The 72,089-nt window shown below is 35.8% G+C and overlaps 2 pseudogenes; both read left to right on the top strand.

The window, feature by feature from the left end:
- Nucleotides 1–23,065: 23,065 nt before the first annotated feature.
- On the top strand, nt 23,066–45,446 carry LOC149190406 (uncharacterized; annotated as a pseudogene).
- Nucleotides 45,447–53,648: 8,202 nt separating this feature from the next.
- On the top strand, nt 53,649–57,272 carry LOC149190407 (potassium channel AKT1-like; annotated as a pseudogene).
- Nucleotides 57,273–72,089: the final 14,817 nt, after the last annotated feature.

Here is a 72,089-nt window from a genome sequence, read left to right on the forward strand (position 1 = left end):
AAAAGATAAGCAGATTTGGTGCCCAACATCTCCTCCCAAATAGCCTTCTGCATTCCCTCATGCAGCTCGCCACTTCGGCAGGTATAAGTTAGAATGACTGTGATCCTCATGGAGCTGGGCGAGATCATATTCTTCTGCGATATCTGTTCCTGGGACCTTATATCCTTCTGAGAGGAGAACTTACTTCCACCAATCATTTGGTACATTATATGTTGGGGTATAATTCTCTACTGGAAACCAATGATGAGGAACCTAAACTGGAGTCCCATCCACTGAACCCCACATGTTTGGATGCATGTGACATATCTTAGCACCCGACTTAGTGCCTGTGAAAATTTTGGTGCTCCAAAAGGTTCCATGTTCTAGATAGATGTAGGTGACATCATCCACCTTTTATGACAACTATAAAGGGCCTCATCTTGAAACGTAACTATTTGTTTGACACAAATATCAATGCACCATTTTTGTGTACCCAACATCCATTCTCTATTTCCCTCAATCTCTAAAATGGTGGTGTGCTTATTGTACATAGTTACGGACCGTTCGTGCTCTCCTCTCATCATAAGAGGCTTCATATTTTGGTTTGACTCAAACATATTAGAAGCCTTATGCCAGTTTATCTGGTTGAGAGTATAGGAGGTGAGAGCCCTTAAATGAATATCCCCCACATATGGGGCCGGGTTAAATTCTTTGTCATCGCGCAGGAAGTATCAATGCAAATAGAGATCAAACATTAAATGTTGGGTTATTAAGTCATGGATTATCAATATACGGAGGAACTGTACAGAGTCCTTGATCTCATGACTGACCTCCTTCTTAATGCTTTCGAAACAGAAGAAAAGAATTTACATGCAAGTACAAGGCATAGCGAGAAGTAGGAGGGCAACATGCCATTACCTATTGTGCTAGGCTGAACATCTATTCTTTATCAGCCTTCAATTCCAACACTTTCCCTTCCAACCGTTCTACTTTGAGCTCCTGCTTCACATACCTCAATCGTAATATGTCGACTCGCTCAATATATTCGAAGATAGCCTTGGATGACTACTCTTGGACTCTTTTCACCTCATTCTAATATCAGGCCGTGGTAGATTTCCAAGTTTGAATCTCGGCTATTAAGGAGAATTCATGGCTGTCGAACAAGTGCTCGATAAGATCCGTTTGAGTAGCAGTGGAGGTCATTGGCACATCATCTATCTATGTTTCTGCCTCGACCACCATAGCCTTGGGCTTCTTGGCCCACCATTTATACCTACTTGCTTGTTTCTTAAGTCGATGCACCTATCTTTGTAGCCTTCGAACCTATGTTTTCAACTGCATCATATCTTTGAGCTCTAGCTCGTACTTCTTCTTAGGGGGTGGCCTCCTTTGCTCGCATAGTTCTATCCACTCCTGCTCAACAACCACTTTGTATGGACCTACAACTTGTTCAGTGGGTGGTGGATTACTCAGAAGAGTATCCACGGGTTCATGTGTCGAGACCTCCTTTCTTGGTTCCCCTTCCTCGGGAGAAAGTGCTTCACTTTTAACAATTAACTCGATCAGCTCGGGAGCTGGTTTAGAAAGTGGTGGATCAATCAGAGGAGTATCCAATGGCATTTTGACTGGGATTCCTATTACAGGGAAAAGTGTCTATTTAGAACTTCTCTATCCCACTAAGGTGTGACAGTTACCTTAGAAACAAACAGAGAAAAGCTACTTTTGTATTTCCTTTATGAATTATAGATAGAGAGGAATAGAAAGAACCAACCTATGTCTTGCGCTAATCCTTTGATTCAATCCCTCTCTTCTTTGATAGTCTCTAGCTACCTGCTCCCTTACACGCCCAGCTTCACAAAGTACCTGTAAGATCACAGAAGCACAGCACTATACAAAGACATGGATCTATATTCATAAACAACTTAGGATCAGATTTAAATTGACCATACAAATGTAACAAGCATCAATGATACAAAAGCATGGAGGAAAACTCAAATATCTTTTATTGATAAACAAGAAAAGATCCAGGAGGAGTTACAACCAGTGGTTCCGACCCAGCATCAACCTCCCAGCAAAGAAGCCCCTCTTCACCTCAAACAAAGCTTAGATCACCCAACAATCTGATGTTTGTCTCTAGAAACCAACAGCAATTCCTTACAATATGCAAAATTCCAGCCTCCGGATCTCTGGGATGAGGGATCCATATATAGATATCTGTAAAGGGGATGAGTCAGCTTGTGATTTGATTAGTGTCTTCTCTATGTCATTTCTTGCTTCCACTTGGAGACTGAAGGCCTCTTACTCATCCTTGGTCGAATTCAGTGAGGCAAGTGTCACAAGAGAAGATTCTGGAAGCTTCCATTGCCTCTCCACCTCGCGGAATGACACTGCCATTTGTCATTTCTTTCCCATCACACCCCACAGAAGGGATTTTTGAAATGCAACGCACCCTCACAGTGCATTTGGGTGAGATGCAACGCACCTAGCCAGTGGAGCAGCTGCAATGATCCTGTTTTGACCAATTTTGAGTAGTTTTTCATGGAGAACTTCTGGAGAAGCTGTAATCTGTTGACCTTGTTCCTTTAGGGGTTAGAACAACACTTTTAGGGACTTAGGAGCCCTTAGTTTATGGACATTTCATGCTTGGAGTTGTAGGGCACAAAAATGTCTATAACAATTCCCCTACCTGGTTGCCCTGTTTCAGAAGCATTCGCTGCTTCCTCTCTCTATTCTTCGGAATGGCCTTGCTGAGAGTCAACAACCAACAGACTAACAGCAGCTGGACCTTTAACTGACCCATCAAAATTTAGAATGGGAGGGGAAACAACCTCCTTTTCTGTGCATCAAGGAGAATGAGACACTCTCGCTCCTCTCGGAATGGAGGCACAAAAAGGAGACTGAAAAAAGTTTTCTTCTTGGTTCTTGTGTAACAACCTCGACTGTTTCTTCCACTTCAAGCTCTTTGTCTGGCTCTGATTCTCCTTCTTCCATTTCCATCTCTTCAGGCTCTTCTTGGTCTACATGTTCATCCTCTGCTGGTTCCTCCTCCCTTGCTTCTGGTTCCTCTTCTCTAGCTGCTATAACAGATGCCATCTCTTCTTCTGTCAATTCCTGGAATGTTTCCCACAGGATTTGAAACCGGGCTAGTGCATGCATAACCAATAGTTGAATCAGCCCGTGGTTAGTAATGACTGTTGCAACTTGTCACGAACATCGAGCAAACTATGCCATCAATTGGAGGCTCTTCAGCAAAAATAAAGGCATGTTCAGCGAGAAGACCTCTGACTGTGGAAATCAAAGGTGAGCTAACAACATGAAATGAAACTTAAATACAGTGGTGTACCACCCTTCGCAAGCTATGTATTTCATTACAAAACATGCTACCTCGCCCCATGGATGCGGTAATGAGTTCCGGTCATACCCCCGGCCTTTTTGGACGACGCTCTCGCTAGCCTGCAAAAATACTTTAGGGAACTCCGGGAGGGAAGTTCTCCGTGAAAACCAGCTCTGTCCCTATTGGGGCAATCCACTAACCTCTGCAATAACTTCCTCTGTGACAGGGATTTCTATCCCTCTGACCCGAGAGCTCTCTTCACCCAAATTGAGTGCGAATTCTATTGCAATCCCTTTGTCGAATCCCTACAACCTGTTAAAATAAACATCCCAACTTGCATTGACGAAAATCTGCCACACTTCTCTATTGTTGTGAACCAAGGTGGTGTCCTCCATCTCGTGACACACAACCAACCCACCCATTGCTGTGGAAACAATAACAACACTTGGATGCAGTCGGCTACTGGGGAGAGAGTAGCAGCAACCACATTAACAGCAATGGTGACAGCATGGTGGAGCGCAGGCTAAAAAGTAGTGAAAGTGGCTGAATTTTTTTTGAAAAACACGAATAATAATGGAAAATCATGGTAATGGTGAAATGATTATAGTGATTGATTTGGGTGTATTGGAAAAGACCTGGTTAGTTATTGGGTGTACATAATTCAAATTCAAATGCGTTGAGGCAATTATTATGAAATCACGAAATTTTTGGGTTACTGTTCACACCAGATTTAGTAATGATGTGTCATTATTATGGTTTTAAATACGTCGTCATTTGTTTATGACAGGATCCCCCCAAACTTAAAAGTTCCCGTCCACAGCACGTATGTGTCCCATCAATGGAATATTTTAATTCAATCGGCAAGAGTCAATGGAGATGTACCTAGAAACCTACCTAGCAGTGGAGTAACAACAGAGTGACCAATGGAGTAACAACAGCAGTGGAGTAGCAGCAGCGGTGGAGTAACAACAACAGCAGAGTAACAACAATAGCAGAGTAACAACATCGACAGAGTAACAACATCTGACACTTAGAAAAATTTCAGGAGTAACAATAGTGGTGGAGTAACAGCAATGGCGAAGTAACATCATTGACAAAGTAACAGCATCGGCTGAGTAACAACACTGACGAAGTAACAACAACAACAAAGTAATAACATCAACTATTACTTGGAAAATTTTTGTTAGTTCTTCCTTGTCAAATTTTGATTGTTATTCCTGCAAACGAAAAACAAGTAAGTAGTAACAACATATTATATTTATTTATCATTTTTTTAAGAAGAACAGTAGCCAAAGGGAGCATTCTCTGCACCAACAACCATCAAACCAAATTTTTCAAAGAGATGTTTGATGAAGACATCCTTAGAAGTTGGACGGTGGTATAATTTCAGACAATGTCCATTCAATAAGAAAGAAGTACGAGTATCATGTATTGTAACCAATCTGACTGTTCCATTGTCAAACACAATGTCCACTTCATAGGGTCCCATCCAACAAGTATGAAGCTTTCCTTTAAACTCTTTGAAACGGCATTCATAACGCAGTGCCCAATCTCCTGTATGAAACACCTTGATCTTGATAAATTTATCATGACATTTCATTCTTTTTTGTTGAGTAGCAGTATTTTTCTGGACAACCATTGAATGGATTTCATCTAGTTCGTTGAGTTTTTCCAACGGGTGTCTCTGGGCCTCTAATAAGTCTAAACCTACTTCCAAAGCTGTTCTGAGCATGCTGATCTCAAATTCTACCGGAAACAAGGGGATTTCCCATAGACTAACTCAAATGGTGAAAACCCGGTTGTATTCCACCATGTTGTCTTGTATGCCCGGAGAGTTTTTGGAAGTTTCTGATACCAATCCCGATGATGACTTGCTACAGTTTTTGTCAAGATATTTTCCAATACATTGTTTGTACTTTCTACCTGCCCATTCGCCTAGGGGTGGTAAGGATTTGTCACCCTGTGTTTGACCCCATATTTGTGTAGAAGGGTCCATCTAAAGTATGAAACATGGGTTCTCATTGGATAAGTAATTAAACTCCACATCCAACAAGTGCTCACACTCAAAATTTGAGTAAAATTGTAGGGAGATAAATTGAAAATACGAGTTGAAAAGTAATTTTTTCCTTTTTCCCTCTAAAATTTGATGATGTAATCTAATATTATTTTATTGTTTCCACTATTATTTTGTAATATTCCTTAGGAGGCCCATTTTAGACCTCAAAAATTTCTCTAATGTCAATTCCACATCACCTCGAGAGTTGTGCCCTAGACATTCTACAATGTGTGTTGCTCACAAGCTTCGGGGTCTGGGGATCCAAGGTAACGTCATCTAACATCACACCTTCCATGTGGATAGGGTCCTACTATACTTCCAACATCACGCAACTTGCATCAAATCATGTTGTAAAGGGAGTTTGGGTTTCCATTCGCCACTTCGTGCTAGGGCGTAAAACTGGTCCCCATAGTGCTAAGTCACACTAGGAATAAAATATCAGGAGTTTCTCCTTGATGCTCCCCTCAAAATATCCAGGGATAAAGTGTAGGCACATGTGTATGTCTATGACCATTCAACTGTCAACAATTTATACCTCTTCTATTCCTCTTGTGGTCATCGCACATAGTTTCTTGGCTTACCAGGTTTGGACCTCCCCAATCCTCCAAGCCCTAATCTTAAATCCCCCAACATATATGATATATAAGAATACTTTGGCCCTTCTTCCCTCATAGCTCGGTCATAGTGATTCTATTAAACGAGGGCCTATTATGGATTAGTACTCGATCCCTTATGTCGTTGATTCTTAGCCCCCACTTGATGCATGTGCACATAGATATACTCAGGGCTTGAACCCAGTGGTTTTTACAAAAGACCTACTCCCGTTCTTGGCCATGGTGGTTCTGATAAGAATCTAGGCTTGAGACCAACAATGGTCCTGTCATACCTATGATTTTAAGCCCCCTCGGTCCACATTCTGCAATATATATATATATATATATATATATATATATATATATATACTAATGTTATTCCTCTTGAGATTATAAATAAACATTAGCCAGATATACATGTCAAGTGCGCATATCATTAAAAACACAAAGAGATCATTCTAATGATAATGATTTGCTCCTCCTTCATGCTCAAACAATATAGTTAAAATTCAAGTTTCAAAGTGAACATAAGAATTGAAACATTCCTTCAACGATGCAATAAAATGATAAATAATGTAGAGATCTACCCATCTTTCAAAACACAGGCCACTTGGACCAATTTGTGGAAAAATAATTACAAAAAATTACCTTTCATAAGAAACTATTCAAGGATCACTTGGTACAGGAAATCACATTACTTATTGTGAACATGAGCAATTTATCAACTTAATTTATTGATATTTCCCCATTCATGCAGGAAAACCACTCTCCTTAGCATTAAGATAACATTATTCAACACAGTAAAGAGAGTCATCAGAGGCACAAACTTAGAACATGGTTATATACTTATATTATAAGATATCTGACAACTGAGAATGAGACTCTAACTCTCCACCCAACCATAGATAAGCTACAAACACTGTTACTTGTAGATGTCACCCTTGAGCTAGATTCTAGTGATTGAGGTGGAGTGCTTGGAGAGGAGTTTTAACCAACACCACAACTGAAATACGATTCACATGGTCACACTGCCTTCATCCACTAGCTACACAGGTCTTCACCTAGCATTACTTGGCTTTACAAACATGATTTACCTTTATGCCCAGATATGGCAATACAAATATTATAGCTCTCTGTTAAAAGAAAAGAGTTCACTTCAAGGGGAGGTTCCTCCTCTTTCAAGCAAGCCACTATACCAAAGTTTCTCAATTGATTAACTCTACAGATATTTCACCTATTCTCTGCCCTCTTACCCGTGCTTCTCTGGAGGAGATTTCTTTCCTCCATCCTGCTCGAGCACATGTGTCTACCCACAGACCCAATATCTCCATGCATGAGAGAACATTTATTCACCTTTTCCTATGTGTATGTACCTACTTGTGTGGGAATTATTTCCCCCAAATAAAATAACCATATGTCCTCATCCCAACCCTACTCCAGTCAACCATCTAAGACAACACAACCCATGCTTCCTTTAATATTTTTTCCTTCTCCTTGCTTATGGTTGGAGCTAAAGAACACCTAGACTTGTCCTCATTTCTTCAGTTAAATTTATTTCATAATCAACCCATTAAACTTCTCAGCAGACATGATTGTTATTTAAAACAACAATTTCCTTAAGAAATATCCTTCCTTAAGCAATGTCCCTCCCAAGCAATGGAAATCGTGTCCCTCTTTCAGCCATTTTAGTTAATTATAATTTATTTGAAATGAAGGAATATTAACTAGGGGATGTCACAAGAACAATGTATTATCTATAATTCTACATTCTTTTTTAAGGAGATTCCATCATTCAAACATTGAATAATTGTCATAATGAAAACATATGCATTATATTTTGCATGAAAAATAACATTCTATTTGTAAAAAAAAAATCACATAGTCACACACAATTTATATAAATATTATGTGTTCAAAAAGCTAATAAAATTTCTTGTATCAAATTCATTGTCAAAATTCCTTGAACCATCCCCAAATTAAAAACTATTATTTTTTCATATTTATATTGCCATCATTATACTATGAAAGGTTATCAATAACTTATAATCTTCCATATTCAAAAAATAATAATAAATAAATAAATACTTTAATATTAATAAAAAATAAGGAAACCCTAAATATGAAAGAGGGTAATGTTCCTCAATATCCTCATGGTGATCAAAAGCACAACCATTTCTCCATGTGGTCTTCTCTCTTTCTCCACGGCTAGGTAAACTCTATCAACTGGATCAATTGAAATTGTTGCTTAAACATGGTCAATTTCCTTCACAATTGTGGTTTCTATTTATTAATCATCGAAAGAAGCTAATGGTGATGCCTTTACTTTCTTTAGTGTTACTCGCAAACTTTTCTTTGGTGCCTATGCTCTAGCTACCCATTTTAAATAAACTACCTCTTTAATGGTGAGAATAAACCACCATTAATCAATTGGCCTACCACCATGGATTGTCTAACTTTTTTTCCCTCTTCAATAATAAATATTCCACCAAAGAAAGCTTAAAAAAAAAATTATAAAACATTAAAAAAAACGAACACTTCCTAATCCTCCATGGGCCAAAAAGTCACTATGGCAAACACGAATGTAAGACTATCCACTCTACTCCTTAAATCAAGCACCCTTTAACTAAAATACAGCTATAACCATTTTCATTTATGCATAAGGAGACACATGCACTTTTGACACATCTACGTTTCTAAAATAAATACGCACATTCTTTCAAATTATGAGTGGGCACACTAGTTAGTAATATGCATTTTTGGACACCTCTCTATCATTCTCCTTTTTTTAATACAATAAATTGTTTATTTTAAATATGGATGTCCTTATTAGTCCCTGCCTCCGGCATAGCAGGGACTATAGCGTTCGATCGAGCGTTGACCAGGTATTAGTTGTCGTTGACCGCGCTGTTCACCGAAATTTAACCTAAGGTTTGGGCATTTCAATTTGGCGCAATGGCATTTTAACCAAACTTTTCACTTGCACCTCTTATTGGAAACCTCACTTGTTTCGAGGCACATTACGAATGTACACGGTTATTTTATCCAAAGTCCGGTTGCAGAAATGTTGGGACACTGCTTTTATCCAAAGTTCATTTTCTGTGACCAAATATTGGGACAAATGATTTTATCCCAAGTTTTTTTCCACCTACAACAACTATGCATGTAGATTGCCACGGTTATCGACCAAGAAGCCGGAAGCCCGCCACTTGCAGTGCATGTACATTGCCGCCACCTGTAGTGCATGTGCATTGCCACCGTTATTTGGTGCCTTAGGGAAGCACATCGATATTGTGAAGATGTGCAAGCAGACATCTCACATTCTTTCTTTCTGTCAACTGAAATCTCATCTTTCTATTGGTTTTTTTTTTAAGTCCAATGTTGTTTTTCACGTCCCCAGTTTGAATCTCCTCAGCTCAAGTGTTTGGTGATTGGCATATCGAAGGAAATAGAGCTCGGTGATGCATTGATCGCTGGATTGCATGTGTGTATCTTGTGGGCGCCGAGGCGGTGAGTAAACCCGATTTGCGAAAATGGGTGACAAGGCTGCGACTCTGGAAGCCATTAACAAAGAAGCTGTGGATTTGGTAAGGAGGACTTGAATGCCTTTTGAGGTTTTTACCAGGTGTTTTTGTGGAGCTTTGAGATTGATTTTGTGAGGTTTTTTAATGCAGGAAAATATTCCCATCGAGGAGGTTTTTGAGAATCTAAGATGCAGCAGGGAGGGTTTGAGCAACCTAAATAGATTATTATTTTCTTCCAATAGATTATTTTTGTCTTCCAAATATTATTGTCTTCCAAATAGATTAGCAGAGCAGGGTTGGAAGTTTTGTACTTACCTCTTGGTTGAGCGCTCTAACTCGGCTTAGTTGCAAACTTGCAGGCTTTTGTTTCAAAGAAATATCCAGCTCAACTTTCACTTACCACCTTAATCTGCTTTCTGAGAACCTTGCAGTCCACTGCTTACTCTTTCTCGACAGCCCCAGCGCAACGGCCTGAGAATCGGCAAGAAATTGAAACTCCATGATGCAGATGCAGAACAAGATGCTAGAAATTGTGAACCACACACTGGCAAACACACGCACAGTCAAGGCAGGTATGTTGTTAGAAAATTAAACACAAATATGACAATAATTAATTAGTTACATGCTATTAGTTAGTTACATTTTCTTCTGAATATCTTATGATATGATTCCCTGTTTGTTTATAGGTTCTTCCTGATGATACCCCTTCAGAATTAACACGAGAAGATCTACACACCTAGAGTGTGGTGACTGCAACAGAATTAAGACGAGAAGATCTACATACCTGGAGTGTGGTGACTGCAGCAGCGATAGGTACCTTGGGACAACCTGGGGCTAATAATTAACTACAATGTGAAGAAGTTTCTCATGCACTTATGTATGTTGCGTTGCACCTCAACATCATCCCTGTGAGAAACACAGAACCACAGTTGGAACATAACCACATTTGGAATGCATGCATCCTCTTATGTGTTGCTGCTTCGGAGGGGAAAAGGTGAGAGGTTTGTTGCCCTGGAATCTCCTGTATCAAATTATGTTCTTCCTAGCGAGCATGGCCCTAGTTTAAAGAATACTAAATTACCAAGCCCATTCCCTGGGCGGGATATTATTATTCAACCTTGGGTTGAAATAATCTTTAGCAACTCTTCACGCTAGATAGAGTTTCTGGCAAGACAAAGCTCTCTGTGAAATTGAGTTCTTTTAAAAATTTCTGCAAATAGCACATGCACCCTGTGAAAAAACATCACTGCTAAAAAACAACACCACAGTAAAATTATTAACCATGAAAATATTTCTAGATTCATTAATTTTATTGCTACATCAAACACAATCCTCCTAAGCAATTTTGAGTAAGAGATTCCTGAAAGTTTTCAACTTAATGGAAATCAGGGTCCTGCAACTGCAATTGGTGGAAATAGCAATTGGTAGAAATAGAGTGTAGCACAAGCGGGTTTCACTGGATTTCTACAGATTCTCCTTGCCTTGCATGCCCGCTCCGCTTACAGTTACCATGGTGAAATAGGTGAAGTGATAGTAAACCCTCGTTCTCGCTGAAACAAAATTCATCTGAGCGATAAGACTTTTGTCAAACATTAAACACTAGAATTGAGATTTAGATACTCACATGTGGCGTAATGCATATTTTGATGATTGCCACCTTCAGCCTAATGCATGTTTTGATTATTGCCTGTTTTTGGGCGTATTGCATGTGGCGTATTGCCTGTTTTAGATACTCACATGTGGCGTATTGCATGTTTTCGGGCGTTCTGTGTAGCGAAGTGCGCCATTCAAGTTCTTTATTATAACAATACTTCACATCAGGATGTAACCATCACCACCACGCTCAATAGAATCCCTTCCAAATGCAAATTCAATTGATCAAGTTGCAGAAAAAAAAACATGGGTGGGATAGATCTGTGTGGTCGTGCTACGTTCTCTCTCTTCTGGAATCCGCATGAAGACCAGGTATGGGTAGGACCTCCTTACCTCACCAACGCTGCGGACTCATTCCATTTAATGCAGGTTCTTCCTCACCCTCAAGCCCATCAGTCTCCATCCATTGATCCCATGATCCTTTCCTTCCATCCCATCTAATCAAGGTTGTGCATGGTCAGGCGATGTATAATGATGAACCCATCCCATTTAATCGAGGCTGGCATGGTTAGTCGATGTATAATGATAGACAAGTGTTTAAAATGTTAGAACATGTCAAGGATATAAATACCGTCGAGAACCACGTCAACGCGCTAGCCTCATATAATGTAATTAATTTGCTATAAATAAATTTGTGGGCCCATATCTTGGCCACTCTTCCACACCATTGATATCGTGTCCTTCCCCGTGTCATCGTGGTTGTCCTTCACCATAGATTCTAAGTGTTCTAGCATAAAGTCATAAAGTCGTGCTTACGTGCTACCAGATCTCGGCGCAATCAAATCTGGAGTTGATCGTCCCGTCCTCAGTTCTCCGACCCTAACAGCTCATGTATTAGGCACCCTTGCCCATCCCACCTCAACCGGACAGAAGCACCAAACCTTGCTTTACCCCGCTACAGAAGAGAATTGCTCTAGCGCGGATGCTTTTAACCAGTGACCTTTTGGCGAAGGTTATGATCCACAAGTGAGTGAGTGCCCGGGCTATACGCAGACCTTTCTTTTTACCCACAGCTTAGAGCGAATCTATTAAGGAAAATATGCAGCAAGACAAACCTACTTTTGAATTGTTGAGTCTACGCTGGAAAGCTACTATTATATAAGTAATAGTTTCGAACTCCAATGCGCGATCCTTGCATCAGCAGAGATCTGAAAAACGGGAGGGAAAACATCTATTATATAAGTCATAGTTGTGGATTTAAGCAAAACTATAGTTTAACTGATCATAAGTATACTTGATGGCAGTTACTTCAATGGAAATGATAAGGTGTTGTTTTGTTACTTCAAGTTCCTACTAAATAAAATGCTATACTAAATGGAATGCTATGTTAGAATGGTATACTAAATTGAATGCTATGTTAACACCGAGGGACATCTCCTAATGGTATATTAAATGGAATGCTATGTTAGAATGGTATACTAAATTGAATACTATGTTAGCACCCAGGGACATCCCCTATGTAGCAAGTGAGGATTAACATCCATGTAATAATGGTCTTGTTTTACCAGAGAACATGCGCGTAAATGTATTTTTCTTGCACGTCATATTTATCCTATTCATCATTCAGTTCTTAAAGTTGTTTGTCTGAGTTAGTTTGAAACGTTAATGTAATATAAAGACTTGTCTGAGTTATTTTAAATCTTGATATAATATAAACAAGTGATATTGTTTTTTCATAAATAGTAATTATCATGATTGATTTATTGTGTTTTTTTAGAGAGATAACTAAATATCAAGTTTTTATTTTTAAGTAAATCAATGATTGACTGACTACAAATTTATTATAGTTTCGTTTAATTTTGTTTATTAATTTCAAATGCTCTCCTAAAATAATATAGCATAAAAGTTGTTTAGCTATTTTCGCTGTTTAGCTATTTTCGATCTTTGTGTTGATATATTTTGATTCATGACAATATTTCCAACAAAAGAAATGAAGTTTTAATTATATCATGGAGAGTAAATTCAAATTGTCTCGTGCCTTAAAGAACTGATTGGAATGCAGAGGAATTTTCCATCGGCCAATGATACCAATAGTTGGTATATCATGACAGAAATTTAGTTGGGGTTTCCATGTTCAGATCTGCTTTTGCATCAACAGTGTAACTGGTTCGAACAGTAAAATCTAGTTGGATGGGCGAACAATAATTCCAATAGATTATTGCATCGGTGAAATAGTTTATTGTGCAATCAGTGATTCAATAATTGCTCACTGTTGATAACTTAGAACGTTCTTGCAGCCCTTACTTTGTAAGGATTTAACGGCTAAAACAATGTCACGACAAACACTGAAGAGATCATATAGGATCACGGAATGCCTGAAATGTCTCTTATCTTTAGATTTATATTCATATTATATTTTTCTGATTTGAAAACTTCCCAGTACGTACTCTTGAGTCAATTTTCAAAACATATGGCATGGCATCGGCCTTAAAACTATGTTGGGGCTTGCGAATAAATCACGTAGTGCCTCAGATTGTGGCACTTTTGCTTTGGAACAAGCTCTCAATACTATGATACAAGAAAGATTATTCCCCTGGAACTTTCTCTGTAGTCCTCCAAGGTATGCTTAAACTAAATTTCTGAATACTTAATGGTGTTTGCAATATTATGAATGATTGTATTACTGAGTACAATACCGCAGTACACTCAGAAGATGGAAAGAAAAATGAAAGGATTTCGGCACCTGTAATGCAGGGAAACATCACTGCACTCCTATCAAAAGAGGGATACTAGCGCACGTCTCTTTTCATCAATTCCAAAGCTGTAATTAGTTTATTATCTGATTTCAGGCCCGGCAGGGACTACCGCCGCTTGCGGATCTTGTTTAATAAGGATTTCAAATATATCAAATAAGAATTTAAAAATAATATTTATAATGGTAACTATTAATAATTAAATATACATTTTTTTTTTAAATTAAAAAAAATGATTAATTAATGTAATATAAAATAATTAAAATTTTTTTAAAATTTTTATATTTTTATAAATTTATAATTATTGTTTGTGAATAATTTATTCTTATCTATTAAAAAATATATAAAAAAATTTACTATTCAATATTATTTTAAAATAATAATTTATTTATTCAATATTATCTTATAATAAAATAATAATTTATTTATTCAATATTATCTTATCATAATTTATTTATTATTTATATTTTTGTATGTGACATTTTTACTTAATATTTATTATTACAGTACTTTATACGAAAAGAATAATGTTTCTTATTATATTTTGATAATAGCATTACTTTATAATAATAATAATAAAAAAAAAAAAAAAAATTATTTAGTTATATTTTAATTTATTAAATATATATTTTATTTGGGTGATCATTCATTAAACTAGTAATATGCACATGTCATCTTTCCAACAAATAGAGAAACATATAACCATACCATATATATATATATATATATATATGGAGGTTGACATAAGTGATTTGAGTGTTATCATTATATGAATTATAATTCGTTTTCATTCTCCATCCGCTCCTCACCATGGTCAGGTTTGCAATCAACATTTGATTTGATTTCATAATGTCTCATTCAACATTATAGTTATGGGAAAACTATTTCAGTAAAGGAGACATTATTTCATTCCTCCATTCAAAGAGATTTGACCAAGTAAGAGGTACAATTTTAAGTGGGTTAAATAGATCAATGCTTTGATTTTTCTTAGTTTCAAAATTCCACATTCTATTATGAATTTTCAGTTTTGATGCTTTCCCTTTAGGCCTTCTCTTCTTCTAGCCTCTATCACTTGATTTTCTTTGGGTTCCCAGAGGATATCTGCCTTCATCCCTTCCCGAAGCATGGATTGATAGGGCTTGCTTCTTTTGGTTGCCTATTTCCTTTTGGTTTCCCCTCGTTAACCTCCTCCCACCCTAGTCTCACTCTCAGGCCTTGAATTATGTGTTTCCTCTAGCTACCTTATTTTTCCATCCTTTTGGACCCATCCCCTTCTTGTTTGACGCTTACTCTTGTGCGGTCAAGTGATGTAGCATGTCCCCCTCTCTCTTACTAATTTTGTTGCAATGTGTTGGAAGGGGATTTGCACTCCTACGCCCAAAAACTAGTAGATTTGACCCTTATCCATGTTTGTATGGTTAAGTTAACGTTGAGGCAAGGACCTGCAGGTACAAAGAACTCACTCCTTGTTCAGTATAGGAGGAATTGTAAGGGTTGAACATGAGGCTTGGGTTGAAAGAAGGTTTTTGTCTAATATTCAAGATGAAGAAGATGCGGGGAAGTGGATTCCAAATATGGAAAACATCCATACTAAGAAAAACTAGAACATGAAATCAATGGATACATTCATTATTAAAATTGATAATGGAAAAAAAGTTGATAAAAATAAATAAAGTCCACTAGAATATTTTTGTTTGCATCAATGCATTACAACTAGAAGAAAAGAAAAAGAAAAAAAAGAGTACAAAATTTCAATATTTGCAACAAAAAAAATGACAAACCTAAAATTTTATAGCAAGAAAAAAGATGATTAGCCACTACCTATCCAAGTGATCTCCCCCAATAAATAAATAAGTTTATGGTTTTCTTAGTTTTGTTTCTAATTTATGAGTGGAGATTCAATAGAAATCCATGTTGTCAAATTCTTAAAATTTTGGAAGTTTTAATTAATCTTAATATCAACTATTTAATTAAAAACTATATTATTTCTAAACTGGTAAACTAAAAACTTAAACTATATACTCTTTTTGATTTATTAATACAATTTAATCTAATTTTAATAAATTAATAAATATATAGAATACTTTTTAAAATTATATTTTATTAATTATCTACAATATATTATTATTTAATTTAATTTAATTATATAATAAAAATTTCTATTAGATTTTCTATATAACATATAACATGTTAGATTGTAATCGGTGAATATAGTGAGTGTTTTTTTATTGAATGTATTATATCGTGGTAGGATTAAAAATTATAATATGTTTGTATTTAACTTATTTTTATATAATATATTATATTTGAATTGATCTTAGTTAAAAGATAATTTAATTATTTTTTAATAGATTTATAATAATTTATTTTATATTTTTAATTAAGGATTTAGATTGATTCTCAAAGGAATATGCTTAGTATATGTTTAGTCTTAATGCAATGACTATAATGTAGTAAAGAGATTGTTAGGATGCATTGAATTTTATTTCTTAGGGAGCCGAGGCAGGTGCCGAGACGACAAACAATAGCAACTGGGACGTGGCCAGAACTGGGACAACTAGTATAAGCATTGATATAGGTTTTTAACAAGCTAAATTTTGGGTTATTCTGTTCCTAGAAGTGGAGTTTTTCCGATATGTGTCAGGGCACAGATTCTTACTGTTCCGGATCCACACCTGAGCCTGTTTCTTGTCTGTTTTTGTTTCCCCACCGAGCCGTTCCCGAGTCTTCTAGATGATAGGAGTTGATCTTCTATTCTTGTTTTTCCTCTGTAACCAGTGAGGAGTCTCGTATTAAACTTCTCTTTCTCAGGGTCATTTCCTGCTTATACCATTCTTAGGTCCCTGCAAATCTGCCCCGGTATAGTTCCATGGTTTCCTTCTGTTATTTATAGTTCAAAATGTTATGTTACCACATGGGAAACGGAAGGTACTTGGTTTATCGGCTCGGGTGGCTTAAATGACGGTTTCGGTGGGCTCGTTTTGGTGGCTTCATGTCTTCTGTAATAAGGTATGCAGACTATTTCTTCATCTACTCTTAATGGCTTTAGGTTAAGAAAAGGGAAATAACAAAGATATCATTGCTTTCTTCTTGGGTAACCCTGTTTTTCTATAGATTTCAAGAAGTCGTATGTCTCTATGCTCTGAGAATAAGGTTCTTGCTTGCCTGAAAGCCATTATTTATGAGATAAAATTGTTTAATAATTTTTGTTTTCCTTTACCAAGTGTATGTATAGTTTCCCGTCCTTGTTTGGATTTCAGCTGTCGAATTGGGAAATGGTGGATTAAATGTCATGGTTGTTTTTGTTGTTGCTTAGATTTTGATTAGGATTTCCTCTCTCTCAGACCAGAGCTCTGTTAGCTCTTGTTCTGTTTATGGCCTGAAGCACTTTCTGGAGCTTTCAGGGCTCCTGGCTACTTTTTCCCCAAACCAGTCTGGTTATTTTTTAGGGTTCATGTGTCTTGTTTGTGTTGTTTTCACCGTTATCGGTGATTTCGGCCTCCTCCTCGGGTTTCTGTCAACGGGTTTCACTTGGTCAATTTTCCTTGTTTTCCATGGGGGTGGAGGGAAGATTAGCTTGTAGTAAAATCAACCAATGGATGATAGCATGTGAAGATTTGGCCCACACCGCCATTTTCCTCATCCATAATGGCCTGTATGTTTCTTTCTGATTCCCCATACCTATTCCCATAAGGATCCTGTCAGAAATTGTACCAGCCCGGATGTTTTTTTCCCTTTTCGCTGATCTCGCACGATGTTTTCCTAGATTCTGTCAGTCTCTCTAAATAGCTAGATTTTTCACTTCACTTGAAATTTCCCATCCTTATCTGGAAGTGACTGTCTGGCCTTCCGTTCCTGTAACCGACATCTTTCGGTACTTGTTCCCGCACATTCGAGCCTTTATTTCATCTGTTAGGGTAGCTGATGCTCTGACTTTCCTTTTTCGGTATGATGGAGATAACATCTGACGTGTCTGCCTCATCTGCGATGGTGCGGGCTACCATTGAAGCAGAGAAGCTCCACGGTGGACAATGTCACAAGGATGACTGGCAGTCCACACTGGCGGATTTAATTATTTCTCCATCAACTCACTCGGCACATGAGTATCATGGTGGTGAATATGAATTACCTCGACGTAAATTGAAACAACGTCCTATTAAGACCATTCCACCACCCTCAGCCATCAACCTGGATAGTTTTTTCATGTTTGATAGAATTGCAAGCTTACAGAAACGTGCACTTGTTGGACGTTGGTATTTTCCTGACATGGATGATTCACAGATGAGGAATTGGTTGGGCTCTAAATGGAAATCCTTGCTCGGATACATTCCAATGATTGTCCGTCTTATGAAGAACTGGTACAACTTTCATTTCCTGAGTGTCGAGGATCTAGAGATAATTCGTAACATTCCTTGGGTTCACAGCAAGAGTTTCTTGGCTCTTCATCACTGGTATATTGGATATAATCCATTGTACAATACCCCATCTAACAAGCTTATTTGGGTTAAGCTACCTGGTCTTCCGATTGAATTATGGACGAAGGAGACCCTCACGGATATAGGGAATGCAATAGGAAAGTTTGTATATGTGGACCCGAAATGCCTGGGGGCAAAGGATAAAAGAGTCACCTGGATTCTTATTGAAAAGGAGTATCAAGGAGGTTTTCTAGACCATATTGATCTTCATTGGGGTGATATTTATGTTTAGCAGAGATTAGATTTTTGGGGGTACCATTCCAATGCTCGTTTTGTCACAGAACTGGTCACATTAAGGAGTGATGTCCCTTTCACCCAGAGGGCTGGCATCATGGAAGAAAATTCCAGGAAAACACATATAATTCTTTTACTGGCATCTATCAAAAGGAGGAGGAAGCTCAAAGGAGGAGGCCTGCCAGAAAGTCCAATTCACCAGGTATTTTAAAAACTTCATCCCCTTAGCTATCTCCTTCTAATTCCATAAGGATTTTATCTCCGAAGGCTGACTCTCCTTCACCCGTTCCCCCCTGTAAACCTGTAGCATCAATTGGGAAAGTCGTTACTTTTCTAGCTGCATCTCCCCATTCGAAACCTATTCCCTGTAAGGAAATCCCTGTCCCTTCTCCTATACTTCCACCCCATTTCTCTATTCCATCCTCCTCCCATATCACCTACATTCCATCCTCATCATCTTCCCCTGTCAGAGTTTCCCATTCATCAAAGGGAAAGGAACCCTGCATATCAGTCACTCCTCTGAACTCTCCCACCTCATCTCCAAATAACTCTGTGGGAAGTGACCTTGACTTTCTCCTTAAAAAATCATCTCTTGAACTTCATCCACTCACCGTCCATAAACCATTATTGATTTCTTCTCCTCACATAAGTCCTACCTCGGTAGGAAACATAACTGTTAGAAGGAAGCATAATAGAGCATCCAGGCACTTTCGGGGGAGGAAGAATTCTGATTCGAATTTAAGTATGGATTGCTCTCTTATTGATATTTCCATAATTGATCTTTCTTCAAAAGGGCCCCTTAGAGCAAGTCAGCCTAATGACCAAGCATCATGACTCATATAATGTCCATGAATATTAGGGGTCTAGGGGTGGACCCCAAATTTTTAGCCCTAAAGGATTTGTTCATATCTTCTCATTCCAATCTTCTTCTTATTCAAGAGACTATGCATGGATGTTCTGATACCATATCATACTTCAGAAGAATGTTCCCTTCTTGGCATATTGCAGCTACAGAGTCAAATGGTCTCTCGGGAGGACTGGTTGTCTTATGGGATCCGGTATGGATATCGGCAAAAGCTTTCACTTGTTTTGCTGGTATCCTGCTAAGTGCAAAGTTTCATGGTATTCCAGGATCCATTCACATCCTTAATGTTTATGCCCCCTACAAGGACCGTCTTTCTTTCTAGAACCGTTTCCTTTCATCATAAATCATGCAGATGGACTCATTGTTAATTGCTAGTGATTTGAATTGTACCCTCAACATTGATGAAGTTTGGGGCAGAGGCAGGAGGATCGATCCTTTGGCTGGACTTATCAAAGACGCTATTCTCTATCATAATTTCATTGATGTCTACCCTTCAAAAATTGATCCCACTTGGGATAATGGAAGATCTGACTCTGCTTATTTAGCTAAAAGACTTAATTGATTCCTGCTTCATGATAAGCTGCTAGATCGCCTGGGGCTGCCAGTTTCAAAGACTGTTAATAGTTTTATCTCTGATCACAGGCCAATTTCTCTTCAGTGGAAAAGGAATGGTATCAGAAAGGGTCTTCCCTTCAAATTCAATAGAGTCTAGCTGGAGGATTCATACTTTAATGACCTTGTTCTAAAATCCTAGCCGAGCCATTCCCCTTTGGACTCCTCTTCCCCCTTTCTGATTTTACTAGAGAAACTAGCTTCCCTTAAGTCCATAGTCAAAGCCTGGCAAAGCAACAAGATGAAATCCAATAGGAGAGAGTTGAATGACATCCAAAAGGAATTGGATGAAATAGCTTGCAAATTGTCTGAGAATGGTCTATCCCTTAATTTTCGCCATCGTATAAAGGAGTTGGAATCAAAGAAAAACAGATTATTGGCTATTGAAGAAGCCTCATGGAGATTAAAAATCAGAGCAATATGGTTAAAGGAAGGAGATAGGAATACCAAATTCTTCCACAAATATGCAAACAAAAGGCAAGAAATTAATTCAATTTGGGAGATAAAAGACGAGGAGGGAAATATAGTTCATTCTCAAGAAGGAATCTCAAATGCGGCTGTAAGTTATTTTAAAAATTCATACTCAAGGAATGAACCCAGCAGGGCGGAAGATATATTCTGGGGAATTGACCCTTTCCCTACCATGTTCGATGATGAACAAAATGATTTTCTTTATAAGCCTGTCACTGAGGAGGAACTTCTTTTGGTAATGAAATCTTTTAAAAAGGACAAAAGTCCTGGTCCAGATGGATGGACGATAGAGTTCTTTATTCACTTCTTTGAGCTTACCAAGAAGGACCTACTAGGAATGGTGGAAGAATCAAGAATATCGGGCAGGTTTCACCAGCACATTACATCAACATATATTGCCCTCATTCCAAAAAAGGAAAAATCCTCCTCCTTCCTGGATTACAGACCAATTTCTCTGTGTAATGTTATTTATAAGATCGTCTCCAAGATCATTGCTGGTAGAATCCGAGGCATCCTATCCAAATTCATCTCTTGGGAACAACATGGGTTCCTCCAAGACAGGAATATACATGATGCGGTGGCAAACACATAGGAAGCTCTGCACTCCTTACATACAAAAAAGCTGGAAGCTGCAATTCTACAAATTGATCTCAAGAAGGCCTATGATTGTCTTGACTGGGGGTTTCTTAGATGTCTACTCTCCAAAATAGGCCTGAATCATCAAGCATCAAACTGGATAATGGCATGTGTTGAAAATGTGAATTTTGCAATTCTAATCAATGGATACCCTACTGCTTTTTTCTCAGCAGAGAGGGGGTTAAGATAGGGGTGCTCCCTATCCCCTCTCCTTTTCATTCTTGCAATGGATTCCCTAAGCCTGCATTTGAAAAGAGCTATTAGGGAAGAGCATTGCCGCCCCATGATGATTAGCAGAAGAAACTCCATATCTCATAGTTTATTTGTGGATGACATACTGATTTTTGCAATGCTATGTCGTGTCACCTGGTGCTGTATTTACAACATACTGCAGAACTTTCAAAAAGCTATAGGCCTACAAGTAAATGAAAGCAAGTCCATCTTTTATTATGGAGAACCCGATATGGGGATTATTGAATATTTGACTGATCTGTTTAAAATTGATGCAAAAAGCATAAAGGAAGGCATGAAATACCTTGGATATCACTTAAAGCCTTCCTGCTATAAGAAATTGGATTGGCAATGGATATCTGAACGCTACTATAAAAGGATAGTAGGATGGGAAAATAAGTGCCTATCGATGGGGGGCAGGGCAATACTAGCGCAATTAACTGTATATTGGGCCCATCTGTTTTACATCCTGGCTAGCATCATCTCTTTACTGAACAGTATGACGACAAACTTCATATGGGGTGGAAGCATAGAAAAATGGAAATATCATCTGTCGAAAATTTCAAGTATTACACTCCCAAAAGAACTTGGTGGATGGGGGATTATGGACCTTTGGAAATTTGGGATGGCTCTGTTATGCAAATCTCTTTGGAGGAGTATTTTTGGAGATAGCTTATGGAGCAGAACTATAAGGAATAAATACATGGGCAATAAAGACTTATCTTACTGGTACAGGGAAGGTACCATAGGATCCTCTTATGGTTCTGCAATTTGGAATAGTTTCCACAAAATTGAACTATTTTTCCTCCAAAATCTATCTTGGAGCTTGCAAAAAGGGAACAAGGTGTATATAGGGTATGATCCTATATTGGGAGCAAAGGATGACTCTTTTATTACACCACAGATAAAAACTGCCCTCCAAAGATCTGGGGTCTTTGTATGGAGTCAAGTCATTGCTGGTTGGCAGGGCCCTTCTCCCATTTGGAAAGAAGCCCATGAGCTGGGCCTTAATGGTTCACTGGCTCATCAATGGCATAGGATACTAATGACCATGAGGAGTATTGGTTTCTGCCACACAAATTTTTGTGATTTTCTCACCTGGAAAGGGAAAAGGGGGAAGAATAACATAAGTGTAAAAGATATCTATTCTTCCTTGACTAGAAGGCATCCACCTCCACCAGATAACATTTTCCCTTATCGGCTATGGAAATCAAGTGCCCCAAGAAAAATTATCATTTTTTCCTGGCTGGTCTACCACAACAAAAATCTCACATGGGAAAATTTGCAGAAGAGGAAATGGATGGGCCCAAGTATATGCCTAATTTGTAAAAGGGGGGGGGGGAAATAATTATCATATGTTTCTAAATTGCAATCTCACTCATCAGCTATGGAAGAACCTATCCTCTTATTTTGGTTTTACCTATATTTCTCATCCTTCTATCAAAGAGGCACTTGAATGGTGGGGTACACAGAAAAGATCATGGAGATCCATACCACAATTGGTCTTTTGGACAATATGGAAATGGAGAAACAAACTCTTGTTCCAAAATAGGCAGAAAGATTTCCAGTCAGTTTTTGAACAGATCATATCTTTGTACAATTCTCTACCACAAAAGACCATACATCATAAAAAAGGAGATGAAATTGTGAAAGACAATCTCAAACAGATGATTTTCCCTAGAGCTTTTTTTGATGGAGCAGCGCAAAACGGAATGTGTGCCTGCAGTGTTTTCATTGCTGTAAATGAGGAACAAAATATTTCTATTCACTGGAATGGTGGGCGAGGAACAAACAACAAAGCAGAAGCCATGGCACTTTCGGGCCTCCTTCACATCAGCACTTTCCTAAGCATTCCGATTCTTCAGATATATGGGGACTCAAAAATCATCATTGATCATGTCATTGGAAAATATCCCATTAAAAACACCCAGCTGGCTGGATGGATGAACAGAATCGACTATTACTGGGAAAGGAAAAAGGACTGGTCTATTCAACATGTTGAGAGGTCACAGAATACTCAAGCAGACAGTCTATCAAAGAAAGGACTTCTAATTCAATCTGGTAAGTGGAAAATGGATATTTCTCTGAGGGATAATACTTACCAGATTGTGGATTTCCTCCTCCCTGGTACGTAACTTGCTTCTTCTGGTTCTCTCTGGCTTGTTGCACTTTGCAAACGAGAGTTTAGGTCTCTCTCCTATCTATTGGGTACTATCTTACTATCGCCATGATTTTGCTATATCTTTGGATATCTTTTGAATTCTGACATACTCCTTTTGCTTTGTCATCTTTTCCCTGGTTCCTTTTTAGCATACTACTGATGTAATAGTTTTTGAGGCTGACTGTTACAGTGCTTATATTTTTGTTACAAGGTTTAGATGTTGGCTTCTGCCAATTATATGTAAAATATGTATTCGATGCCTGTCTTGTTTTTAATATAATATCTGGCTTTTTTTCGTACTGAGAATAATAATAATAATAATAATAATAATAATAATAAAATAAAATAAATAAATAATAAAAAATAAAAATAATAAAAAAACAAAATTTCTAGATATTATTTATAACATTCATTTATATAACTTTATTTGGTAAAATGGTCCATTACTTTTAATAAATTTAAAAAATTATGTTCATGCCACGTGGCTTCCTACCCACCAATTTCTTAGAGATTTGAGATTATTCCAATTCTAATAATTTCCTCCATGATAAATTTTTTATTATTATTTATAATTCCTTTTTTTTCTTAAGTTAAATTTGACCCATAGTTTTTTATACATAATTAATCAGATAAATATGTGCATTAGTAAGACATTTTTCGTTTTGTAATAAAAAAAAAATTGGTTATATCAACCACATTAATATTTTTAAATATTAATATTATTTTTAAATATTAATATGGTTTTACTCGTTTAATAGAATAGTTTAATAAAATTGTAATAAATAGAATAAATTTATATTATTTAAATTGATATGGTTTAGAGTTGATGTAAATTTATACGATACCACTTGATATGACAATTAATTTTTCGTATTGCAAATTTAATATAAAAATGTTAAATTATATAAAATACAATCTTCTTATACTAGATTTTAAACTAATATTATTTTTTTTTATGATGATGATGGTGGTGGTTAACATTCAGTGAGACCAAATTGGTCTATCAGACCTATAATTTCTTAGGTCTTAATTGTTTGGCTTCTCGTCATTCTTGGCGAGATTGGTGTTGTAGCTTTCTTTTTTTTCTCTACGGTCTTCCAACTTCCTTTATCTTGCATCTCCTTCATCTCTTCTGGTTCTTGGGACAATGGTGTCTTAGCTTCGCGATCTGTTGTATACGTCCTTTTGAAGATAGTCGGAGAAGAAGCCTGGTCCGGGAGATCTGCTTTGCTGTTAAATGAATATTTATTTTGTGCAGTATACGAATCCTCATAACTGTTGATGCTTGAGGGGTTGTCGAGTTCACTTTTTTGCTGTTGGGTGGGGCTTTCCCCATGCTTGTCTTGGGAGTTGTTTCTTTCTTGCCCAATTCTTGTGATTCAGAGTTTTCTGGAGAGTGTTCTTCCCTGATGACAATGTAATGTTCTTTTTGTGCTCCTTCCCGCCATGTAGATTTGTGGTGATTCTTTCTAGCATAATTTTTCTGGGAGGCTTTTGGGTAATTTTTCGCTAGATGGACTATCTCAAAGCACGATTGACATCTGAAGAGGACACTTTCATAATCGAGTTTCTGGTTCCACACATAGTCTTTACTTGTTAGGTTTATTTCAGCTGGGAATCCGGCACTAAAGTCCATTTCCACACAGATGCGTGCATAGGTGGTTCTGGCATATCTCTCTATTTCTGGGCACCTGCAGTAAAATTTCCCAATTTCATTTCCAATGGCTTTTAGCGAGGAGAAACTCCAGAGATGCAAGGGTAGGTTTGGCAATCTCACCCAAACTAGTGTTGAGGTTATGATTGTTGTTGAGGGACCGAATGATGGGTTCCATGGCTTCATGAATAGGCCTGAATTTTCCCAAAACCAAGGGCAGAAATCTAGAATACATTGTCTTATTTTATAAATCTATCATGCTTTTGACTAACGTCGATCCAAATTTATATAAATCTATCATGTTTTTTATTCATACGTCAACCCGACAGTCAATTTAGGTGATTAAGATTTCACTGTTCAATTCAAGGTATTTGAATGCCGTTGTGGATCTTATTATTATTTATTTTTCAAAAGCACATAAAATTTAGAGGCCTTACTGAAAAAATATAAAATTTAGAAGCACATGAACCTGATGCTTTAGTTTATTAGAATTTCATTATAAAATTCGAAGGATTTGACTGGAGTTGTGAACCTTGCCATTATTTATTCGTGAAAAGAATATAATATTAAGATAAAAGGACATGGAAAATGTTCCACACCGACTTTTATTTATTAGCGTAGCCAGTGATGTTGGACCGAAGAAAAAGGAAGGAAGACAGTGAGAAAATGTTGTATTGTTCTCCGTTAGTTGCCACCCCAGAAAAATGAGGAAATAATGTGCAAAATGTTCTACGGATGTAGGTACAAACTTCGATCCTTTGCCATCGGATTCTCGGCTCTGTTATTTCCCGACGTGGGTGATGCTGAAGGCGCTGGAGGAGAAGTATTTGGATTTGGTTGATACGAAGCTCGGTGATAAGGACGTGAACACAGAGGATGTTATGAGGATAAGTAAGATTGCCTTATGGTGTGAAATGAATGAATCCATTTTACGATGTAATGGGAGAACCATATTTGGAAAAGGTGAAATGAAGGATGGATCATGGTTAGGTTTTGAATTACGCCTATGTTTCCATGGTCCTACCAACACATATATGTTAGAAATATTTGAAAATTTTTAATTTTTGTGGAGAGGCGGAGGGGCAAAGAGTTATGATTTACGTAAATTTCGCGCAGCTACTTTTGCGCACTTATTTTTGCGCACTGCAAAGCTATTTCACAGACTTGGATTTCACGAATCTGGATTTCTCGAAGCTATTACATAGACTAAAAGATAAACAACATAAGGTTGGAGCAACACAATAATACTTAGTATTGAATTCTAAGACATGAAAATACATTCACATGAGGTTGTCGCTCATTTACCAAGTAAAAACTAAGGTTTATACTGACATTCACAGGGAGTAACATAGTAAAACACAATAACCGTTGTTTTCATGTGCCCACCAAAATTTACTCCACCATTTTCTCCTAGAGACCTCTTTTTTCTCTCTTACCTCTTACTTTCTAACCTCTTACAAAATGACTTTTACATTCATATATAACTCAACATATAATTTTACATTTAATTCATGACAGAGTGAAATTAATATGATGTTGTTGTTGAGTGTGATCAGAATGGCGTAGGTGTTTATGGAGTGTGGGCAATAGTTGCTAAATAAATGCTTTCCCATATCTATTTTCCAAAGTACATTGACTCCTTTAAATTCCTTGCTTCGTTTCAGAATGGTTCACGCCTGGCTTCAGTTCTTCCATCTTCAAACAAAGACGCAACCTACAAAAATATGGCTAACAAGTATGGTTGTTGTCAGGCTGTTTATTGCGGTGGTTGGGATTATTATTTCCAACACTCCCCCTTAATCACAATTGCTGCCATTGAAAATTCCCAAACAGTTTCTGAGATAAACAAAACTTTCACATGCCAATGGCTTTGTGAAGATGTCAGCAAATTGTTCCTGTGACCTGCAGTGCTGCAACACAATTTCATCATTGTTAATCAAATCTCTAATAAAATGACATTTAGCATCAATATGCTTGGTCCTATTATGGAAGACAGAATTCTTTGACAATGCAATTTCTGAGATGTTGTCGCAGAAAATAGTTGTCACGCCCTCTTGGTCATGACGAAGATCCCGCAACATCCTTCTCATCCAAAATTCCTGACACGTTGCTTATGTTGCTGTGACATATTCAGCTTCTGCTGTTGACAGTGACACTATTGGATGCTTCTTCGAGGCCCATGAAATGGCTCCAAAACCCAAATGAAAAACATATCCACACGTTCTCTTTCTGTCATCGACATTACCTGCCCAATCACTGTCAGTGTAACCAACTAGCCTGAAATCACTTGTCGTTGTGTACAAAACGCCATATTGTTTTGTCCCATTGACATACCTCAGAATCCTTTTCGTTGCTTGCCAATGTGTCTCCCTGGGTGTCTCCATGAACCTTGACACCAAACTTACTGCATACATTATATCCGGCCTAGTGGCAGTTAAATACATCACGCTACCTATCATGCTTTTGTATAATGTCGGATTGAAATTGTTGTTGCAATCATCCTTGCTCAAATTCAACCCTATGACAGTTGGAGTTGGTGCGGACTTACTGTTCTGCATTTTAAACCTCTACAAAATTTCTACCACATACTTTGCTTAAGAGATAAAAATGCCATTTTTTGTTTGCCTCAGTTCTATCCCCAAAAAATATCTTAACAATCTCAAGTCAGTCATTTCAAATTCACTTTTCATGACTTGTTTGAAATCAATGATGAGGAAATCATCACTGCCTGTAAAAATAAAATCATCTATATATAAGACAATAATGAGAATCTTACCTTCGCTTTCTTTGATGTAGAGAGTAGGCTCACCGTCACATTTGTTGAAACCATTATCCAACAAGTAGGCATCTATCCTGCTATACCATGCACGCAGTGCTTGCTTCAATCCATAAAGAGCTTTCCTCAACCGATACACTTTGTCTTCTTGGCCTTCAACCTCATAACCAGGCGGTTGCGTGACATACACTTCCTCTTTCAGCACTCCATTCAAGAATGTTGATTTTACGTCCATTTGATACACTCTCCATTTGTGCTGCGCGGAAATCACCACAACTGCGTGCATTGTCTCCATCCATGCGACTGGCGCGAACGTCTCCATGTAATCTCTTCCATGCTGCTGCTTGTATCCTTTGACAACTAGCCTTGCTTTGTGCCTTTCAATCTTTCCCTCAATGTTGCTTTTGGTCTTATAGACCCACTTCACTCCAATGACATGTTTTCCTTTCGGAAGGCTCACTAACTCCCATGTGTCATTCCTTTTTATTGCTTCTATTTCTTCTTCCATTACCGCAACCCATTTTTCTTCTTTGACTGCATCTTCAAAGTGGATTGGGTCATCTACGTGACAAAATAATGCAAATAAGGAATTGAGACTTGCGCCACTATCAACTTCATCTTGCTCACAAATTTCATTTAAATTTATGAACTTTTGTCTTCTTGTGCTTGTTGAAGATGGGCTTGACATGTCACTTGGTGTCACGCTTCACGGTGTGATTGGAGAAGCACTTGCTTGGTTTCATGAAACTGTCCTATTATTTGTTGATGGTGTTACTTGCTTCCTGCTTTGCTGTGCTTGAATAGGAGTAGAGGGAGTCACTATTGAGGAATTAATTGTTGTTGTTAATTCCTCTTTATCTTCATGTGGCATGCATGCTTTGACATTGAGTGTCTTTTCTAAATTTCATCCCATGCTTCCTCTTCTATGAACTGCACATCTCTGCTAATTATGACCTTCTTGGTTGATGGATTGTAGAGCTTGCATGCCTTGGATTCATCACTATATCCAACAAATATACATTTCTCCCCCTTGCTGTCCAACTTCTTCCTTAACTCATTAGGGACATGTGCATACGCCACACATCCAAAAACTCTCATGTGAGTGACATTTTGTTTTCTTCCACTCCATGCCTCTTCGGGAACAATGTTCTAGACGCTTTTGGTTGTACATTTATTCAAGATATATGTTGCACAAGCGACAGCTTCAGCCCAATAGTCATTTGGAAAATTATTTTCCTTCAACATACTCCTTGCCATCTCCATAATGGTCTTATTCTTCCTTTCTATCACACCATTTTGCTGCGATGTATATCTTGTTGTAAATTTCTTTTGAATTCCATGCTCCCTGCAAAATAGAAGGAAATCATTTGAGATATATTCGCCACCTCTGTCAGTCCTAAGGACTTTGATGTAGTATCCACTTTACTTTTCAACAAGAGCCTTGTATTGGCGAAAGCACTCAAACACTTCACTTTTCTGTTATAGGAGAAAGACCCATGTCTTCCTTGTGTAGTTATCTATGAAGGTCAATACATATTTGGAACAATGTTCTGGATGCTTTTGATTGGACATCTATTCAAGATATATGTTGCACAAGCAACAACTTCAACCCAATAGTCATTTGGCAAATGCTTTGCCTTCAACATACTCCTTTCCATCTCCATAATGGTCCTATTCTTCCTTTCTGTCACACCATTTTGCTGCGGTGTATATCTTGTTGTAAATTGCTTGTGAATTCCATGCTCCCTGCAAAATAGAAGGAAATCATTTGAGATATATTCGCCACCTCTGTCAGTCCTAGGGACTTTGATGTAATATCCACTTTGCTTTTCAACAAGAGCCTTGTATTGGTGAAAGCACTCAAACACTTCACTTTTCTGTTTTAGGAGAAAGACCCATGTCTTCCTTGTTTAGTTAACTATGAAGGTCAATACATAGTGACTACCACGAATTGATGGTGTCTGCATTGGTCCACATAAATCTAAGTGGAAAATCTCCAAAGGTGCCTTTGCCCTCACAGAATTTCCTACTAGAAATGTCTCTCTATGTTGCTTTCCCAAGATACATCCTTCACATATGTTGTCTGGTTTTTCTATTAGTGGCAATCCTTTCACCATGTCTTTCCTATGCAGCAAATTTAAACCTCCAAAGTTGAGATGTCCAAATCTCAAGTGCCATAACTAGTTTTCATCTTTTACCTCTACTTGAAAGTTTACTTGTGTGAGAGCTGCCTCTTTTCTTCCATCTTCTTGTGAGTTCATAGATAGTTGTGCTTGTGCATCTTCTTTCTGCAAATCTGATATTATTTTTATGGGAAACATTCTATTTTTTGTCATCTGAACCTTTACAATCAACTGTCTGCTTGGAGGCCTATCCAAAATTGTGCACACATCATTTTTGAAGAAGAAATTGTAGCCTTTCTTCATGAGCTATCCAACGCTCATGGGATTATGTTTCAGACCGGGGACAAAGTAAACATCTGAGATGTATTTCTTCTCCCCCTTCCTTGTTAGGATATTAACTCTTCCTTTTCCCATGACAGAGACTTTGCTATCAGTCCCTAATGTCACTTCAAATTTCACACTTCCATCTAGATCAGAAAACATTTGTATGTTTCCTGACATGTGATTGCTACACCCTGAATCTAGATACCATATATCACTCTGTTTTTCTTGTGCTACATTACAAGCTAAAAACATGCTATCACGGTTCTGATTTTCTCTTGTGAAATTTACACTTGGTTTGTTACTATTGTCATATTGCTTCTTTCTAGATTCATTTGCATAATGACCATGCTTCTTACAGAAATGACATTGAACTTTAGATTTATCATACCTCTAACCTTGTGCTTGATTTTGGCTTGGGCCTTGACTTGGATTTTGATTGTCTCCTCTTCCATTTGAGCTCAAAGGGCTTATTCTTCCACCTCTGTGTGGGCTTCTTCCTCTTCCTCTAGCATATGATCTTCCTCTTCCTCGACCTTGACCAAATGATACTTGTGTCTTGAAGGCATGCTCTAATGAGGAGCTTGCTGCTCTATTCAATCTATGTTCATGAGAAACCAGTGATGCATTAAGCTCATCCACTGAGAACTATGAGAGATCCTTTGTCTCTTCTATGGCCGCAACAATGGCCTTAAACATTGCTAGCAAACTTCTCAAAACTTTCTCAACTATTCTTATTTCCTCAATTGTCTCACCATGAGACCTGATTTGAGTAACCATCCCACTTACATGTGTAAAAAACGAGTCTATATTCTCAGACTCTTTCATACAAAGTGTTTCAAAATCTCTCCTTAACATTTGCAGTTTTGTTGTCTTGACTTTTTCCATGCCTTGGTAGGCTATCTAGAGGGTGTCCCATGCTTTCTTGGACTTCGTTGTTGTTGCAACCCTTGGGAAAATACTTTCATGACCTGCTTGAAAAATATAAAACAGGGCTTTTGAATCCTTCTTCTTGTTGTCCCTTAACAAATCTTTTTCTTGTTGGGATAAGGCATTGTATGCTATTGCATCTGCTTGTTCTTGAAAACCATTCTCCACCAAATCCCAAATGTCTTGAGAAGAAAATAGGGCCTTCATTGTAATAGCCCAATAAACATAATTTTTTCCATTAAATTGATGTATTTGAGTATTAGTCAAGCTTGTGCTTGATGTTGCCATTTGTAAGCGTAAAAAAAAAATTCTACCTGCTGGTAAATTTTCTAAAAAACAATATGCGCTCAAAACAATTTTCACTATTAGTAAAAACATTTGTTTTTACACTAACAGAGTTTAACCCACTCTCATACCATGTTAGAAATATTTGAAAAAAATTAATTTTCGCGGAGGGGCAAAGAGTTATGATTTTTGTGAAGCTACTTCCGCATAGCTAGCTTCGTGCACTGCGGAGCTGATTTCATGCAACTACCTTCGCGCACCGCGAAGCTATTTCACAGCCTTGGATTTCACGAACCTGGATTTCGTGGAGCTATTACACAGACTCAAAGATAAACAACATAAGGTTGGAGCAACACAATAAAACTTAGTATTGAATTCTAAAACATGAAAATACATTCACATGATGTTGCGGCTCATTCACCAAGTAAAAACTAAGGTTTATATTAACCTACATTCACGCGGAGTAACACAGTAAAACACAGTAACTGTTGTTTTCACACGCCCACCAAAATTTGCTCCACCATTTTCTCTTTTTATCTCTTACCTCTTACTCTCTAACCTCTTACAAAATGACTTTTACATTCATATATAACTCAACATACAATTTTACATTTAATTCATGATAGAGCGAAATTAATATGATGTTGTTGTTGAGTGTAATCAAAATCGCGCAGGTGTTTCTGGAGTGTGGGCAATATTTGCTGAATAAATGCTTGCCCATATCTATTTACCAAAGTACATTGACTCCTTTAAATTCCTCGTTGCGTTTTAGAACGGTTCACGCATGGATTCAGTCCTTCCATCTTCAAAGAGAGATGTAACTTGCAAAAATACGTCTGACAAGTATGGTTGTTGTCAGGCAGTTTATTGCAGTGGTTGGGATCATTATTTCCAACAATATATGAAATAAAATGTGTAATCACCGTTTTGATATAAGTAGGAGAAGAAGACACTGAAGGAACTCTTAACTGAGGATCAACCTATGTATGGGAAGACGACGACAAAGACTTAGTAATGGTGAGCTCATGGATGGAATTTTCCCTACATTTCCTGCATAAGTGGCAGTTTCACACTAAATTTTTAGGTGAATTTATAGGGAACCATTATTGGTGTTAAGGGAGTCATAGGTGAAGGCTGGAGCTCCCACGACATGAGTTGTGGAAGGAACTTTGTTGCAGGAAATATTGTTTGAGGTCGATTTTGTCCTCGAAATAGGCACGAGTTATACCACCCAAAACAACATCATCGCACTAGACTCTTGGACTCCCTCATCCATTGTCTCCACTGACCTTCTTGCCCCTCCACTTTCCCACATGCTTGATTGTCTATCCTAAAGAATTTGGAAATTGTAATTCCTACTTGTCTCAATTGTGATTCATTCTATTTACAGGAGTTTGTTCATATTCCTTGGGGTTGTTATATTTATATTTTTCCTAGATTTTTGTGTGGTTGAGATATTCTCTCAACCAAGGAATGCATTGAGGGTGGCCTGTGCGAGATCTATATCCACTGAAGCATATAGTGACAAAACCACCATTTCCGTCAGCACGCATTTTCACTCAAATTGTCTAATTAATGTTGATATTAAATGCACCAGTAGGAATTGTATTTCCTTGCATTTCATTACAGTAAATTCGACCTCAAAGATGTGATTTTCTTAGTAAAAATAGATGGATTTGTTCTACTTAATAGCAACTTCAACAGTGGGAAAAATCTGCTTTTGTTCAAGGAGTATTTAATCAATGTGACTTCTGGTAGGTTGTCATTGTGGTTTTCTCCCCTTAATAATTTGATTTCTTTTGTGAATGCACTTGAGGTTGTTTCTGCCCCAGATGAATTGAATTCTGACAAGGCTTTCGACCTTAACACCATTAAAGAATTTAATGGGATCTCTTATTATGCATTAGAAACTGCATACAGGGACAAAATGGGTGGACCCATTATTCATTCTGTGAATGATACGTTGGGGAGAACACGGGAGAGATGACAGATACTTGTCTGTGAGATTTGTTGTTCGAATACATTGGATGTAGAATCCAACCCGTAGGGTCTGATGGCTTACATTTTGTTTCATCTAAGTGTCTGTGAGGCATGGATATGACAACACTTCCATGCTCACTTATAGAAAAAGAGTATGTAGCAAGTTCATTTTCAACTACGGTTGGGAATTCGACCCTTTAGTTCGATTCGATTAGAGCTCGAGTCCACCGAAATGGACAATTTTTAAGAATTTTGTTAATGGAAGCAAATTGTTCCAAGGTTGGCTCATCACCGGGACATTGGAGTTGTTGAACAAAGTTCGTGTGCCTAAGTCTGGTGAGAAGGAACTGTTGCGCGTGTGGCCAGGTGTGAGTCACTAATATATGCATTCATTCAATGGGGGTTTTTTTTGAGTTGTGTCATCACTCGACTATAGAAACTTCTGCTACCATCCCAATGAATTTAATTTTCTGGTTTTGCAGCCATTCATTTTTCAAGTTGTTGCAGTGTCTAAGTTTGCGATGCAATTTTGTGTATTAGTATGTCGTTTCATGATATTTTTGGTTGTTATTAAAGTGACATTGGTTTGACCAACTATTGTCACAATTATGAGTGTGTGCTAGAACTGGTCATTCCAACAATACACAAATTTGCAGGATACGATAAAGACATGACACTGAAGATGGCAACAAAAGAGCTACAACAGAGATTAAAGGATGATGGACAACTTAAGTTAAAGTTTGTGTAAGTTTGTGGAATAGAATCATGATGATGGTGTATTATGTGTCACATACATTTATTAGTAAGCAATTCTATGATGTTTTGTAGTGGTCTTTGGAAAGTATGTACCTAGTAACTCCATGAGTTGGAGTGTGTAATGTAAGCCTGATGAGGCATGTGTAACTCCATAAAGTTCGTGGTAATCTTAAAACCACTTTGTAATTGTAGGTTTTGCGTCAGCCATAAACCACTTTGTAAGTGCAGGTTTTTGGTAAGCCAGAAACCACTTGTAGGTTTTTGATAAGTAGGAAACCACTTTGCAGTGTCGGTTTGTGGTAAGCCAAAAACCACGTGTGAGAGTAAAGTGGACAAGGATTCCTGTAGGCATGATTTAGGGTCAGCAGACAAAACCCTTGTGTTGATGGTGTTGGACCCGCCAACATGTCAGGGGATCTCCCCAGTAAGAAGTCTCAATTAGACCTCAAACTGTTTAGTGTAGGAGTCCCAGCAGTGGGTCGGATGGTATCACCTTGACCGTAGTTTCGCCCAGAGGCAAGTAAGATGTCCCTGTTGGTAGCAAGGGTGTGACATATGTAGTAAGTCAAGGAAGGTGCATGAGTAGTTCTAACTCACGAAGGGTGAGGTGAGTGCAGCCTTTGGAAACATGTGAAAGCACGGAGTTAAGAAGGGAACACATGAGAAAAGATGCATCACAACATGGAAGGCAAGCAAGCTAGCAATCCAAAGTGATGTTTAAACCAACAACACATTTAAGTAAGATTCATATATACATATACAAAAAATAGCTACACATGCATGCATAAGCAAACAGATACATATATCATTTAGAGTAAAAAAGATAGCTGAAATCAATACGACATATGCATGAAACGTGTTGGCTCTATTATATTAAGAAGTGTAAGTTCCAGTGATACAATACAACCATGACCAACCACTAGTTTCGATAGCGGAATGTTACAGTCATTATTCCCTACTCCTCCGAAGAGATATACTAGCTCTGCACAATGGAGAAGCCAAGGCTCGTTACGATATTGTCCAAGCTCTCTCTAAGATACTCCTATCGGAAGCTTGGCTGACCAAAAGCCTGTACAATGAGTTATGAGGGACCGTATATAGAAAAGGGTGGGGTGGCCCTTGACATTCCCCTTTGTGATAGTTCATCTATCCTCATGACTCTCCATCTACTCTATGATTGTTACATCCAACTATCGACACTTGTACTTACACTTAACAAGACATTACATACAATCTACACATGTATCCATGTGAGACAAAATAGGCTTGAGCAAGCCATGTAAGACATCACTATGACTCGGACAACTGTAGGAAGACTAGCTCTTTGACATATTCATGGTGGTCGACAATAGCGAACTGATGCCAAGCTTGGTAGTCTGCAATGCTGTCGTGTACTCTAAGGTGACATCTTTCTGGAAATGAACTCTTGCCTCCATAACAACCGGGTACACTGCTTGAGCTCCTTGATCCAACTCATCTGATAACATGCAGATCATTGTCTTGAGTGCAGCCAAACCAACAACATACAAATGCATGGTGTTTGCACTGATCACCAAGTCTGGGCTGGTGGCTATGCACATCAACTCATCAAAGTACGAGTCAAGCTCCAGTCAGACCTATGCCTTTGTCTTTGCTTGGGTGAGTGTCACAATAGATGGTACCGCCTGTGCGCACACAACAACATCCATACTCCTAAATACCCGTGCATGGGAAGCCTGTAGACTAGTGATGAGTTGTGGGAGATCTTCATAGTTCTGAATCTGACTCTGAATGCATGCCTTCAGCTTGATCGCTCTGGGCTTCATCATCTTGGGCAAGTGTAATGGGGCTCCCTTCTATCTCATTGTCCATGTTTGCATGTCATCAACAATAGCATGCAAGTTTGACAAGATATGTGCTCTCCCACGGGGGCTTCATTGCGGGAGCAATACCATACCACATGCGTTCATATCGGGGGATATATAACGAGGAAAAAACTGACATAATATATTGAGCACATATTAGGGGGTAAAGGGATTTTATATTGGCGAGTATAAAAAATGGAGCTCAAAGTTAATGAAAAAATATAAAGGGGTATAAAAAATGGATACCTACAATATCTAGTGAAGACAGGGGTTTTTTAAATTTGGAAGATGTATTGGGTTCATATAGGTAGGGGGTTAAATAATGTGATTTTTAGAGGTATTTTCCAATATGTTGTCAAATTTGAAGTATTGTTTAGTATGCCATGAACACACGTGATATGCCATAGGTTCTTTGAGTGAAGCCCTCGTGTGCTCTCCTAGCACATCGCTGCTGTGAACTGTTGAGATGGGCAACTGCCTTATGCATGGTACCAAACTTGGAATACAATGCTTGCATGACTGTGTCAAGGGACAATACTTCATCTAGTATTTCATTCTTCAACTCTGCTCGGGTGGATGTTGTAACTAGTTCTCATCCCTTCTTGGCCATTTGTAACTCCTTAGCGATTCTCTCATTCTCTGCTATCAGGAAGTGAACACTCGAACTAGTGGCTTCAGCATATGCTCTAGTAGCATCATCCAATGTTGTTGGATTCTTGGGTACGTCAGATACGATCACTCATTCCTCAAACTGCGAAGGAGATGTGTGATCATCCAGAGTCGACACTCAGCGAGATTGCACAAATCTATGTTGGGACTCATCAAATGAGGTGTTGTACATCTCTCCCTCCAGATTGTCTCTAAGGATTTCAGTGTCTCTTTGGTCTCTTTGGACTTACTCTACTTCTGGATCCGATGAAGAAGCTAGTGGGTCGACCTTTTGGTGGTGAGGCATGAGGTCGATATCTTTCTCTAACCTTGTTTCTCCATATCCGTATCCATTTTCCCAAGTGCTTGTTCAATCTCTTGAGAAAAGTCCTACTCCTGCGATTGCTCACCCTGTCTTCTTGGTCCCAACTATTTGGATGAGTCGACTACCTGTACGGGTGTAGTTTCATCTGTCTGTACATGTTGCACCCCCTATTGTACCTGTTCTTGCTGGGCTTCCTTCTCCTGTCTGCGCAGCTCTTATTCCTTTGGGAGTTTCTCCTTAAACTCACGCAACTCCTTCTATGTTTCCTCCATTCTCCATTTTTCTCTCTACATTTGCGCATTCCCCTTATCACGTTGTTGCCTCATCGCCTCTATTGCCAAAGATGATTTCTTCACAAGTGGATCTGCTTGCAACTTGCAACTTTGCTCCTCCTCCATGTTGTCGACAATCTTCCTCTTGCCTTTGTCGCGCGCTAGTATGTTTACCTCTGTTGCTGTTGCTACTAGTGCTCTCTTGGTTACTGCTTCACGCTGCTTCACTAAACATTCCATGGTGATGCTGACCGATTCATTGGGACCCATGGGTCTTCCTCCACTGAATGACATGCCCGTGGATCCACTGAAATTGTACTCTCATGCAGTGATCTTTTACAAAAAAATGAGGGTCATACGGACTATAACTTCAGGCGTCGAAAGGATATTTCTTGATCACCTCTGCTTCGACATCCGCATGCTTGAAATTTCATTTCTTGTATAACCCGATCCGCAACGGAAGAGCGGGCCAAGGTGCCTTGTTCTTCTGGTGTAGCCTAGCTGAGAGTCTTGCCAAGATGTGGTATGATACTTCTTGCATGACGAGCTTGTCCAAGGAAAAATTTGGTAGAACATGTGGAGGCTTCTCCACGTTGAACATCTGTATGAAGGTGTCAGACAGTGAGGCATACCAATCCGCTATGTCGATCAGTGCCTCCATTGCTGCCTTTGACATGCAAGGTGGATTTTGTTCAAATATCATCTTATACACCGGGGTGAAAAAATGATCGGACAGTTGTGTGATAACTCCTATGAAGGTGCATTCGGAAAACATTTTACAATAAGTGTTCACAAAGGCCTCCACTAATGTCCATGCCCACTTCAAGCTCGGGAACTCCTAACGGGCACATATTGCATCCAAGATGTAAGAGGACATGTAGATTTTTGCCCGCTAACCTTTGGGGGGTTGTCAAGCTCTTGTTACCTGTTCCATCAGCCTATGAGCCAACATGTTGGACCAATTGCATGCTTTACCTTCACTTGCCAGTTGGTCCAATGCGATCAGCCAAATCTGTGGGAAGGTCTCCGTGCTCTCTTGGCCATACAAGAAACATGAAAAGATGATCAAGTATTGATATGCCTTCTGTAGTATCTCTCTCTTGTAAACCTAGTTGGATGTCATCCTGAATTTCGCTGGCTCCTTCACTTGTTCTTCAAGATGTCTCTGGAGTTGGCATTACTGCTGGGTATGCTGAAGGGTGTCTTCCATGGTGACCACTGACTTCGATGTACGATACATCTGTTCATAACCCTGTGCGCTGAATGTAGCAATCTCCACCCCGTTGACACTGCTCAATGTCATTGTCTCGGGATCAGTGTGCAAGACGATCCAATGTATCATGTACGTCCATGGGAACATGGGATACTTGCATGCAATCCGGTACAGTTTGGACTAGTGGATGTTCACATAGACTTGGCGGTCTTCGAGGTATCCCAATCTGTGCTTGCAAATGCATCATTTACCTCTTGCCATTTTAACTTGATGTCCTTTTCTACAATCAGCTTGGTGTCTTCATAGATCAGCAAACTTATAGACACTCGCTCAACTGCTACTCCAGTTGTGCTGCTGTTGGTGTCCTTTGATCATGCTCTCTTGGAGGCCATTGATCTTGAACTGCTGAGGGGAAGATGAACACCTACTAGATCTGGAGACATGGCAACATGCATGGAAATAATTATGTTAGCTAAAACCAATGTAAACTTGAGGAACGACATGCAACATACCTGGGAATTGACTGGCAAGGGTTGTGCAATTTTTTCTGGGAGGCCGGGAGACTGGCTGCCAGAACTATGCTAAAGGTAGCCCAGACTACTAGGAGGCCTGGTGGCTATTGGAATTGCACAATTCACAATCCACACTCGCCTGTTGGCTGCTGAGATTGTGCAATGCACAATTCCATCTGGCAAGGGTTGCAGGCCCAGTGACTGCATTGTGCAATTTTCTGGGCCAACAGTCACTACCTCTAAGAATTGCACAATGAAAAACTAGAGGAGAGTCACTGGGTAGAAATGCGCATTTTCTAGGAGGAAGGCAAAGCCTTCCCTCTCAGGATTATGCAATGTTGTCTTGGTGAGGCAAAGTCCGGGCCAAGGTTCCCTAGACCCGCCGACCGGCAACTAAAAGGAAATGTGATTGTGAATGCATGACAATACTGAGTGTAAGTAGGAGTGAATGATCATGCATGCAAACAGTGAATGCAAGATTCAAAAAACAGAACAACATGCATGTGTGTGAAGTGAGTCACTGAATCAGCGATCATTTGTGCCAAAAAGTGTCATGCATGCGACAACAGTGAGATGCTAAAAAAAATGAAATGGTGCTAGTACAAGCTAATATGCATAGAAATAACAGCAAGTGTTCACAAAAATCAAGCAGACAACACTCACACAAGCCAAAACACAAAAAGCGATAGAAATGCAGGAAAAGACAAGTTAAGAGGACAAACCCGTAAATAGTTGAGCTTGATGTGTGGAAGACTCCTAGATGTGCTCTGGGATGTCATAGCTCCAAGATCGATGTGAATAAGTGAGCTCTGAAGTGTCAAATAAATGAGTTTGATGCTCATGATGCGCATGCCAAAAATATAGGAAACAACAACACTTGGAGGTAAGATTCTAAAACAATATTTTCATGTAACCTCCAGCTACTAAAAACAATTCCTTAAAGTCTAGGGATGCTTTTTTCATGTTGCTTTTTGTTATTTCGAGAAAAAGCAAACCATGCATGCAAGTTAAGTTTTCTCGGTCCCGAGTGGAACCGGTCCACCCGATGGAACATGCAATAGTCTGCCTGACTGAGGGTAACTTTGAGTATTTTTTGGGAGGAAGATGGGTTGGCTGCCCAGAGGGATTGTACAATTTCTAGGCTAAGAAGCTGATTGTTGCCCATGATTGCGCAATTTATGGGTTGAGCAATCCTGTTGGGTCAGATTGCGCAGTTTCTTCAGGGAAGGTTAACTGACAGGATTGCGCAATTCCTGAGTTCAACAAGTTGTTAATCAAGATTGTGCAATTTCTATAGGGTAGGTTGCTTCCCCTCCAGAATTACGCAATTCCTTGAGGGAGCTGCTCAGTCTGTAGCTGGACCAAGTCTGGGGAAGCAGCCTGTGAGGGGAATGCAACAAGCTATCATGCACAGGTTGTCATGTTGCTAGAAAACCAATGAAATGTGTGTACTTGACAGTGCTAAGGCAAAATTTTGGAGGGTGGTTGTAGCTACTACAACACCTTAGCATGGTAAAGGGTGAGCCGAGAAAACCCTCGGCCTGGTTGAGTTGAGCCTTCGTGGTTGAATTGAGTGCCTTGGTGGCAAAGTTGAGCCTTCGTGGTTGTGTTGAGCCTTCATGGATGAATTAAGTGCCTTGGTGGCAGAGTTGAGCCTTCGTGGCTATGTTGAGCCTTCGTGGTTGAGTTGAGCATTGGTGGCTGAGATCCCTTGTTGGCATGGTTGAGGCTAATCCGATAAAACCCAGGGCATGGTTATGGGTAATCCGATAAAACCCATGATGATGATGGAGGGGAATTTGCAAATACAGGTACATGTATGCAATTATAATGGTTGCCAAGACCTTGTATGAAAAGGGCATCCTAATAGACTAGTGGTTGCATTGGTTGGCACCCATGCATTTTGGTGGATGGTTGCTCCTATATATGGACATCGACATATTCTTTTGTTATGTTTTACCACAACTAGACTTTGCACATTGAGATCAAGACAAGTAGTCATTAAGGGGGTGACTTGGAAATTGTAATTCCTACTTGTCTCAGTCGTGATTCACTCTATCTATAGGAGTTTGTTCCTATTCCATAAGGTTGTTATATCTAGATGCTTCCAAGATTGATGTATGGATGAGATATTCTTTCAACCAAGTGATTGTGTGTCCAAGTTATTTTATCTATCTTGAGACAACACTTCATGTATATATGTAATTGTATTTGATCAATGAATTAAGTGTGTATTATCAGAATTTATGTAAAGATGCAATTAGAAATTCTACAGAATTATAGGGCAACAAGGAAACCAACTTCATCTTCTAGAAATCTCTAAGACCTTCTCGAGGACAAATACAATTTTTGAAATAAATTGTCGAAATTATTCTCTTGCATCAATAGCTACCACTGTATCCTCGTAGGCCACCCCCTTTAGCAATAGTAATACCATTTTCCTTACCGAGAAGGAATTCCTTACATAATTATCTATTAGATCCTACCAAGCATGACAATTTTTAGTAAAATGGATGTTCACCCTACAAGATTCTATCCTCATGGCCTAAGATAAGGCATCCCTCTATGTCACCCATGACTATTGCATTAATGGTACACTATTAAAGAGAAACAAACTTTGAATGGATCATTCTTTGTGTTGAGTTTCATGGATAGTATAGGAGAGTTTTTTGATCAAGTTTTGTAATTTTTCATCATACTCCTGAGAACTTTCTCCAACCATTTTCTTAATCTCCTTTAGCTTAGTGATTTTTTTTTGTTCAATGTTTAGCATTTATAACTTAACTATAAATACCATATTTAATTCATCGAAGGCCTTAACTACATGCTAGGGATAAATCTATATGAACTTCATGCACCATTAAAGAAGCTTCCCCCACAATGTGGTTAGGAACTTTATCAACTTAGAAACTAGCACTACAATCCTTTTCACCCTCCAGATGAATCCACATAAGAACCAATGTGGTTTTTCATCACCATCATAAAGTTCTTGGAACTACTATAACCATATCATTGGTTGGATTGTTCACCATGATAAAACCTTAGGGACATGTTTGAATAATTACACCTACTCCCCCACTTGAACTAAAATTCAAACATAACATATTCCACTTCTACTTGTATTCCCACCTTCATTTTTTTTTCACTACTACTATATCCCAAACTACTAAGAAAAGGTGCTTTCAAGTCAAGAGTAGAATAAAAGGTTGGGATTACCTCTATGCTTTTAAATTTCATAGGGTGGTTGGTTTGGATTGGATCTACTTTTCTTAGGCTATATCATGTCTATTACTTGACCTTCCTCTAGCTCAAACAATTAGAACACATTACCAAGTGTTTCTTCCTCTTCTTTCTTTGTGATGATATCTCTCTCCATAGGCTAATCAATACCTTACAAACTGAGGCTTCCTTTTAGACAATCATGATCCATCTAACTAAATGTGCTCACCTCCTTGTGCCATCACTTCTTTTTTCTCTTCCAAATTTCTAGACATATTATCCCCACCTATTCTTCTCTCCAAGCTCTTTCCAATTATTAAATCCCCCTATTTGAACAAATCTTTGGTATTCTCTTGACACCTTTGAAACCTTTTGAACTCTTTTACTTGTGCCTCTATGTTTCCATCCTCACTAATACTCATTTTCATTACCATAGTATTGTGATGAATCCCCTTTGTTCTATTCATCCACCACTTCTTAATTATTGCATTTTGATTAAAATCCTACTTTCCCCTATTTAATGCTTGTGTTTCCTCCATTGCACCGTATTCCATTTGTTATTCAATATAAGTCAATCCATTCTAGGTCACCTCCAAGCAATGGTTCTTACAATTCCATGGTTGTAGAACTAAAAGACACGTAATCCTCTTCCACCACAAAATTATTTATCCATGTCACAATCTCCTTAACCAACCTTTTATGAGCTCCTTTCTTGAACTACTCCTCTTCTCTTGATTTTAAAGAACTAGTTCAACTCTACTACAATCTCAATATTCTAACTCTATATGGTAATTAACCCAAATATATTTTGCTCCTGAGACTTTCTGATCAAACTACTACAACAAAACAAAATTATGGGCATTCCATTAGATCTCTTTTCTTATGTTCCAAGCCTCTGCCATGGGTGACAAATCAATATCATCAAGTTCCATGTCCTCTAGGGCATCTTGCTCAGCTACGTTTTCCACTTATGTTATGATTGCTTCATTAGGCGAGGGTTTTTTCCTTATTTTCCATATTATATAGGAGACATAGGGTACAACTATATTTTACATATTAATCAATGTTATGCGAATGCTAAGTTATGTACCTTTCAAAACCCTAATTTGTAGACTATCTTGATTGTTGATCTTTGTCGTGATATATCTCTAAAACTTGTGCCCTTCTAAATTTGAAATTCCCTTATTTTCCCCTTCATCAATCTTGTGAATGTTGATTTGATGTCAATTTTATATTGGTTAACTTATTTGTAATTGGCATATAATGAAAAAACTACTACAAAAATGACCTTTAGGGGCGGTTTATGCTTGCGAAAGTCTTGTCAAAATCGTCTCTAAAAGTTTTTTAGGGATTTAGTGGCGGTTTTTGAAAACTCCTTGGAAAGTCATGAAAATTGAATCGTTCTTTGGGGGGAGCACTAGATACATCTAATATAAGAAAAATTTTGATGGTTATTTTGCAACATCTCACCACCACTTACAAGATCAAATCAATAAACATCAGTTGTCACTAGATTCATCCAATTTTAAAAATCTAACATAATCATTTTGCACCATTTACAGGATCAAACACACAACTATATAAGCTGCATACATGAAATGACAATGCTCAAATAATCAAGAACTTTTAACTTTCCCTTATTATAATGTATTTATGCATTAGTTTTATCATGCCAAACAATAATTTTGTTAAATATCAATAATGCTAACAAACTGTTTTCCAAACAATAATAAACACAAGCAATAACATACTAAGCCAGTATAGATTCACCACTTGACCTTCCATATAGGCCAACAATGACAATTGTATTCTTGTAATGGCCAAAAGATACAAGAAATTGCAATCCCTCATGCAAGCGCAATTGAGGGAAAGACCACAGATAAAATATCTTGGGAGGAATCTTGCATAATGTATGTCGAATGCTCATATTTGATTATTATTACATTTGATGTTGATATTTGGTTGTTATCACATTTGATGTTTGAGATTACCTTGAACAAACAACACAATTATACAACGATATTAATTTTAAAAAATAAGTCTTGAATTATCACCTTTATTTAAGATGAAAGATTCTTGTATTTTAAGGCTTTTTTTTGGTTGGGTTGTTTTCTTTTTTTTCTTGTATGAAAGGTGATAATACGAATTTTTCACCGCCCAATTATAGGACTTCCCCTATGCTCTCTCGATCCAAATCAAATTTCATCATCTTCCCCAGAGACTACTAGTGAATAATCCTTATTGCTCTATGTATCGTCCAACGAGGACTTCGGTTGTTTTGCCTGTGGAACAGATTAGGGTTTCCAAGTTGAACTTCGACTATTTTTCCTTTGGCATAGAGTAGGGTTTCCAAGTTGGAATTCGATTGTTTTTCCTGTGGCACATAGTAGTATTTCCAGGTTGGACTTCAAATGTTTTGTCTATGGCACAAAGTATGGTTTCCAGGTTTACAACTATGATTCATTCAGAGAAACCTCTAGAAGGCACTTTAACAATGGTGGTATTTTTATTGTGGAGATGTTATTCTAATGTAATATTTTGGCCCTCATGGGTAGGGTTTCGAATCCCCAATACCCACCCAATAAGGTCATGATCTGGGATGATCATTAAAGCCACTGTATTTGGAATTATCCTTCAGGTCCACAGTTCGAGTCGTGAAGCTAAGATGGGATCAGATTGTGGTGGTGTTGGAGCACAAGATTTTTGTGTACAATTTCATGGATTTGAAGTTGGTGCATCATACTGAGACGATGGAAAACCCTAAGGGTTTGTGTGTTGTATATCATGCTCCCAATAGCTTCATGTTGGTCTTCTCAAGCTTTCACTGTGAGCATATGAGAGTCAAGCACTATGGCCTCAAGAGGACTAGATTTGTAACTAGCCATGACTGTTGCATCGCCTGCTTTGCACTCACCCTTTATGGTAGCCTCCTTGCGACTACTAGTACAAAGGGGACTCTTATAATAATCTTCAACACCCTAAACGCCACTCGATTGCATGAGATATGGCTTGCATCTCTACCTATTCTGTTTGAAACATTTATGTTGGCCGTTAAAATCCCCATCAATCCTTAGTTAAAGTCTCATGCTTTGAAGCATTGACCTTAAAAGAAAGCTTCTTTCGTAGACAAGGGTTAATCAAGATGGACATATTAATGATATTATATATTATTTCTAATTGATTGATCAATGGGGAATTGTTCCATGACTATGTATTGATAGGTGAAAGTTGTGAACATTATTATAGGTTTTTGAGTCACTCTTGGTTAGTAATGTAGGTTGGATAAACTACTATTAAAACACTGTTAGGGTTATTCGTGGCTATTTCTATGCTCTTTGGGGCATTTCTTTAAGATCTTAATTAATTTTCTTGTATATTTAAGCCCATGTGAAGGTGTTTGAACATACTTTTCTTGAAAATAATCTTGTAGCAGATACAATTTGGTGAAGCAGGTATTAGGTTGTATAGTTTCTTATGCCTGAGGAAGGAGAATGAAGTAAAATTATATAGTTAAATATAATTATTCATTATTTGATAATGCAATAAGTTGAATTTCTAATCCATTAGCATTGAGAAGAACAAGGTTCAGAGCTTGTCATAATTTAGGTTTCATAAATTCAATTGTTTTTTTATTTCAACCATTACCATCTTGTTTGTACTACTTTAACTTGATCAGGTTAATATATTTTCATTATTTTCTATGTTGCCATTTTATGTGTATTATGTTCCTTGCTGGAGAATAGCTCGTAAGTGCTGACATAATCTATTGTCTCAAATGAAATATAATTTGCTAAAACTATTGGATTACTCAGGTTTCAGTTGATTTTCCTCACTGTTATATGGTTACATGTTTTTTTAATAGCAAGAAATATATTTAGGTCAAAACATAGACATTTATATGTTTTGTAAAATTAAAAAAAATGATATTGAAATCGAATTTTCTGAATGAGATTTTGCTTACTTAAAACAGAGGAGAATCACATTGGAATATATTTCAAATTCTTTGAAATAAAATATTTAAGGATATTAGACAAATGGATGTAACTTCAAAAAATGTATTCTTAGAGAAGGGATGGACACTTTAACTTAGATTTGATTCACCATGAGTGACAGTCTGTGTTGTCAGGAATAAGAAAAGCTTATGAGAGAAATTATTAACCAAAAACAAAAAACACATATATCATGCACACATTAACACACAATTACCTTGGAAAACCCTTACATTTATGGGCACTCCTATTGATTATAATGGATGAATATATGCAGTGAAATGAATTCCTCACGAGGGAAAACATTTTTTTTCTCGTAAGGTTTTGCTATTAGAAGTAAAGTATGGACTTTTACAGGAAGGGGAGGTGTTGGTGTAGAAAATAAATGGGTTTGACAAAAGTCCCTACCCTTACCATGGACCAATATTGCATACTTTATTCAAAAGTGATTCATTTGCAAAGGGAAACATGCCTTTATTTTCTTATGCCACTTCAAGCTATTGAACCATTTGCAACACCATAGGTTGGTAAAATTGCCCTTATTTTTTTGGAAAATGTTGTAGTAGATGGTATTGAGTGTCCAAGTGTACAATGTGTTACATCTTGTCATGCATGAATTAGAGTATGTGGGTCACATTTGGGGTGACCTTGTAGGCATTCCCCTATTTCTATCAAAGTTGGAAGATAAGGGATAGAGTGTGATGCCAGAGGAAGCGATAGCTATATCACAAATAGGGGAAGATACAACTGAAATTATAAAGGTGAAAACCATAACACAAACTATAGAGGAACCTTATATTATACCTCTGGGCCAAGGTCTTACCTTAGGGACTAAAATTTCATAAACCTGTAATGTTTTCACTATGACAGGTCTGAATTCTAATTGTGAAGAGGATTTGAGTTTAGTTCTACCCAGTGATCAATGAATTGCTACATGAATTCTATCGAAATACCTCCTCATATCCACTAAACAAAGGGATTATAAGTAGTGAAAGAAAATAAAAACAAATAGACAACATGTAGGAGGTTCACTCATGCTACTGATTCTAGAAAGGGAATTTCACAAACCATCTTATTAATATATCACTACTACACACAAGGTGCGTCGTTTCCTCATTTCATTGAAAACATTATTGGCCTCGACCATCTTATATTAATATATCACTACTATACACACAAGGTGGTTTGAAAGTATTGTTTCGTCTTAAAATTAAAATTTATTCTCTAACTTATTTATTTTTTAATTATAATAAATTAAAAATGGCTTGCCGCTAAGAATTTCTCCTCTCTTCAAATGAGGGTTATAGAATTTCTATTCTTTCCCATGGCTCACTGCTTCGAATTTCAGCTTTCCGATTAGAGTTATCACAACCTCAAATTTTATGAGGGTTATATAATTTCTTTATTTCTCGTGAGAGTTACCAAGACATGGATTAGTAGGCGGACACGAACAAGGTTGACCCTAACAAGGGCTAGACCACGGTTGTTGGTGCACTTCTTAGATACCTCAATTGGTAGGTGATAGAGCAATCAATGAGGAAGGGTTTTGAGATGTATTGTCGAGAGGAACTAATAGCCCATCCAAGAGGCACTACTCTGCGGCTTGGTCTATGGCAACCGATAAGTGTATATATGGATTTGTTTAGACTGATTTTGATTTTGATTCTTATTAACTCAAGCCACCTCCTTTTTAATGCATAAGGTGCTTCCTTCCATCAATGACACTCCTTTCAACCACGACCCTCATGGCGGGCCACCGTCAAGGAATAACCTTTAGGCAAAGGGAGGTGAGGAGGAGAAGGCTCTACCATTGGACAATCTCTATTTAGGTAAAGTATCAAACGATGCCAAGGATCTTATACAAATCCAAAAATTCCTTAAGTTTGTGGATATCAACAATATAGCGGCGTATCGTAACAAAACTATGAATTTGTGTATTTCACACACATTGAGCATGAAAAAGTGGCCAAGGAGCATTTGCAGGGCTTGGCCATTGGAGGTTGTTCTCTTATAATCGAATTTGACAAGGTGGTAAGGCTTTGCATTTCATTGCTCTAATTTATCTGTTCTCTGGTGGAGGCAATTTCTCTGTTAGTTGTCCATAAACCCTTAGCTTAAAATGTTCTTCAAACCCTATATTATCCAAAGATATTTAATCTAAATACTCTATTTCTCGGGGTATTTTTTCAAATTTCCTTTAAATCTTTGTCTATTTAAAGTATATGGGTTAAGCTCTTTCAATTGGTTGTTTGGCTAAGAAAATTTTCTAGTTTTTGGGGCTTCGTTGTCAAGTTCTAGGTGTTTGATGTAGATATTGGGTTAGGTGTGTGCGACAGTTTTATAAATAACCTCCTTGCATTTTCCCATAGACAATTATCTGCAACTCTGTGTTTTTCCTATGAAAAGTGATCTTTTCACACTTTATACTAAGGGTTTTATTGTCATCATCAAATCCATTTGTAAGTTACATGGCAAGTAAATCTAGATGATTTTCTTTACTGAATTCTAACGAGGGTGGATTGAAAATGTGAGTTTTGATTTTTGCATATACAGTGTCAAGTTTTAACATCCATCGATAAATTTTGACGTAATGCCACCTTATTATCAGAGCCTTTTTGGAAAGATTCAAGAATAAGTAGATTAATCATAAATTTTTCAATCAATCATGATGTAACGAAGTCTCTTCTAAAATGTTGTAAGATTGGTCTAGTTCTGCCACTTTTCATTAGCTTCGAATGTAACAAAAGTTGAAACTCCAATGAAATTGGCCTGATTTAGGGTTTTTTGAGGCTTTGGATCGATTTAGTGACATCCAAACCCCTTTGGACAATAACCCAGACCTAGGTGAAAACAAATCCCATTATCCGTAGATAAGCTCAAAAAAATTTTGTGGCTAAACCCTAACTAAGTGTTGATAATATATCACTGCCCTTGATTGTTGTTCAGACTTGACCTCTTATTTTATCCCAAACTCAGAAGAGAAAAATTGTTTTGGGGAAGAAGGAAATTCTACCAACATGTGAAATCATGGTTATAGAACTACCTGAATTTCTAAAAGAAGTGGTTTCCTTAGCTGGGATGATTTCTCAAACCAGAATTTTGAGCTATGCCACAATTAAGGAAAAAAACTTATCAAATTTAATTTGGCTAACATTGATTTAACCTATATTCAAAATCATCACTAACAAATAACATAAATATAAGTAGCCAATAATTCTTAGCACAAGGACAGGACCAAAAATAGTGATTAAAAAGATTATTAGAGAAGATGGGATAAATATTAGGGCCCAATTGACTCCATCTATTTACATATGAAATGAATGTAGCTACTTTCCTATTAAAAAAATGTAGCTTTAGCAAAGCATATTTTCTCTCAATCCAACTCAGCTTGGTCCCTAGGTTAACAAATGAATGTTTTAATTCCAATAAATTAGTTTCGAGTCAACCTTGGGAAACAACCAAACAGTTGTGCATATCGATTATCCCCTTTTCATGCAGTGAGCTTCTATCTAATAATAAATCATTCATCTACCAATATCTATGCATATCATAATGCGTATATTCTAAAAACGAGCATGAGCTTTAACATGAAGACCCTTATCATGGCTATAATCGCTTGCTTTTTAGGGGTCGTAGCTAGACTTATGCCTAAAGTAAATTCCACAACAACTGAGCAATGCCTCTCCAAATCGAAGCTTAGGTTGCAGTTAGACCTAGAGTATAGTAGGTTTCACACTGACCAAATAATGCTTCTCCAAATCTAGGCATATTCCTAGGGTCAGTCACACGTAGACAAAAAAAACATAGATGGTCGTTAGTGGATTTGGATGTCCCTGGGCTGGATCATGAAAAATAGAGGAGATGGACGACCCCAAGTTGAATTGAAAAACCGTATGTAGAAAAAAAGGTTTTATTTTACTAAACATATGGCATTGTTTCATTATCTTGGTAGATAAGTATCATGAATTGCAGTTTCAGTGCGCATATGGTATTGTTTCATTATTTTGTTTAACGCATTTCATGTAGTTTGGTACATGAATCTGGTGAGGTTATTATATTTTGGCCGTCAAATATGTTTTTTCATAACATAAGAACATATTATAATTATAGAATTCTTCTTGTGAAGTAACATAGTTATAGATTTGTTGTCAGGAGTTGTTTTTTCCTTACCATAAATTCCTATTGTAAGTATAGATTTCTTCAGCCTTCATAGCCTAGAAATGGATGCAATAAGAATTATGCTTGTGAAGGACCTTTCATAACAAGTAGCATAATTATAGAATTATTCTTAGGAAGTATTTTTCCATACTAGAAATGCCTAAGGTAATTAAAGAATTCTTCAACTCTTCATGCTCCAGAAATGGAATCAATAAAGTGGAGATAAAAAGCATATTTGGACACAATAACATGGAGAGAGAGGATAAAACAAAAAATCATAATCTCATTTAATGATAAAACAAAATCACTTTCTTTTTATGCTTCATAGTTTGCCTTAGATCCCTCAAAAGAATTCCAATGTTATAGCAAAATAAATATCAAAGAAAGTATAACACTTCCCAATAGTGTCGGAAATGGAAAACATCTAAAGGCACCCACACTAAATAGATCTGAAAATTTGTTACAAAAATCTTAAATTTTTTTCTTATACCAATCTAACAAAGTCCCATCAAAAAGTTGTACAAACTATATCATTAAGAACCACAGGTCTCTAGTGAGCCCCTTCATCTAATGTACCTTCATGTATCATCAATTAAAGTCCAAGTACCATCCCAAGATATCCCTAGAAAGAAATAGAAACATATTTCAAGATACAACTATCATAAAAAAATGTAGGGTGATCAACTTCAAAGGACTTCTCAACCATATCTTCCCAAATCTTGCATTGACCAACATCCAAAATATTCTAGCCTTTGACAATCCATTGGCCTCTTCATTCCTTTCCTTGCAAACATGATGAAAAGAGATATGATTAGAATAGGAATACAATATCTGTATCTCCTCAAATATAGTCCTTAATAAAAAACTTTCTAAAGTTTCTAGGCCCCTCATGCAGTTATTACGACAACACAATCACATAAAATTTGGCTTTTTTTTTTACACTTTTTTCAGCTACAATCATGAGAATTGAATCCAATACAAAGTTATTTGTCCCTCTTTCCAACCTTGCTTTACACTTTATCACATGTGTCTCCCTTAGGAATAAAACACAAGCCCCACTAACTTGTAGGTTACCTTAAGAAACCCCATCAAAATAAGTCCAAGAACTTGTTTTTGCGAACTCTTCCACAAATATTTATCTTGCATGCTTTTCAATTTTTTATTGTATAAAGCTGCTGAGTATATTGAGGCCTAGAGAAGCACATAATATAGTTGTATAGTTGGCATATTCTTATCATCGAATAAACTCACATTCCTAGCAAGTCAAATACCCTCATGAAATGATGACTGGAAACACATTGTAGCATTTTACACTTGTGTTCTCACACTAGTTCTTCGAACATTATTCAATTGTATTTCTTGTTCAAACGTCTCTGAGGCTAGTAAAAAAATCCTCTTTTCGCACATATACAATTAATCATTTTAAAAACTGGCTCAGTTCAACTTGGAACTCGACAAACTGACTAAGTTGATAGGCAATTGAGTTGACTTGGCCTTCAACTCGACTTGGGGGGCCAATTTGGTACCAAACTGGCTTGAACTAGCCTGAACCTATCTGAGTTGAGTTGAATTGGCCTTCAACTCGACTTCGGGGGCCAGTTTGGTACCAAACTGGCTTGAACTAGCCTGAACCTATCTGAGTTGATGCAGATGATAATGTCCCCAAGGGGTTTAAGGAGTCTAAAGAATCTAAGCTATAAGATGTTTTTATAGCTCTTACTGATGATCCCATTTCTAGTAGTTGTGATGAGTCTAATGAGTTATCATTTTGATCAATGGTATGCTCAACAATCAAAATCTGCAAACCCATTAACTAGAAACCGTTGTAAAAAAAATTTGTTCCCTAAATTTGCAATATGAAATATCAGTTAATTTCGAGATTTTAGTTGACAAGATTCCAAGTGAATCACTGAAAATTCTGGGGGGATTGAGTGCACCTGATCAAGGGGCCATTAATACGTAAGAATATGATTTAGCCTCCAGTCATGTGGATAAGGCTTGGGCTTTGGATATCCAAAACAAAATAGGTAAAGAGTTTTTCCCTTTAACTTCGCAGACCATGCAAATGATATAGGCATTATTCATATCATCTGGAATGCAAAAGATTAAATAAGGGGTTCACTTATCTTATGCTCTCTTTATGGTAAGGGCGATTTCCTGTCTTCCTTTAGCCTAGACTGAAAACACTAGGAGCAGATAGGCTACGAAAGCCATTATTGTGGATTCTGAACCATGGAAAATGAGAAGGGAGATTAAAGCATTGGTTATAAATCCTAATCTTTTAAGCATTCACAGATATTTAAAGAAAGGCCAAAGACAATAATTAGCATAATTTCTAAAAACCCATTCAACCGTCTAATTGGTTTATTAAATTTTTAACAGATTTTTTCTTAATTTCAATATAAACCATCAAGGATTGTAACGTGTAAAGTGCCCAAGGATATTTGATGACTGATAGTACTTATACATTGTGCAAGGAAATATATTCGGATCTAGCTCCGAGATTACATTTTTTGTTGATCACAAAAGTCGTCATACAACGCTTACCTTTGAAAAAAATGAAAGATTTTAAAAGGGTTTTATATTCAAAACATTTGAATGGTTAGAAATCAATTAAAACCTTTCTTCTTAAAATTTAAACTGTAGTTTGTGAGATTATATGCCCTTGAGAGTGCCAATTTAAATGCTCCTTATCCTAAAACCATCCATGATCCCAATTTCTCAAAAGAGATTATTAAGATATATTAAATTAAAAAAAAAAAAAAAAAAAAAAAAAAAAAAAACTACTTCTAATACACATGATTAGTACACGACAGATTTGAAGAATCTAAAAAAAATAAAAGCAAAAACAAAATCAAGCTAACAGCAGCTGGACAAGGCCTAGACAAGTATGGTTTGTCGAAAAAAGTGACAAATCCTCCTATTTTGCCATTTAGTAATAGTTTCTGATTTTGTAGATCATAATTTTTTATCGCTTTTACTTAAAATATTTGTAAGATGCATAGAGTTACAACAAATTTAAATTAAAGTGGCATTTACGATTTCTATTAAAGCATAGTGCCACGATTTCTTAGAGAATGGACTGTTGAGCACAGTTATTTATATTGAACTCTCTTTACTTGTAGGGTCTGGAAAAATTTCTTAACCGTGCTAGTGATTTACTCGGCATGGGTTTCGTTGTTTGAATTTGGGTTTATCGAGAAGCCAAAAGGAGGTTTACTTGTTGTAGACCTCATTGTAGACAACATTTTTGTAGTTGACATTATTATGAACTTCTTCGTAGCTTACCTCAACAAAAGAACATATGTGCTGGAGGACAGATGCCAGAACATTGCTAAATGGCTAGTTGATTCTTCAATTTTCAAAACCATGGAGTAGATGATTGGTGTCATTCTTTCATGGAATATTCTTGAAACCTACCATAAGTACTCTCCATAAAGCACTATCTCATCATCTTCCTTAGTGACACAGGTATATTTGCACATGGTTCATATTTGACGTCTGTTCAACAATACCCTTTCAGGCAGCTAGTCTAATATTCAGAAGGAAACTTGGGTTAGAGTTTAGTGCTCTTAATATGTTGTGGCTCTGGCGTTTAAGATGGGTCAATGCCCTGTTCTCCAGACTAGAGAAGAATATATGACTCAACTATTTCTGGACACAATGTTTTAAGATTGTTTGTGTAAGTTAACACCAACAATTTCATTTTGCTTGAATTTAGTGGAAGGCAATCTTTAATTGCAAATAGTATTCACTGGGATAATGAATTTGAAACCATATTTTCTCAATTGTGCAGGTAACACTTTTTGCAGTTCACTGTGTTGGATGCCTTTCATATCTACTCGCTGCTAGATATCATGATTCGAGTAGGACATGGATTGGTGCTACATTTCCACATTTTATGTTCGCTATATTACTGCAATCTATTTTTCCATTATCACTCTCACCACTATTGGATATGGAGACCTGCATGCTGAAAATACTAGAGAAACAATATTTGATATCATCTACATGTTATTTAATCTAAGTTTGAATGCATACTTGATAGGAAACATGACAAATTTAATTGTACATGGCATAAGCTAGATCATGAAATTTGTGTATAGAAATATATTCTTAATAGATTCGTGCATAGAAAAGTTATATTTACACATTCTCTCCTTTCCATGCAAAAATGCTATGTCACATGAGGATTTGACTTCCATTTTTATTGCAGAGGGACACAATTCAGGCAACTTCAAGATTTGCTTTTAGCAATCAACTGCCACTACAATTGCAAGATCAAATGTTGGCACATATATCCTTGAAATTTAGGACAAAGGGATTGCAAGAAGAAGAAACGTTAAATGATCTGCCAAAGGCCATCTGCACAAGCATTGCAAACATCTTGTTTTTTCCTATTGTTGATAAAGCATATCTTTTCCAAGGAGTGTCACATGATTTTCTTTTCCAGCTGGTAAGTACTACCTAATTATGGTAAGTATACCTTATTTTTTGTCTTTGCTAGTGGGCTTCAATACAATAACTTTGAGAAAAAATAACCTAATAGCCACCCCATGCTTGGAAGGTTTCAGAGATGAAGGAAGAGTACTCTCCCCCAAAAGGAAGATGAAGGAATAGTACTTTCCCCCAAAAGGAAGATGTCATTTGAATGAATGAAGCACCCACAAATTTTTATGTGTTAGTGTCTGGTGCTATGGTAGGTATATTTCTGAGTGTTACACAGTCTAAAATTTCAGAACTTCTAGGTGATTCACTTTATTTATTTTGCCAAATGTGTGTCTTTAAATAGAGAACTACAATAAAACGTTGTAAATGTTGATGTGGAGCTACAATAACATTGAAATTTTGTTTCATTTTGCAAGACATACTAGAAGACAAAGACAAGGGTAAAAAAGAGTAGGCAAGCTAATTTTCTTTAAAGGAAAGTGGATATTCATGCTCTTAGTATCTTCTTTTTAGGAGATTCATTACATAATAAGCATGAATATTAGAATGTTTGCACCTCATATACAAATAAATTTGGAACAATCATTTGTTTCACTTTATGTTTTAGCCACATTGGAAAATTTGAAGTATAGAAATGACATAGCTCATTCCAAATGACTTGTTTGTTTTACCCCATTAGTAGCACAAACATTGTTTTGAAATCACAAAACTAAGTCAGCTGGTTTCTTTATTGTAAAATCTTCTCCTACTGCATTCCATATTCTTTGGTAGAACCAACCCAGAGATGTTTTTGGAGAAACTGGAGTGCTCTATTATAGACCACAACCATACACAGTCCGTAGAAAGATGCTTTCTCAACTTTTGCGACTGAACCGCAATTCATTCATGAATATTGTACAATCTAATAATGCAGATGGAATGACCATCATGAACAACCTTCTTAAGGTTTGCAAGCAAGAATTATGATAAATATGCCGAGTGAACTTACCATAATAGGTTTTTCTAGGAATAGGATCAATTAAATGTATTATTGTAATGTCTTTGTTAATATTGCAGGAAAACTTAACTTCGTGTTGATATGACTCTAGCAATTGAAGGAACTGAAGGACCCAACTTTTAGACAACTTTCAAAAGAGAGATCAATTGCTAGCAAAAGGAAGAATGGATGTTCATGTTCATCTTTGTTATGTTGCTTCAACAGGGAATGCCCTTCTAATGGAGCAATTACTGAAAAGAGGGATGGATCATAATGAATCAAACAACAATGTTCACACACCCTTGGTAAATTTCAAAGCTAAAATTCATTTTCATCAGTAGAGTTCCATGGTCTCCACAATGCTTTCTTTACGTTTTTGTGGTTCATGACTTAAGTACATCTTTTCATTTGAAATCATACACTGGTATGAGTGGGATAACCAATTAAAACTTTCCATTTTGTGTTGTTTTGTTATAAGCACATTGTTACAACAAATGGCTTTAAAGATTGTGTCAACTATCTTTTAGAATATGGAGTAGATGTCAATAGCAAGGGTATATTCTCCCCTCCCTAGTGCACTCGTTAGTTGTTTTCCCAATCACAGAGTGTATTTATTAATATAAACATTTATTCTAAAATTTTCTCTAAAGATTAGTGAAATCAATATCTTTTAAAATTTCAAAATGTTTCCATCATTAATAAAATGAAGAATTTGACCAGATTATATTTAATATTTCATAAACTTAACAGATGAAGACATAAGTGTTCCTCTGTGGGAAGAAATACTAAGCCAATATAGACTGGTTGCCACATTACTTTGTGACAATGGTGCAAATCTTCAGTCTGGTATTGTTGGCAGTTTCCTTTTCATTGCCGCACAAAATAAGGATTTGGATATGTTGAACGATTCACTAAGTTATGGAGCATATATAAATGCAACAAATGGAGATGGGTACACAACCCTCCATGTTGCCATCAATGATGGATTGAAGAGGTAGTGAAGTATCTTCTGGACCATTGAGCAAACATGAATAAAACAAATTGTAATGGTTGGACACCAAAATATTTGGTAGAGCATCAAGGGCATGAAGAAATATGGGAATTATTGCAATAAAAATTTCAGTCAACGTACTCACACTTATGTTTATCTATCAAAGATTCATCTGTCCCATCGAAACCTAGATGAGAAAAATGACACAGAGATCACGAACCCTTCAATATATGTAGGGGAAAATGGCATTCATCATTTTATAAATACAATTTCCACTCCACCTAATGGATTGCACAGAAAAATAGTTACTAATTTGACAATTCTCTTTTCGATATAGTCACAATGCCTTCAACACCAACCCTAGTGTTGGTGGCATGAGTCATGTGATTAAGTGTTCCTATTGGACAAGCCCTTCTCTTCCTAAAAGAGTGGTGATCCATAGGCATCACCCAATTTACATCAAAGCAAACAAGCAACCAGCGAAAGTGATACTCTTGCCAAATGCAATTCAAAAGCTACTGAAAATTGGTGGTAAGTATTTATTTTATATATGAACTCATGATTTCATGATTTCATATTTCCTATAATATTTGAAATTAGAGTGCTGCAAAAGAATTTAAAATTAGCCATTCACAAAATTGTTGTTCTCGCATGTGAAAATTTTGGTTATTTGCTTATGAAATTTTTGAGTGGAGATTATGCAGAAATAGATGATATCGATGTCATTAGAGAAGGGGATCATCTATTCCTTGTTGACAATGAAGATACTTTTTGAGATATATAAGAAGGATGATCAATGATCACTGTAGAAATTTTTTCAGCATGCCTTAATGATAGTTGTAGAAATTTTAGGCATTAGATTTTGTAATTATTTGGCTAGATTTGGGAGGCCTTTCACAAATATAATGAATTATTTCTAGAAGTAAAAGGTTTTCAACAAATGACTAATATACTCATGAAAAAACTTGACTGTAAGGAGAAGCATATAGGAAAATATTGCAAGGTGGAGACATGGTGGTGGATTTCTTGTTTATTGTTAATGGTCATCTATCAAGACTTCTAATACTTGTTTTTTGACTTCATGCAGGTGGGACGTTCTGAACACCGAGAGAAGAATTCAATATGGCTCCTTCCCTATTCCCAAACAAGGACTTCCAGTAAAAGCCAGGCCCAAGATTGAGAAATCTTTGGCACATGATCCTCCTCATCACATACTTCTCAGTAGTTCCAATGATAGCAATAGTGGTAGCAAGAGACACAGATATGCAAAATTTACACACTACTACAAAGGGGGTTGTTTAAGAAGACTAATTAAGATGAAACTAATATTTCATCTGAAGCATTTAATTAAATTAATTTGATATCAAACCTACCTTATTTAAAAGGAAAAAAAAAAAAAATGAAATCCTGAGGCATATATGAAGCTAGTTGCTCTTTATTTTCAAAGAAAGAATAACTCAATAGGTGCAAAGAATATCAGGCAGCACAAACAAAATGGTTGCAACCAGAAAGAGAGGCAAAGGGTTTGTGGGTCAATATATGCTCGCAGAGTGACTCAGAAGATGTTTCAAGAATATGCCATGTATCTTTGGCATATATAGGAGGAGGCCTAGAAGGACTTTGTGTATGTTGTGTGAGAATGTGGATGATGATCACAATGACTTGAACAGCGTTGAAATTTGTCCGAGGAGGCAGCCAATGGAAGATGAGGGTGCTACAAAGAAGGTAAGGAGAAAGGCTTAACTGTACAGCCACTGAGTTGTGCCGAGTTTGAACCGGGATCTGTTTGGCCACAGAGACACACTTAGAATGCAGGAGGCACTAGGTTCTATGGAGGCTGCAGAGAAATAAATGGTGGCTCGACTGTGTACGCCTTTTAAGCTCCACAGACGTGCTCAATTATAAATTTCAAAATGTAAAGGGGGTGATTTGACGCACTGCCAACTCTGTTTGTTTAATTTTTTTTAACAAAATGAAAATACAATAAACTTACTTTAAAAGAAAACTACGATTCCTCGCCACATACTACTATCACCATCTACTCATGCACCTCATGATAAATGAATTTTAATTCTTGCTGCTACTATTACCATTTTCAACCAAAAGGGTTCCTCCAATGCATTTACAAGGAAACCTTGAGAAAACACTAGGTAGAGGAAAGGAAGGCTATGAAATATTGTGCACCTTTCTTAGTAGATAGAAGTGAGATAAGCCCCTTCAAATCGTTCCAGTAATCCATCCAGCAATAGTAATCCTTCAACAATTCCAACAACCCAAGCGCTAAGAAATGCATGCATCGACGAAGCCTTTGCTTATAATAGATGGAATGGTAATGAATAATAGGTACAATAAATATTTAATGACAAATTGAAATGCTCAAGTTTCTATTATTCCTCCACATTGTAATCCCAGATGGAGTGGCGAAGTTATTCTATTATTCATAGACGGAATGGTAATGAATAATAGGTACAATAAATATTTAATGAAATTTTGAAACAATCAAGTTTCTATTATTCCTCCACGTTGTAATCCCAGATAGAGTGGCAGAGTTATTCTATTATTCATCAAGGTTACAATCTGAGATGGAGTAGCAGAGTTATTATATTATTCCTCCACGGTACAATCAGAGATGGAGTGGCAGGGTTATTATTAAGAGCATGAATCGTGAAATTGATGGACAAGTTAATGAAATTGCAGACACCTGTGTTTTGGAGTTATTATTAACAGCAGGAAAGGGTGAAATTAATGTACAATTTAAGCTATTATTGCTTCACAATGTAATCCTAGATGGAGTGGCGGAGTTATTCTATTATTCATCAAGGTTACAATCCGAGATGGAGTGGCAGAGTTATTATATTATTCCTCCACGTTACAATCAGAGATGGAGTGGTAGAGTTATTATTAAGAGCATGAATCGTGAAATTGATGGAAAGTTAATGAAACTACAGACACCTGTGTTATGGAGTTATTATTAACAACAGGAAAGGGTGAAATTAATGTACAATTTAATGAAACTACGACAACTGTATTTCGAATTGGACACTTGTCACCAATGGTTTGAAATGGATGATCATCTTATTCGGGATAATTAAATCCAAAAAATATATATACTATACTTTCATATCTCAATTTTAAATTGGTAAAAAAAATCTTTCATCACTATGACTATCACTATCACTATCACTATTCCTCTTATCACTCAAAATTTTTAAATAATTAATAATATATGCACTATCCCTCTTATTACTGAAAAATTTTAAATAATTAAAAATATAAACACTATTCAAAGTATGAACAATTATTAAATTCCTAAGAAAATATGAACAATTATAACATTACAACGATTGTTAAAACAATTATGATATTTAGTGTAGTTCTCAATTTCATACAATGCTCCTTTTAAGGAACTTTGACCTTTTAAAATATGAAATCCATCCCTTTTCTTCATTGGTCCATGTAGAGTGATGCCATGGTTGCATAAGAAATCTCAAACATAATTCTTTTGGTGCGAAAATTTTAGGTTTAGATGATATATATTTAATCATAATGATTACAATTTACAAATAAATTGATGACATTCTTTTTTCAAAGTTTATAATTTTGCAATAATGTTATTTAAAATTTTAAATACATTATTTATAATTAGATAGGCAAACTATTGTTTAATTATCTTTTATATACCTCATTTTTTTTTTGCATAGGTTTTAAGATAAATTTATCCAAGAAGCTCAAAGAGATAATGCTTTTTTCTGAATTGAGAGTTGATGTTAAACTTAGAACTACTAAGGGTTGGTTGGAAGAAATTAAATTTATATACCTGATTTTTTTTTTGCATAGGTTTTAAGATAAATTTATCCAAGAAGCTCAAAGAGATAATGCTTTTTTCTGAATTGAGAGTTGATGTTAAACTTAGAACTACTAAGGGTTGGTTGGAAGAAATTAAATACTATATAAGAGTCTAGTAAGGCTGTCCCTCATACCTTATTTTTTTTTGGCATATACATTGATAAGCTAGAAGAATGTCGAGAAGATGTAGGTTGTTTTGGGCCCAATGCTATTATTCTTTTGAAAATAGCTATTAATACATTTCCGAGTAACTAATAATCCTCCACTTTTTTTGCTTCAAGATGAATATGACTGTTAATAATAGAAAAATTAAATTCATGATAATTAAATCCAAAAACATATACTATACATTCATATCTAATTTTAAAGTGGTAAAAAAAATCTTTCATCACTATCACTATCCCTCTTATCGCTCAAAATTTTTAAATAATCAATAATATACACACTATCCCTCTTATCACTGAAATTTTTTAAATAATTAAAAATATACACACTATTACTTTAAACCTTTGTTTTCTTTTAATGTTACCCTAAATAAAAATCCCTTATCATTTTTTATTAATATATTACCTTATAACTCAAAAATTAATTTAAAAAATTAATTTGTCCTTCCTTTAAATTAAATTTTCTAACAACTTAAAAAGTTCATAATCATTAAATTATGATATTATATATCAATATCTACATATACATATTGAATACATTTCTTCATTATTTTATTCCAATATCTACATATTCACAATATTTCATCATTAGTTTATCTCAATATCTAATTATATTTTATATTATATTTGAAGTAATTTTATAATTATATAATTTATATGCTCCAAATCTACAGATTATTTTCACAAGAACGATTCAGAATAAGTCTAATGAACTATGCAGATTCCCATGGAGAGAGAAAGAGTAATTGCTATAAATTAATATTTGGAGTGTTTTAATAGTGTATCTAATTATTGTTTATCTAAAGCTTTCTGGACTATTTGTATATAGTATAAAGTGATTATATTTATTGGAAAATAATATAAAAGAATATTTAATTAAATGGGGAATTTAGTAATGAGGAATCCTCAACTATTTGTGTATAGTATAAAGTGATTATATTTATTGGAAAATAATATAATGGCATATTTAATTAAATAGTGAATTTAACAATTAGGAATAAGTTTTTGAAATTTTGTTCAATGTTAAGTTTTTCTTTTTAAAAATAGATGAAACAAAAAATAGTTACTAAAAACATTATATATAAAGTAAATTATGGAAACATAGTGATATTTACCTATATGTAAATATATGAAATTTTAAAAAATCTTTTGATATGGATTTAAAGTTTAAACTAATAATTTTTAAAACCTGATTCAAACTAATATCTTTAATTGATTCCAATTCATCTCAATTTTTTTTTTCAAGATGCTCGAAAGTTAGGCAAATTTAACATAATGATATCAAACCTACCTTATTTAAAAAGAAAAATAAAATAAATAAAATGAAACCCTGAGACATGTATGAAGCCAGCTGCTCTTTATTTCCAAAGAATGGCTGCAGCCAGAAAAAGAGGCAAAGGGTTTGCGGGTCGATATATGCTTGCAGAGTGACTCGGAAGATGTTTCAAGAATATGCATGTAGCTTGGCATATATAGGAGGAGCCTTGGAAGGACTGTGTGTCGGCTGTGTGAAAATGTGGATGACGATCAAGTGATTCGAACAACGTTGAAATATGGCCAAGGCAGCCGATGGAAGATGAGGGTGCACAGAAGATAAGGGGAAAGGCTCAGTTGTACAGCCACTGAGTTGTGCCGAGTTTGAACCTGGATCTGTTTGTCCATGGAGCCACACATAGAATGCAGGAGGCGCTAGGTTTTATTGAGGCTGTGGAGAAAAATACGGTGGCTCGAATGTGTACGCCTTTCAAGCTCCACAGACGTGGTCAATTATAAATTTCAAAATGTAAAGGGGGTGATTTGAGGCATGGCCAACTCTTTTTGTTTAAATTTTTTTTAATAAAAAGAAATTACAATAAACTTACTTTAAAAGAAAACTAGGGTTACTCCCCACATCTTCCTATTACCATCTACTCATGCTCTTCATGATAAATGAATTTTAATTCTTGTTGCTACTATTATCATTTTCAACCAAAAGGGTTTCTCCAATGAATTTTGAAGGAAACCCTGAAAAAACACTAGGTAGAGAAAAAGAAGGCTACAAAAGATTGTGCACCTTTCTGAGCAGATAGAAGCGAGAGAAGCCCCTTCAAATCGTTCCACTAATCCTTCCAGCAATAGTAATCCTTCAACAATTCCAACAACCCAAGCACTAAGAAATGCATGGATCCACGAAGCCTTTGCTTATAATAGATAGAATGGTAATGAATAATAGGTACAATAAATATTTAATAACAATTTCAAATGCTCAAATTTCTATTATTCCTCCGCGTTGCAATACCAGATGGAGTGGCGGAGTTATTCTATTATTCATCAAGGTTACAATCAGAGATGGAGTGGCGAAGTTATTATTAAGAGCATGAATCTTGAATTACAATGTGGAGTGGCAGAGTTATTATATTAGTCCTCCACCTTACAATCAGAGATGGAGTGGCGGAGTTATTATTAAGAGCATGAATCGTGAAATTGATGGACAAGTTAATGAAACTACAGACACCCGTGTTTTGGAATTATTATTAACAGCAAGAAAGGGTGAAATTAATGTACAATTTAAGCTATTATTCCTCCACGTTGTAATCCCAGATGGAGTGGCAAAGTTATTCTATTATTCATCAAGGTTACAATCCGAGATGGAGTGGCAGAGTTATTATATTATTCCTCCATGTTACAGTCAGAGATGGAGTGGCGGAGTTATTATTAAGAACTGGAATCGTGAAATTGATGGACAAGTTAATGAAACTACAGACACTTGTGTTTTGGAATTATTGTTAACAACAAGAAAGGGTGAAATTAATGTACAATTTAATGAAACTAAGACAACTGTATTTCGAGTTGGACACATGTCACCAATGGTTTGAAATGGATGATGATCTTATTTGGAGATAATTAAATCCAAAAAAAAATATATACTATACTTTCATATCTAAATTTTAAATTGGTAAAAAATCTTTCATCACGATGTCTATGACTATCACTATCACTATTCCTCTTATCACTCAAAATTTTTAAATAATTAATAATATAGACATTATCCCTCTTATTACTGAAAATTTTTAAATAATTAAAAATATACACACTATTCAAAATATGAACAATTATTAGATTCCTAAGAAAATATGAACAATTATAACATTACAACGATTGTTAAAATAATTATGATATTTAGTGTAGTTCTCAAATTCATACAATGCTCCTTTTAAAGAACTTTGACCTTTTAAGATACGAAATCCATCCCTTTTCTTCATTGGTCCATGTAGAGTGATGTCATGGTTGCATAAGAAATCTAAAACATAATTCTTTTGGTGGGAAAATTTTTGGTTTAAATGGTATATATTTAATTATAATAATTACAATTTACAAATAAATTGATGATATTTTTTTTTCAAAGTTTATAATTTTGCAATAATGTTATTTACATTATTTATAATTAGATAGGTGAAGTATTGTTTAATTATCTTTTATATACCTGATTTTGATTTTTTTTTGCATAGGTTTTAACATAAAGTTATCCAAGACACTGAAAGACATAATGGTTTTTTCTGAATTGAGAGTTGATGTTAAACTTAGAACTACTAAGGGTTGGTTGGAAGAAATTAAATGATATATAGGAATCAAGTAACGGTGTCCCTTATACCTTATTTCTTTTGGCATATACATTGATAAGCTAAAAGAATGTCCGGAAGATGTAGGTTGTGTTGGCCCCAACGCTATTATTCTTTTGGAAAATAGCTATTAATATATTTCCAAGTAACTAATAATCCTCCAATTTTTTTGGTCCAAGATGAATATGATTGTTAATATAGAAAAATTAAATTCATGATAATTAAATCCAAAAAAAACATATAGTATACTTTCATATCTAAATTTTAAAGTGGTAAAAAAATCTTTCAACACTATCACTATCCCTCTTATCTCTCAAAGTTTTTAAATAAATAATAAAATACACATTATCTCTCTTATCACTGAAAAATTTTAAATAATTAAAAATCTACACACTATTACCTTAAACTTTTGTTTTCTTTTAATGTTACCCTAAATTAAAATCCCTTATCATTTTTTATTAATATGTTGCCTTATAAACTCAAAAATTAATTTTAAAATTTAATTTGTCCTTCCTTTAAATTAAATTTTCTAACAACTTAAAAACTTCATAATCATTAAATTATGATATTATATATCAATATGTACATATGCATATTCAACACATTTCTTCATTATTTTATTCCACTATCTACATATTCACAATATTTCATCATTAGTTTATCTCAATATCTAATTATATTTTATATTAATTTGACGTCATTTTATAATTACATAATTTATATGCTCCAAATCTACAAATTATTTTCACAAGAACGATTCAGAATAAGTCTAATAAACTATGCAAATTCCGTGGAGAGAGAAAGAGTAATCACTATAAATTAATATTTAAAGTATTTTAATAGTGTATCTAATTATTGTTTATCTGAATCTTTTTGGACTATTTGTATATAGTATAAAGTAATATATTTATTGGAAAATAATATAGGAGAATATTTAATTAAATGGTGAATTTAGTAATGAGGAATTCTAGACTATTTGTATATAGTATAAAGTGATTATATTTACTGAAAAATAATATAATGAAATATTTAATTAATTAGTGAATTTAATAATTAGAAATAAGTTTTTCAAATTTCTTTAAAAGTTAAATTTTCCTTAAACATCACATCAACCACTAAATGCACAACACCACGTTCACACTCAACGAACAATAACGAACGAAACCACCCCCACCCGGCCACCGTCACTTAGCAGCATCTCTTCGGGCCTTCAGTCTCCGCCCCTTTATTTTTATTTTTTTTACCTTTAACTTTATTTAAAAATCTTTTGTTTTCTTGCTTTCTCGATAACAGATCCCCATCTATCCGTCCGCCTGATAATTCCAACAGCATGGACCATGGATCAGGGTTTCCTCCTCCCTCGAAAATAAAATCATTAAAATAGCAACAGAAAAGCAGAAATTTAGTTCCGTTAATCAGCCGCCCACTATTCAGATATCAGAGGGCCCCACATGTGATATATCCATTTGAGTTCCTTACACCCTCCCGAAGCCCGGGCCCCACATCTCCGTCTTTCTCGGACCTCCATTTGCGCCGGACATTAAACGTACACTCACCCCGGCCCCACCCTAATCCCCATTTTTCCGAAGGTCAAAAAGTTAATGGCCGCTAATATATTTTCCCCCAACACCCCGCCCCCCAATGTGGGACGCTCAAGTTGCTATTATTCGTTCATGTTGTAATCCCACATGGAGTGAAAGAGTTATTTTATTATTCCTCAGGGTTATAACCTGAGATGGAGTGGCAAAGTTATTTTATCATTTTTCCACATTAAAATCAAAGATAGAGTGACGGAGTTATTATTAAGAACATGAATTGTAAAATTGATGGACAAGTTAATGAAATTACAGACCCATGTTTTTTGGAGTTATTATTAACAACAAAAAAGGGTGAAATTGATGTACAATTTAATGAAACTACTGCGGAGTTATTATTAAGAAGATGAATGGTGAAATTGACGTAAAATTTAATAAAACTCAAATTGGACACCCATCACCAATGGTTTGAGATGGATGATCCTCTTATTCGGAGATAATTAAAACCAAAAATATATATATACTATACTTTCATATCTAAATTTTAAATTGGTAAAAAAAAATTCATCACTATGACTATCACTATCACTATCACTATCCCTCTTATCACTCAAAATTTTTAAATAATTAATAATATAAACACTATCCCTCTTATCACTGAAATTTTGTAAATAATTAAAAATATACACACTATTAACTTTAACCTTTGTTTTCTTTTAATCTTACTCTAAATAAAAATCCCTTATCATTTTCTATTAATATATTAGTTCATCCATAAACTCAAAAATTAATTTAAAAAATTAATTTGTCCTTCCTTTAAATTAAATTTTGTAACAATTTAAAAACTTCATAATCATTAAATTATTATATATTGACATCTCATTATATATCAATATTTACATATGTATATTCAACACATTTCTTCATTATTTTATTCCAATATCTACATATTCACAATATTTCATCGTTAGTTTATCTCAATATCTAATTATATTTTATATTATATTTCAAATAATTTTATAATTACATAATTTATATGCTCTAAATCTACAGATTATTTTCACAAAAACAATTCAAAATAAGTCTAATGAACTATGCAAATTCCCATGAAGAAAGAAAAAGTAATTGCTGTAAATTAATATTTTGAGTGTTTTAATAGTGTATCTGAGAAAGAGTAATTGTTGTAAATTAATATTTGGAGTGTTTTAATAGTGTATCTAGTTATTTTTTATCTAAAACTTTCTAGACTATTTGTATATAGTATAAAGTGATTATATTTATTGGAAAATAATATAAGATAATATTTAATTAAATGGTGAATTTAGTAAGCAGGGATTCTAGACTATTTGTATATAATATAAAATAATTATATTTATTGGAAAATAATATAAGAGAGTATTTAATTAAATGGTGATTTAATAATTAGGGATAAACTTTTCAAATTTCTTTAAATGTTGAATTTTTCCTTTTAAACATAGATGAAACAAAAAATAGTTACTAAAACCATTATGTATAAAGTGAAGTATGGAAAAATAGTGAAATTTACCTTGGTGTAAATATATGCAATTTTATGAAATCTTTTGATATGGATAAAAAAAGAATGTTTTCAAGATAGATACAAAAATATACAATAAGATAGTTTGTAATAATTGGTACAATGAAAAATATAAATCAACACAAAAGAAATTATTAAATGTCAATTGAAATGAGAAGATTCATAAAATGAATGAATGCCAAAAAACTTATGCATACTAGAAATAATCTTTCTTAAAAAAAAATACAAATTAATTGGCATTGTAACTTTTCATCCTAAAAATGTGAATTTAGTTACATTCACAAAGTTTATTGCTAGGGAAAAAATTAAAAATTAAATGATAGCATATGTTTTCGAGCTTAATAAGAAAGAGATTAATGAGTATTTCTCCTTTCTAACTAAACTTAAAATAGGTTATTTTACAAGGCAATTTAAAGAAGTGTTAAACATCTTGTTAAAAGAAAAGGCCTTTTACCTTCCTAAGTTAGTTTTTAACTTACGGACACTTGTTATTTATAATTGGACACACGTTACCAATGGTTTGAAACGAATGATTGTCTTATTCTGAAATACACCTTTCCACTACTATGTCAAGTGTATGTGTAAGGTGTGTGTTACATTTTGTAGTCTTCTCATTATGGTTAGTGTCAATTAACAAATGGCATGGTAAATTTTTAATAAACCTTTATAAAAAATTGATTTAAACAAAGTTTAATCATGCGATTTAGATACACATGGAAGTTAGTGGTGTGAATTCAATCCATTGATATTGTGGCAACCACCAGAATATAATAGCATCTTTAAATTTAAATCATCGGATCAATTTTTATAACTAATAAAATGATTGAAATGCATGTAAAGGAATTAACTGATTATAAAGAAATTTATGGGCCCATCTCTTGATCACTTGTCCACCCCGCTACCAGATTTATCCTGCATTTTTTGCTAGCGCATTTGTACTGATGTGGTTCTCTACTGGTTGCCTTGTTTCATTCTTTTTCTTTCAACAACATATTCCTTTGTTTTCTAAGAAGTGGGGTTGCCATGGTGATTATGCAGAAATTCAACATTGGCATTATGTTTTCCCATATTTAGAAGCGTATTATCAGTGTGCTTCTCTTGGTGCCTCGAGCAGTTTCAAAGATCTAAAAGTCTCCCCTAATCTTGAAATATGATGTTGATGTGTCCTTTGTTAGAATAATTGTTTATGGAGGCTCTCTCATGCTGGAAATGAACATAGTTTTAGGACTTTTATTCAACGGCTAAATCGATGCAGATAGCTATGATGTGCAGATCTATGCCCAGAATTTTGATGAAGGCGATTAAGAGGAAGCGGATGTGTATCTCTACAGAAATTTATTTGCCAGATTTGCTGCACCAGTAGTTCGATTATACGCTAACATATCATCACCTAGGTGGCACTGCATGTAGTTCCTAATGCATAAGCAAGAAACAAGGTGTCAATATGAAGATTTGAAACTAGCCATCAACATGAAGATTTGTATGGTTTGTTTAATTTATTGTTGAATTTTCTCATGGTAACTTGCTGAGGGTGAATCATGTTTCAGAACTTGGTCAAGGTGCTAAGCTCAATTGGTGATCTCGATATTATGAAGTAGTACTAAAGCCAGGAAAAAACAAATTTCAAAACACAAAAAAAAAAGTAAGCATTGATAGAACAGGCATTAGGAAAAAACAATAAGCATTCATAGAACAGGTATTAGATGAATCACTGTGGGGTTGCAAAATTGTGATCCTATAACTATTGTGAAGACCTAAACAAAATTGTTATATTCAATAATGGGAAGGAAATATTACATAAGTGAACTCGATTTGCTTGCAGCTCAAAAGATATATTTTATTTGGGCTTCTACTGAGTTGTTGTAAAATTTGCAATATAGTTGAAATTGTTATATTTAATAATTTGAAGGGTGGTTGCAATTTTGTTGCAAAATTTGCAATATAGTTGAAATTGTTATATCTAATAATGTAAAGGGCATTTGCAGTTCAAAAGATCTGCTTTATTTGGATGTTGCAAGATATTTTCATTACAGTTGATTACTTGTTTGGAAGGGAGCTCAGCAAAATTGTGTAAATTTGTTCATTTCGTTTTATTGAATGTCCAATCTCATTAGCTATATATAGGACAGTAAGCTATTACACAGCTCTATTCATAATCGGAAGGGAGTCTGTACGGTGCAGGTCAAAGTTGGTTTCTTATTTTCTGATTAGATATAGGGGATTCAAAAATCCTCAAAGCCTATTTTTGCTATGCCTTTGTGATGATCAAGGTCATTTAAGTAGCAGAGCAGTAACTATCACAAAATGTTAGCATATTGTTTGAAGTCGGGGCTTCCTTAACAATCACCAATAAGGAGATAGGGCATTACCTGTTTTATCAGGTGGATAAAACAGTGATTCTGGTTTTTCACAATTATCAAGTGGATACATAAAACAATGATTTTAGCTTTTTGTCCACAAGCCTACGACTCAGTAAATGGAACCATGTCTCAAGAAGTAGTTTTAGTTTTCGAATTTGTTCGAACTTTTGACAAGCCTTTGATTGCGCAAACTGTTCTCGTACATTTTTCTTGATTCAACTGAATTTGTGAATACTAGTTTTTGATTTCAAATTGGTTTTTCCAGCATTGATTGCCCAACACTTTTCGACTTGCTGCTTTGCAACTCTTCTTATTTTAAAGTAACCATCTAAAAATACTAGAATAAGTTAATTTCATAACATTAATCAAAATTATAATATAAATATTGAAAAAATACACTCAATATGAAAATGATTTAAAGAGACTTATTGCTTTGTAGCTCTTTTTATTATTTTAAAGCAACCATCTAAAAACAATAAAACAAATTAATTTCATAACATTAATAAAACGTTGAATATTGAGAAAAATACATTTAATATCTAAAAATATATTAAATATCATTTTTTTTGGAATTCAATATATATTATAATCGTTAAAAATTATAATATACCTTTTTGAAATGGCTATCCATCCTCATCTCTAACGAAATGATAAAATTAAAGTAAAAACTTAGTACCATTACGCGAATACCCAACAATCAAAATGAGATATGAAGTAAAGACTAAAATAAAATATAAAAACACAACATGCATGGCATGCATTAAGGCTCAATTTAGAAAACGAGCACATTTTTTATTTAAATATAAGCTTTTCATGTGAACTCTCGAGAACCGCATTATATATGGCTATCCATCCTCATCTCTAACGAAATGATAAAATTAAAGTAAAAACCTAGTACCATTACGCGAATAACCAACAATCAAAATGAGATATGAAGTAAAGACTAAAATAAAATATAAAAACACAACATGCATGGCATGCATTAAGGCTCAATTTAGAAAACGAGCACATTTTTTATTTAAATATAAGCTTTTCATGTGAACTCTCGAGAACCGCATTATATATGGCTATCCATCCTCATCTCTACCGAAATGATAAAATTAAAGTAAAAACTTAGTACCATTTAATGCTTATATTTAATGTTTATAATGTTTACATGCTGCCATGTAAAATTATATTACATGCCGCTGCCATATTGTTTCATTTTCCACTTCTATAGGGGAGCGATTCCTAATGTTGTGCAGGGACCAGTAATTGATATAGTACTGGTCCCACCAAACTACCATAAATTGAGACTTTTGAAACTAATATTTAAACAAAAATAAATAACATTGAGTATAAATAGGTATCAATTTATGTCCAAAATTTCCCCATACATTGATTGGGCACACAACTGTCCATAAATAGTATTTTACTAGTTAAAACTGCAAACCATATTGACCCAACTAGAAAACAGCTAAAACCATAAAGGCTTCCAAAATGGCCTATTCCAGAAGTACAAAGCAACAGTCACTTCAACCCCACTCATCAGAATTGCAGCTTTGCATCCCAAAGGAATATGCCTACCTTCACATAACAAAAGGGAATATATGTTAGCCATAACTACTGTGATGTTCAACAACTAAACACCCTATGTTCAAGAAATGACACCCAACCCAATAACATTTAAACCCACTTTGTGCAATAAATGACACCCAGACCCAATAACTGCAATAAATGACACCCAACTCACTCTATTATTAAAACAAATCAAAGCACATGGATCAACAAATAACCAATTCCCAACCATTAGATCACATCAAATTAAATCCAGACCACACATTCAAAATGAAGCCATTGCAATCCATGTGCATCCATGTCCACCAATTAAATTCAAGTGCCCAAAAATATAAAAGAAGTCCACCCACTGTTGAAGTTGCATTGTATGCTTTCAAACCATTCAGCAAACTTGAAGACAACATCACAAAACAGTTGCCAATATATCTAGGTTAGTTATATGAATTACAACTCATTCTTCTTACAGTTTTGTTTTCATTGTTTTCATTTATCAGATTTCTTACATGATCTGTCTAGCCATAACTGCTAGAAGGATACC

This window comes from Pinus tabuliformis, chromosome 3_1 (genome assembly GCF_031772625.1).
Source record: "Pinus tabuliformis cultivar Carrire ecotype Pingquan chromosome 3_1, CPIR1, whole genome shotgun sequence".
Classification (NCBI taxonomy): domain Eukaryota; kingdom Viridiplantae; phylum Streptophyta; class Pinopsida; order Pinales; family Pinaceae; genus Pinus; species Pinus tabuliformis.